This window comes from Taudactylus pleione, unplaced genomic scaffold, assembly GCF_031769625.1.
Source record: "Taudactylus pleione unplaced genomic scaffold, aTauple2 ptg000007l, whole genome shotgun sequence".
NCBI lineage: Eukaryota > Metazoa > Chordata > Amphibia > Anura > Myobatrachidae > Taudactylus > Taudactylus pleione.
Genome location: NW_028284410.1, coordinates 5,556,700 through 5,628,788, shown reverse-complemented (window position 1 = coordinate 5,628,788; position 72,089 = coordinate 5,556,700). Strand labels below are relative to the sequence as shown.

Here is a 72,089-nt window from a genome sequence, read left to right as displayed (position 1 = left end):
AATGGCTCGCTGCATCTTTTTACTGTATCTGTACTTTATCTATTTTTTACTATATGTGCCTTCATCCTCCCGCTCTTGTCTGCTCTCTCACCTGCACTTAACATTCTATTACTAGCTTTCTATTCAGCCACAAGGTCACAACTATAATTATTAAGAGAAGGGACGTGACCTCCAGCATTGAGGAGAAAAAGGAAAGCTCCTTCCTGTGAGAAGCTCCCTTCAGTGTGACAGAGGAGGGGAGAAGCTCCTGTACAGTGATATTGCAACAGGAGTGATTACAGGGATGAGTGAGAGATACCCCTGCAACATGTTAGAGACCCCTGCAGTTGACAAGAGGGGAAGTGCTGCCATCCACAGTGGAAGGACAAAGGAGAGACCTCCTTTGATGGAAGGGAAGTGTTCAGTGACTACAGGTCATGTGGCATACTTATGAGACCACCATTATGATGGAGATCTTGTATTAGTAGAGCTCCACGACAGTGCCGTCATAATCAGGAAGGGTTGCTCTGCAGTCACCAAAGCTATGTAAGGTCTTAAAGCAACAGTATGGAGTCTGTGAGCGTCCCTGGCTAGAAGGCATGGGCCAGAGAGAGAGTCCCTGTTGGAGGAGATATTGTGCAGAAACCTAGTATGACAGTTTACTGTGCTCTTGTGTGTAAGAGACTGCAAATTGCGATTCTGTGGTCCCAGAATTTCCTGGCAGTTACTGCTGTCTGTTTTATGCAATGTGTCAATGTAACAAATTATTCTGCAGGAGGATTTGGTGAATTGCAAAACAACCTACACTATATCCATTATATTTTGTGCTGTAGAAGAGGAATTTCATTTACTAAAATTTACAGCTTGCTTCTATTTAATACAATTTTTTTTCCTCACCATGAGATGTTCTGGTGCCCAAATCATCTGCATGCACAGCACTGGCACTTTATCACCTACACTGCATCATATGTTAAACATCCAATTATTTGGGTGCCCACTAGTACTTTTACAACACCGAGTACCACCTTGATCAGTAAGAGAGTAAGGTTTTTGCATTAGACACCATCACAGTTTTGGGCATCCCAGTTTTCAACATAGGGCCTGATTCAGAGGGAAGCGGCTGTGCAATACTGTACAACTAAATGCAAATGTACCAGGAGGTGTCCGTAGGGAATAGCTTTGGCCAGGATGCGTAAGCTGAAACAACGACACAGGCCCTGGGCTCGGAACCCTTATAAAATGGGAGCAACACGCCTGTGTATCACTTGCTAGAAGACTAAATAATGCGAGAACCCAGTGAGTACCCTTTGATAGATCCAATAAGACTTACAGAACTCATTCCCAAGGAAAAGGGGATATATAGGGTTAAGAATCCTGCTGATTTCTAGAGGAGAGTTTTCACACATAGCTACATTACCTGGGTGTGATTTATTTGGTGTGTGTAAGCTATAAAGAATTGTGGCATCCAATCGGTGGGGCTTCCGATGCTGACTAGCAGCCGGATGATAGAGTAGGGTCTGGTGTGTATAGCTAGTGTCAGGATGCCATCTGAAGTATCTAAATGTGATGTAATAACATTTGGAAGAAGTAAAGGAAGCCAACTAACTGTGAAAACGATGTCAAGAGGCATTCTTTGCAAGCAAATTTCTTACAATTATATATATATATATATATATATATATATATATAAAAATATCATACAAACTCGGCACTCACATGCTTTTCAAACTGCAACTCCTTTGAACATAGGGAATGTTGGTTCCAAAATATTGCAATAATTTGTTAAGCTGGACACCGCTTCACGGTCATTCCCATCTAGCCAGTCCCTACACTGATTCTCAGATAAATAAACTTGATCTGCCATCTTGGCCTCAAGCTTGCATACATTTTAAACAGAAAACTGGGTCCTGCCTTAAAGAGACAGGACCACACCCAGGGCTATCAGTTAATAAGCACCTGGAAAAAGAAAAAAGTTTGTCTTACATTTGAAAAACAGGGTGCCCTAGCAAGTGTGACCACAAAATTTAAATAAACGACAGGCTCAATCCACGGCACTCGACCATCTGGGGTGCCCTTGGTATGTGACCACACCATCTACATAAAAAATATCATACAAACTCGGCACTCACATGCTTTTCAAACTGCAACTCCTTTGAACATAGGGAATGTTGGTTCCAAAATATTGCAATAATTTGTTAAGCTGGACACCGCTTCACGGTCATTCCCATCTAGCCAGTCCCTACACTGATTCTCAGATAAATAAACTTGATCTGCCATCTTGGCCTCAAGCTTGCATACATTTTAAACAGAAAACTGGGTCCTGCCTTAAAGTATGCAAGCTTGAGGCCATATATATATATTAGGGGTGAGCGGGTTCGGATTTCTGAAATCCGAACCCCCCCGAGCCCCCCCGATCCGAGGCCGATCCGAGTCAGGCTCAACTTTTCCCGCCTGACTCGGATCTGAAATCGAGGCAAAACGTCCTCATCCCGCCTTCCGGTTCCTGCGGGTTTTGGATCCTATATAAGGTACCCACAGCGGCGCCATTTTCTCACTCGGCTGTGGACAGTGAAGAGGGAGGGTGGGAGATAGGGCTGGCTGGGCTGTGTAGTGTAGTGTAGTGTAGTGCAGTGCAGTGTAGTGTTGCGCTGTGCTGCTGTTGTCCATAGGGGCTGTGTCCACTCCTCCAAAGTCCATAGGGGCTGGCTGTGTTGTGCTGTGCTGCTGTTGTTCATAGGGGCTGTGTCCACTCCTCCAAAGTCCATAGGGGCTGGCTGTGTTGTGCTGTGCTGCTGTTGTCCATAGGGGCTGTGTCCATTCCTCCAAAGTCTGTAGGGGCTGGCTGTGTTGTGCTGTGCTGCTGTTGTCCATAGGGGCTGTGTCCACTCCTCCAAAGTCCATAGGGGCTGGCTGGACTGTGTTGTGCAGTCAGTTGTCCATAGGGGCTGTGTCCACTCCAAAGTCCTGTGCAGTGTCCCAGTCCTAAAGGGGTGCTGTAGTGTTGTCCAGGGGGTGCTCTGTCCATCAGGGGTGCTCCCCCCATGTGCAAAAAAAAAATGTCTGTGTTTGTGAATTGTGCACGTGCATCAACAAAGTAGTGCCAAGCGTGCGCCTGTGTCATAAGTAAAGGGTCGGCTGGCTTGACCATTAAAGGGTGCTGTAACCCCCAAAGTACACTCCAAACAAAATAAAAAAATATTTTCTGTGTTTGTGAATTGTGTGCGCAGTAGCCGCACGTGCATCAACAAAGTAGTGCCAAGCGTGCGCCTGTGTCATAAGTAAAGGGCCGGCAGGCTTGACCGTTAAAGGGTGCTGTAACCCCCAAAGTACACTCCAAACAAAATAAAAAAATATTTTCTGTGTTTGTGAATTGTGTGCGCAGTAGCCGCACGTGCATCAACAAAGTAATGCCAAGCGTGCGTCTGTGTCATAAATAAATGGGGGGGCTGGATTGACCGTTAAAGGGTGCTGTAACCCCCAAAGGGCACTCCAAACAAAATAAAAAAATATTTTCTGTGTTTGTGAATTGTGTGCGCAGTAGCCGCACGTGCATCAACAAAGTAGTGCCAAGCGTGCGCCTGTGTCCCATAAATAAAGGGCCAGCTGGATTGACCGCTAAAGGGTGCTGTAACCCCCAAAGGGTACTCCAAACAAAATAAAACATTTTTTTCTGTGTTTGTGAATTGTGTGCACTGTGGCTGCACGTGCATCAACAAAGGAGCAGCGCCAAGCGTACGCCTGTGTCCCATAAGTAAAAGGTCACCTGTCTTGTCCGTTAAAGGGTGCTGTAACCCCCAAAGGGCACTCCAAACAAAATAAAACATTTTTTTCTGTGTTTGTGAATTGTGTGCACTGTGGCTGCACGTGCATCAACAAAGGAGCAGCGCCAAGCGTACGCCTGTGTCCCATAAGTAAAAGGTCAGCTGTCTTGTCCGTTAAAGGGTGCTGTAACCCCCAAAGGGCACTCCAAACAAAATAAAAAAAAAATTTCTGTGTTTGTGAATTGTGTGCACTGTGGCTGCACGTGCATCAACAAAGGGGCAGCACCAAGCGTGCGCCTGTGTCCCATAAGTTAAAGGCCAGATGGCTTGTCCATTAAAGGGTGCTGTAACCCCCAAAGGGCACTCCAAACAAAATAAAAAAATATATTTTTTTGTGTTTGTGAATTGTGTGCGCAGTAGCCGCACGTGCATCAACAAAGTAGTGCCAAGCGTGCGCCTGTGTCCCATAAATAAAGGTCCGGCTGGATTGACCGCTAAACGGTGCTGTAACCCCCAAAGGGCACTCCAAACAAAATAAAAAAAAAATGTCTGTTTGTGAATTGTGTGCACTGTGGCTGCACGTGCATCAACAAAGGAGCAGCGCCAAGCGTGCGCCTGTCTCCCATATGTAAAAGGCCGGCTGGCTTGTCCATTAAAGGGTGCTGTAACCCCCAAAGGGCAATCCAAACAAAATCAAAAAATAAATTTTTTTGTGTTTGTGAATTGTGTGCGCAGTAGCCGCACGTGCATCAACATAGTAGTGCCAAGAGTGCGCCTGTGTCCCATAAATAAAGAGCCGGCTGGATTGACAGCTAAAGGGTTCTGTAACCCCCAAAGGGCACTCCAAACAAATTAAAAAATATATTTTTTTGTGTTTGTGAATTGTGTGCGCAGTAGCCGCACCTGCATCAACAAAGTAGTGCCAAGCGTTCGCCTGTGTCCCATAAATAAAGGGCCAGCTGGATTGACCGCTAAAGGGTGCTGTAACCCCAAAAGGGCACTCCAAACAAAATTAAAAAAAAATTTCTGTGTTTGTGAATTGTGTGAGCTGTAGCTGTACGTGCATCAACAAAGGAGCAGCACCAAGCGTGCGCCTGTGTCCCATAAGTAAAGGTCCGGCAGGCTCATTTCTTAAAGGGTGGTGTAACCCACAAAGTGCATTAGTCTCCAACAAAAATAAAAAATTATTTTCTGTGTTTGTGTGCGCCTTAGCTGCACGTATATATCAATATAACATAAATGGAGGACCAAACCTTCTCCGATAAAAATAAAATAGGGAAAGATCAAGAACCACTTCCTCCTGGTGCTGAAGCTGCTGCCACTAGTCATGACATAGACGATAACATGCCATCATGGTCGTCTGCCAAGGCCGATGCCCAATGTCATAGTAGAGGGCACATACAATCCCAAATGACAAAGTTCAGGAAAATGACCTTGAGAAAAACATTTAAATCATCTGAAGAGAAAAGTAAACTTGCCAATATGCCATTTACGACACGGAGTGGCAAGGAATGGCTAAGGTCTTTTCCTATGTTCATGACTAGTGGTTCAGCTTCAAATGACGATGGAAGCCCTCCTCCCACTAAAAAAATCAAACGAACTAAGCTGGCAAAAGCACAGCGAAGAACTGTGCGTTCTAAGAAGATATCACAAATCCCCAAGGAGAGTCCAAGTGTGGTGGTGGTTGCAATGCCTGACCTTCCCAGCACTGGACGGGAAGAGGTGGCTCTTTCCACCAATTGCACGCCCCCTGAAAGTGCTGAAAGGAGCACCCACAGTCCACTTGCTGATATGCAAATTGAAGATGTCACTGTTGAAGTACAACAGGATGAGGATACTGGTGTAGCTGGCGCTGAGGAGGAAGTTGGCGAGGAGGATTCTGATGGTGATGTGGTTTGTTTAAATCAGGCTCCGGGGGAGACAGTTGTTGTCCGTGGGATGAAAAAGCCCATCACGGTCATGCCTTGGCAGAAGACCAAACATTCCACCTCTTTGGTCTGGCAATATTTCTATCCAAATCCGGACAACAACTGTCTTGCCATATGTACCATATGTAAAGGTGAAATAAGTAGGGGTAGGGACGTTAACCACCTAGGAACATCCTCCCTTATACGGCACCTGCAGCGCGTTCATAAAAAGTTACTGTCAAGTTCAGAAACTTTGGCTAAGACCGTAAGCAGTCCAGGGACACCTAAATCCCATTGTCCTGTTGTATCCAAGCGCCTGCAAACCACACTGTCAACTCCCTCCTCGTCAATTTCCTCCTTAGTCAGGATCAGAAGTAGTCCTGCAGGCCATGTCACTGGCATGACTGACTCTCCTATCTGGGATTCCTCAGGAGGATCCTCCATTGCTACGCCAACTGTTGCCGCTGTTGCTGCTGGGAGTCGTTCATCATTCCAGAGAGGAAGTAGGAACACCACTACTTCTTTTACTAAGCTAATAACCCTCCAACAGTCCTTAGCGAGGAGGATGAAGTACGACAGCAGTCATCCTGAAGCAAAGCGGATAACTGAGGCTTTGACAGCAACGTTGGTGTTAGACATGTGTCCGGTATCCGGCATTAGTGCAGTGGGATTTAGACAATTGATGGAGGTAGTGTGTCCCCGGTTCCAAATCCCGTCTAGATTCCACTTCACTAGGCAGGCGATACCGAGACTGTACAGAAACGTCAGAAAAAGTGTCCTCAGTGTCCTGAAAAATGCCATTGTACCCAATGTCCACTTAACCACGGACATGTGGACAAGTGGAACAGGGCAGACTAAGGACTATATGACTGTGACAGCCCACTGGGTAGATGTATCACCTTACGCAGCAACAGCAGCAGCGTCACCAGTAGCAGCATCTCAGAAACACCAGCTCGTTCCAAGGCAGGCTACGCTGTGTATCACCGGTTTCAGTAAGAGGCACACCGCTGACAACCTCTTAGAGAAACTGAGGGAAATCATCGCCCAGTGGCTTACCCCACTTAGACTCTCCTGGGGATTTGTGATATCTGACAACGCCACCAATATTGTGCGGGCATTACATCTGGGCAAAGTCTAGCACACCCCATGTTTTGCTCACACAATAAACTTGGTGGTGCAGAATTTTCTGAATAGTGACAGGGGCATGCTGGAGACGCTTTGGGTGGCCCAAAAAATTTCTGGCCACTTTCACCATTCAGCAACTGCATGCAGAAGACTGGAGCACCAGCAAACACTCTTGAACCTGCCCCGCCATCACCTGAAGCAAGAGGTTGTGATGCGGTGGAACTCAACCCTCTATATGCTTCAGAGGATGGAGGAGCAGCAAAAGGACACACGTGAAGTCAGTTCAGACACTGCCAGCTTGAGTCAGGTCATTCCCCTCATCAGGCTTTTGCAGAAGCAGCTGGAGAAAGTGAAGGAGGAGCTAAGACGGAGCGATTCCGCTCGGCATGTGGGACTTGTGGATGAAGCCCTTCATTCGCTTTGCCAGGATTCCAGGGTGGTCAATCTGTTGAAATTAGACCACTACATTTTGGCCACCATGCTCAATCCTAGGTTTAAAGCCTATGTGGTGTCTCTCTTTCTGGCTGACACAAGCCTGCAGAGGTGCAAAGACCTGCTGGTGAAAACACTGTCAGCTGAAGCGGAACGTGACATGTCAACAGCTCCTTCTTCATTTTCTCCCGCAACTGGGGCTGCCAGTAAAAACTTAGGTATCCTAAGCAACCCGCTGGCGGTGATGCAGGGCAGGCAGGACCAAGTTTGGACATCTGGTCCGGACTGAAGGACCTGGCAACAATTTCTGACATGTCTACTGTCACTGCATATGATACTGTCACCATTGACAGAATGGTGGAGGATAACATCAGCATCCAAGTAGGCATGTCAGACAGTCCGTACCTGTACTGGCAGGAAAAAGAGGCAATTTGGAGGCCCCTGTACAAACTGGCTCTATTTTACCTGAGTTGCCCCCCCCCCCCCTCCAGTGTGTACTCCGAAAGAGTGTTTAGTGCAGCCGGGAACCTTGTCAGCGAAAGGCGTAGGAGAAGGCTTCCACAAAATGTGGAGAAGATGATGTTCATAAAAATGAATTATCAACTCTTCCAGGGAGACCAGCCTCCAGAATGTACAGAGAGACCTGTGGTGGAGGATTCCAGCGGGGACGAGTTAATACTCTGTGAGGATGAGGATGTACACAACACTGAAGAGGGTGAGGAATCGGTGGATGAGGAGGATGAGGACGACATCTTGCCTCCGTAGAGCCAGTTTGTGCAGGGACAGATTAATTGCCAGCTTGTTTTGTGGGGGCCCAAATGAACCAATCATTTCAGCCACAGTCATGTGGCAGACCCTGGCGCTGAAATGATTGGTTTGTTAAAGTGTGCATGTCCTGTTTATACAACATAAGGGTGGGTGGGTGGGCCCAAGGACAATTCCATCTTGCACCTCTTTTTTTTCTTTGCATTTGCATTATGTACAGTTTCGGGCCTAGTTTTTCAAACTGCCATCCTGTCTGCCACTGCAGTGCCACTCCTAGATGGGCCACGTGTTTGTGCCGCCCACTCGTATCGCTTAGCATAGTCATCCAGCTACCTCGGTGCAACCTTTTGGACATAAAAACACTATTGTGAGGTGTGAGGTGTTCAGAATAGACTGGAAATGAGTGGAAATTAAGGTTATTGAGGTTAATAATAGCATAGGAGCAGAAAAACCCACAAATTCTGTGATTTTAGCTGTTTTTATGCTTTTTTTTAAAAAAAATACAGATCCAAAACACAAAACCCAGAACCCAAAACACGGAAAGGTTGGTTTTGGCAAAACCAATCCAGATCCAAAACACGAAGAAAGATCCAGATCCAAAACCAAAACACAAAACACGAAAAGTGGCCGGTGCACACCCCTAAAATATATATATATATATATATATATATATATATACACACACACAATACTGTGCAAAAGTTTTAGGCAGGTGTAAAAAATGCTGCAAAGTAAGAATGCTTTCAAGAACAGAAGTGTTTAATAGTTTATTTTTATCAATTAACAAAATGCAAAGAGAATGAACAGAAGAGAAATCTAAATCAAATCAATATTTGGTGTGATCACCCTTTGCCTTCAAAACAGAATTAATTCTTCTAGGTACACTTGCACAAAGTCAGGTATTCTGTAGGATTATAGTCAGGTGTATGATTAACCAATCATACCAAACAGATGATAATGATTATCATTTTCATATGTAGGATGAAACACAGTCGTTAACTGAAACAGAAACAGCTGTGTAGGAGGCTTAAAATTGGGTGAGGAACAGCCAAACTCTGCTACAAAGGTAAGGTTGTGGAAGACAGTTTCATGTCACAGGTCATACACCATGACAAGACTGAGCACAGCAACAAGACACAAGGTAGTTATACTGCATCAGCAAGCTCTCTCCAGGTAAACATTTCAAAGCAGACTGGGGTTTCAAGGAATGCTGTTCAAGCTCTTTTAAAGAAGCACAAAGAAACGGGCAACATTGAGGACCGTAGACGCAGTAGTCGGCCAAGGAAACTTAGTGCTTCAGATGAAGACACATCATGCTTACTTCCCTTTGAAATGGGAAGATGTCCAGCAATGCCATCAGAACTGGCAGGAACCAGTAGGACCAAGGTACACCCATCTACTGTTTGAAGAAGTCTGGCCTGAAGTGGTCTTCATGGATGAATTGCGGCCAAAAAGCCATACCTTCGACGTGGAAACAAGGCCAAGCGACTCAACTATGCATGAATAGGATCTGCAGTGCAGAAAAATGGCAGCAGGTGCTCTGAACTGATGAGTCAAAATTTTAAATATTTGGCTGTAACAGAAGGCAGTTTGTTAGCCGAAGGGCTGGAGAACAGTACAATAATGAGTGTCTGCAGGCAACAGTGAAGCATGGTATAGTTTCCTTGCAAGTTTGGAGCTGCATTTCAGCAAATGAAGTTAGGGATTTGGTCAGGATTAATTGTGTCCTCAATACTGAGAAACACAGGCAGGTACTTATCCATAATGCAATACCATCAGGGGGGTGTCTGATTTGCTTCAAATTTATTTAGCAGCAGAAAAACGACCCCAACATACAGCCAATGGCATTAAGAACTATCTTCAGCATAAAGAAGAGCAAGGAGTCCTGGAAGTTATGGTATGGCCCCCACAGAGCCTTGATCTCAACATCATCAAGTCTGATGAGACAGAAGGATTTGAGCAAGCCTACATCCAGAAGATCTATGGTTAGTTCTCCAAGATGTTTGGAACAACCTCCCTGCCGATTTCCTTCAAAAACTGTGTGCAAGTGTACCTATAAGAATTGCTTTGAAGGCAAAGAGTGGTCACACCAAATATTGATTTTATTTAGATTTCTTTTCTGTTAATTCACTTTACCGGCACACTCATGAATTACACATGTTCTGTGGCTAATTAAAACCAAGTAATACAGGCTTGAAGTCAGCCAGCCATATAACCTGTGTAATTCATAAGTGCCCCGGTTTAAAGGGATAGTATGGTAACCCTAAGGGGAGGCAGCCCGTATTCACTTACCATCTGGGGCCCCCTCCTGTCTATCAGGTGGCCGCGGAGCACTGACAAGTTAAGTAGACTCTGGGCACTAGTCTAGGCGATTTCCCTATTGCGCATGCGCAGAACGCTGGGATAATGGCTGCTGTGGCCATTTTCCAGGCATTTCGTGTAGTGCTTCTCCAGCCGGTGTTGGACTTCATAGAGGTTAGTATTAGAAAATATGGGCCCCCCGGGTCCATGTGCACCACACAACCTGCATCCATTATAGATACGCCCCTGAAGCCTATCAATACTGGATATACACACTGTAATGCTGGGCATACATTAAGAAATTATCTGGCAGATCCACCCGATATCTGCGGATCGGCCAGATAATAGCACAGTGTATGCGGGCAACCAATCTGAAAATATTGATTGGTCAGGCATGCCAGATTGTCCAGCATGCCTGTTTGATCCAATATTTTCAGAATGAAAGTCAGCCACATGGCCGCGGACGACCGATGGACATATCCCCTGTTCCTTCACAGGGAAAGAATGGGGAAATGTCTCCTCCCCTGGGGAATAGCGCAAATATTGGGCCAATATACTGTGAATATCTCACTTGTTCACCCGTAATAGCTGCTGGGTGTCAGCCTGCCAAATAAAATATTTGTCGGTTTGACAGGCATTTTATCTGGCAGTGTATGCCTACCATGGAAATGGTATGTAATGTCGGCTGTCGGGATGCCTCCTGTCAAAATACCAACAGCGGCATCCCGATGGTTGGTATCCCGACAGGGATCAGGTAAGTATACTTACTCTCCCCCCTTCTGCCCCTAACCCTTCGTTTTTGTTGCCTAACCGTTCCTACTATGCACCCTATCCCTCCCTGTTAGTGCCTAACCCCCCCAGTGGTGACTGACCCTAACCCTCCCCCTTAGGGGTGCCTAACCCAAAACTCCCCCCCAAAAAAACTTAATGCTAGCCCTGCCATGCTACCTAAACCTAACCCTCCACCCCGGAGCTAACAGTAAGGGCGCCCCGGCTTACCTTCATTCAAGCTGTCGGCCTCCTGGATTCCAGAATCAGGATTAAGATAGGCGTTGGTATTTCGACGCCTATCTTAAATCCCTTGTTGGGCTTCCAGCATCGGGATTGAGACCGGCATAATAGCGGCCGCCGGTCTCATAACTACAACCCACCCAGCATAACTCAGTAATTAGTTACACAGCAGCCCTGCAGGGTAATGTCAGGCAGGGATTTATTCTTCATTTACATATTGCCTTGCAGCAATTAACAATGTGGAAGGGTACCACAGCTTGCTCCTCACCTAACTCATTCAGTTTCAGCTTGCCAAGTTTGTATATAATGAAAGTGCAAATTCATTAGCCACCACTAGAGGGCTATCTTGTACTGTATGTTAGTTTGCTTAGTTTGCTTCTTTCCTGCTTCAATTATACCAATATACAAAGTAATTGCAACACTGCCTGCTTAACAGTTGTTATTACCAGCTTGCAATACCTTTAATATTACAGTAAAAAATAATAATCTTAGGAGTGTCAAAGCTACTTAGTGTCTGGGGAAACAACTCCAATTATCTGTGAAGAGTTGGTAGACTTTCCAAATGTTATAAAGGATTTTCTTCAGGTGTTCTGGTTTCCTCTCACAGTCCAAAAACATCTTGGTAGGCCAGAGGTTCCCAAACGCGGTTCTTAAAGCTCCCCAACAGTTCATGTTTTAGAGATATCAATGGTTGAGCACAGGTGACTTAATTAGTACCACAGTTAATTTGATTTAACCAACAATGGATATCTCTAAAACCTGAAATGTTGGGGAGCCTCAAGAACCGCATTTGGTAACCTCTGTGGTAGGCTAATTGGCTTCTGACCATGTTTGTGTGCCTTTTGCAGGGAAATTACAATGTACGTACTTAGGGCAAGTATTGAGTAAAAAAAAAGAATAAAATGATAAAATGTAAAACTATAAAGAAAATAAAAAAACATATAACCAAATTAAGATATAAACACATTATTATGATACTGATATAAAAAATTCTGCCAGGAGAAATTCTCCCTGCAGCCCAAGCTCAAGGGGCTCAGGGTAGCTGCAACTCCCCACACTTATGCCTCAGTCACACTGTGTCCCCACCAGTCACGGCTCACTGCAAGTCATGCAAGATGAAAGACTTTACATGCTTCATGGAATCAATGTTTGTAATGGTGCAGAAAATTTGTACACAAAACAGATCTAAAATACCTAGATAACACGCTTCATGTATGGAACAAATTAATAACAAATGAAAGGGTCTATATCTATCAGATCTCACTATTAAAACACTAAAGGCAGGTATCCACTAATAGATATACAAACGAGAGCACGATTACGACATTGCAATCGTGCTCTCGTTTGTATATCTAGTGATGTGCCTAGACTGAACGTTCACTCGTTCAGTCCAGGCACATCCCTCATCCCCGCACATGCTGAACCTGGTGAGATCATCAGGTTGACCAGCATGTACGGGCGATGTCGGATGTCGGAAACGACCAGCGGGCACGCGCATTGCTGGTCGCTTCCGACCAAAACATGCCCGATGCATGCACGATGCATGCATGATTTGCAAGCGATTGCATGATAACGACGTCGTTATCGTGCAATTGCTTGGTTAAATCACTAAGTGGATACCCCCCTTAAGGAGTATATTTACTAAAGTGAGAGTTTTTAGAAGTGGAGATGTTGCCCATAGCAACCAATCAGATTCTACTTAACATTTATCTAGCACCTTCTAGAAGATAATAGCTAGAATCTGATTGGTCGCTATGGGCAACATCTCCACTTCTAAAAACTCTCACTTTAGTAAATATACCCCTAAGGGTTCTATTTATCAATTTTTTTAAACTAAAATAATGTGAAAATGGCTGTTTTCACACTCTTTCACATTATGTTAGTTTCACTGAAATTTATTAAAAGGCTTTTGGAGCAGTTTTTATGAAAAACTACTCCAAGCCCTTTAATTCGCATTTCTTTAACAAGCAGATCGCATTTCCCATGCTTTTAATGGGAAATGTGATCTGCTTGAAATATACTAATAGGGAATTGTAAAAAAAATATTGGGTGGGAGCCCTGCTATAACAATGCCATCTGGAGATAGCATTAAGCAACCGATTCCCCGACTCCTGCTCCGCTCTGACAGACAGAGCAGAGCCTGGAGCCGGCCCCCTATGATCAGCTTTGTGGTCTAAGTAGGCCACAAGCTGATTACTGTAAAAAAAATAGTTAAAAAAATTAATAAATAACAAAATCCCACACTTACCTGCAGCCGGGGGTCTGCTGTGATTGATGAGCTCTCTCCTCCAGGTCAGCTGGTCCAAGGGGCTCTTGCAATGTGACCCAGTCAGCTGTGCTGCAAATCAGCATCTCAGTTTACAGCAGAGGTTCCCAAACACGGTCCTCAAGGCTCCCCAACAGTTCAGGTTTTAGAGATATCCATGGTTGAGCACAGGTGGTTAAATCAAATTGACTGAGGTACTAAATAAGTCACCTGTGCTCAAAACTGGATTTCTCTAAAACCTGAACTGTTGGGGAGCCTTGCGGACCGAGGGCCTGATTCAGAGCTGTACGCTATTTGCGGACGGTCGTTCTGAAAAAGGGGCTGGCTATTTAAATGAAGTGCTCGCTCTTTGCGGTCTGTTGACGCCTCTAAGTCTGAATGAGCTAACAAAACCTGCGGCCGCTATTTTGATAAAAAATGAGTAAGGCCATCAAGCGCTGGGTTCTATTCATGTACTCAAGAAAAAGACAAAAGTTCTTGGTTGATAAATGCTGAAACAGTGGTTCAAAATCTTTTGGACCTCTACTATAATTCTCACCTTAAATAGGTGAAAGGCGTTCCTTGAAAGGTATCTTTTATCGAACTATGTCCTCAATCCTGATTTTATAGTCATGGATGGCAGGTCCCAATATTCACATGCATAAAAAAGGGGAAATCTCTCATAGTGTTTAAAAGTTTAAACAAACAATATTTATTGACATTTAACATAAATCCACAAGACAAGATTACTTCGTACCATAAAAGGCCTTCTGAGAAAGGCACACATGTAGAGAGTTAGTGGTGACTGAAAAGCACCCGGGTTTACCACTCATCTCCTCCACGTGGCCATCGTTGATTGTAAACCCTGTCATGGATTAGAAGTACATCCTGCAATTTAGTATGGACGTTGGAGTATGGATACCAGCTCATTTGTCCGGGTTTTTTAGACTCACATGTGTTTCTTATTAAGTGACCTATTAAGGATATATAATATTTTAAAAACATTTTAAAAAAGTATGAAATATGGGAATAATAGAGGAAGGATATAGGGATGAAGGATAAACTTGAATGTTTATGGTAAATCGTGATTCTGGGTACTATTAAGTACTTATGAACAATAAATGTGTATATCTAATTTGACAGTCACATGATCTTGCAGGGGTTTAAATATGGCCACCAGCACACACTTCCTACACACCTTGACAAAGGACTTGGGTCCGAAACGCGTTGGTGGAAGAAGTGTGCGCCCAGTTTGAGACCATAGAATTTTCCTGTGGAGGTTCACGTGGAGGAGATGAGTGGTAAACCCGGGGGCTTTTCAGTCACCACTAACTCTCTACATGTGTGCCTTTCTCGGAAGGCCTTTTATGGTACGAAGTAATCTTGTCTTGTGGATTTATGTTAAATGTCAATAAATATTGTTTGTTTAAACTTTTAAACACTATGAGAGATTTCCCCTTTTTTATGCATGTGAATATTGGGACCTGCCATCCATGACTATAAAATCAGGATTGAGGACATAGGTCGATAAAAGATACCTTTCAAGGAACGCCTTTCACCTATTTAAGGTGAGAATTATAGTAGAGGTCCAAAAGATTTTGAACCACTGTTTCAGCATTTATCAACCAAGAACTTTTGTCTTTTTCTTGAGTACATGAATAGAACCCAGCGCTTGATGGCCTTACTCATTTTTTGTATCGTAATTCATATGGTGTGGTGAACCTGAGTTCGGACTCTTGCGACGGAAGGAGAGCAGGTTTCAGGGTTTATTGTTCAAAAGTTTATTGCTATTTTGATAAAAACGCCCCCTGGCCGCTCGCATCATACGTCATCTCCGGTATTTATTAGATTAATCAAGTACATCGAACGGCGTCTGAACTGGTCGCTATTCTTGTGGTAGCATTTTCCTACCGCAATCATGCGAGCAGTTCTGGCTAAAATTCAACCAAGTGACGTGGTCAATGACGCTGCTTTGTTAATTATGCACTCCCATTAAACGCCCGTTTTGACCTTTTGGCACGCCTGCGTTCGGATCTCCATTCCCCGTTTTCAAGCACCTTCCCCTGTTACCACCCACAAACGCCTCATCCTGTCACTCAAATTAGCAGGCATTCGCTATTTTGCGAGCACATGAATTTCGACCGCACTGACTGGTTCGCGCATGCGTATTACGAGCCGTACGCATGCGCAGTTGTGCGAACATTGCTCGGAACGAACGAGCGGCCGCTTACGAGCGGCTCTTAATCAGGCCCCGAGTTTGGGAACCTCTGGTTTACAGCATCGTCAGCTAACCGGGGTAACAGACCAGGAGCCCGGAGACCAGCTGACTTGGAGGAGAGAGCTCATTGATCACCGGGCAGGTAAGTGAAAGCGGTGGGGTGAGGGGGTGGTAGTTAGGGGGGTAGCACTAGCCGGAGGCACTCTCACTGTAGTTTTTGCAAAAAATACAGTGAGAATTGTGCTGTTATGATTCGCAGGGACAGAGCTTTCTCACAAGCTCTGTCCCTGCTTGATAATGTTGACACATTCTCGTGATAGAGCCTAAATTCGCAATGCGAATTTAGGTGAATTTATCACACTGCAATCCACATTTGAAATGCGGATTGTAGTAAATAGGGGCCTAAAGAGTAGATTTACTAAATCTTCTAAGATAGACAAGTGATGATGTTGTGTGATACCCCACAGTCAGCAGTTGTCACTTGTCTTTTTCACTGCTGCAGGATGTCAGATTCAGAGTTCGTATAGTACCCGGAACTGGAGCCACAGAGAACGACTGACTAGAACCAAAGTGAATGAAGCTAGGATGTTGAATGACACTTCTCCTCATTCAGTATACCTGTATAATATGGGAGAACAGAGCAAATGTAAAGCTTGGTACACAAACGGGTCGACATATCAAAAGGCCCGTACACACTAGGCGATCCGGTGCACGACCGCCCGATATGTCGGCCCCTGCTGCATCCCGCTTATGAGGTCATCAGCCACATCATCATGTTGACCTGTATGTATGGACGACCTGACGATGCGGCTAACGACCAATCGGGAGCGTGCAACAGCCGATATAGTGGGTACACACTAAACGATTTTGATGATATGTTGTTCCGATCCATTGGAATCGGGCATATCATCTGAGAAATCGTCTAATGTGTATCCAGCTTAAGTCTGCTGTAAGTATGCTACCTGGCAGTGATAGCTATACCTTTAGCAGCTTAGTACATATGAGTACTGGATGGATCAGTCTGTAGAACACTATTAGTATGTGTGTCTGCAGATGACAGCTGAAGGAATTAACAGTCAGTAACAGCTCTTGAACATAGGTGGTATAGGTGAGAGAGACTGCATGCAGGAGGCTACGTTTAGCACACTGTTGGGATGATTCAATTCTTGCTGCTGAAGGCAGACAGCACACTGGTGAAAGGTAGCCCTGATTACAACAGGTGAGCAGATGGTAACTCAGTTGCAGAATGGTAACTACAGCGCAGTTGACAGGCTGAATCCACTGGAAGAAAAAAAACTAGGTGAAATAGTGGAGAGAGTACTACAGATGCTGAAACTCAGGAGCTGGGAACCCCTTCTGTCACAGGAGACCAGGTGGTATATGTAATAGCCTGCAGACTGAAGGCATCAGCGAGTCCCGTGCGAGACTACTACTTTAAAACAATGTGCAGTCTCGCACAGGACTCGCCGATGGCTGCAGTTCACAAGCTATTACAACTACCTCCAGGAGTCCAAGGAGACTTGTTGTACTGGCAAAAGACAGGTGGCAGTGAGTTGCTTATATAGGGAGCTCCAGCACAGGATTGGATGTGAGTGTCATGTGCAGTGCAGAGACGCTGTGGATGGCTGAAACAACTCAGCTAACTTCAGGCAAGATGGTGGTGTGCTTACTGCGCCATACCGTAGCTGCAGGTGAATCCTGACATGAGTGGCCAGCAGACAGCCAGTGAATTGGCAGTGCCAAGTAGGTTAAGAGGGTCTAAGTACCCGATTTGTGAAACAGGAGACTTGAGCATCCACAATCCTCTGGGTTATAAAAAAGAGACAGTTGGAGAGCACAGATGAGTGTCAGTTGCCTGGAACGGCCTGTAGAAAACAGAGGAGCAGGTTGACCATTAAAGGGGCAGCACCATCTTGTATAGAGCTGAGGTGAACGAAAAGCAGCACCAGAGAGGGGTGATATCTTGAGAACAGCAGTGAACAGCAGCAGAGAATAATGGTTTCAGGTTGCGCAATATTACTCGAGTGATGCTGACACATGTGACTGCCCTATCCCAAAAGGTAAGTTAATATTGAATACAACTTGAAACTTTATTTCTGACAGCTCTGCAACTGTGCTTGTTACTGTGCAGGACTTAAGCATTATTCTCACTCTTATACTAACCAACATTTACTGTGCATCAACCAGCCACAATAAGTACTCTAATGCTTTATATTGTAGAGACTGTTTTTTGCATAGTTGCTAACTTTATAATTTTTTGTCTGATTTCATTGTAATTTATATTATACAGTGTAAGTTATAACTTTTATTATTTATATTGTGATTAAATTAGGCCTGTTTCCAGATTGCAATATATACTGTGTTATTCTTTTGCATCATATCTGTGTCTCTATCTCTGTTGACCTGGGGGAAAACCTTGCCTCTCTGCCAGGGCAGTGTACAGCCATAAAATAGTCATCAAGGTACCTCAATTCTGTATGCTTTGCACCCACTCCACCCCACAAGCCACTGGAGGATCACAAACAGATTTAGCCCAAAGCAAGATAGAACCCAACACAGAGAGCATATATGAAAATGTACAGAGCGTTGTCCTCCCTGCTGATCATTCCATAGAAGCTCCACCCGGAGCAGCAGCTACAACTCCAGTAATTCCAATCCTAATGCCATACTACTTCAGAGCCCCATCGCTTCCAACAAACACAGGAGACACCCATGGTTCAGAGACCAACACACTCCAAAAGTTCAAGGAAAATTGGCCTCAGCACTGGGGTGAGAAACCCCTCAGCATTAGTGGAGTTACATCTGTCCCACCTGCAACATGGTTTTGACGAGGTGCAAATTTTTTCCTTTTTGAGTTTTTTTTTGCTCCCAACTCTGAATCAGCCTCTATATATTTGTGTCAGCATTTGTTCATAGTTACTCTTCTCATAAATGCTTTAATAAGGAGCACTAGCAATGAAGAAAAACTGAGATGTCTTCACAGATATGGTACCAAACTGTATATTACATAGCATACTATATACCATAAATTACACTGTTTTGTCTTGCGCACCATATAAGGCCAGCGTGACACTAAAGGAATTAAGTTATATATACTTTTCTGGAACTTAGGTAATTACATGAAACTTTAGGAAACCATGGGGCCAATTTAGTTAAGGGAAAATTGTTGCAAAATATGCTTCTCTGTTCAAGGGAAAGATGGGATAAAATTTACTGTGACCAGTACGCATGTAAACTTCATAATATAGAGTACACTTTCACAATTAATCTTGAATACAGTAGTTGTTTATAAAGGTGACTATGTACTGTATGTGTTGTGTCCTTGTGTGTGTAATTTCATAGGACCACAAGTCACTATATATGAGTATGCGCTGTTAGCCGGGGATGGGGATGGTTAGGCACCCCCGGGGGGAGGTTAGGGTTAGGCACCCCCTGGGAGGCTTAGGTTTATGGTGCCGGAGGGGGGGTTAGGCACCACTGGGGAGGGACTTAGGGTTAGGCACCCCCCCAGGGAGGTTAGAGTTAGGTACCACTAAGGGTGGGTTAGGGTTAGGGGGGGGACAGAGGAGGGTTAGATTACTTACCTCATCTCATCGGGATCTCACTCTGTCGGGCTTCCGGGGTCGGTATTTGAACCGGCGATCGAGTGATCTTGAAGCTGTGATCTTGTGGCCATAGCTTTTATATAACAATTGCATGTAGTAATTACGGATAGTAACCCTTTGTCAAATCTTTGCATGCCATTCCTGTATGCATTCAGGGTCTTTGTGCCCCAAGCATCTGTGTAAGCAATGACTACAATTATTATCTCTGTGTGTGCTTGCGCTCACCTGTCACTTTGTGGTGTTCAACTGCTTTAGCTCTGACTATCACCTTCCTTTCATTTAGGATAATACACTTGTAATCTCTCAATTTGATAGTGAGTGTTATAACTGCCATGCACCTTACAGATAAGACTCCCACTTCCAAGCTAGGAACATATAGCACATTCTTTACTGATATTGCCAAATTGTTCCCATTTATATTGGGAGCACTTGAGACTGTGCCCATCAGAGGTGACACTGCTTCCATCTGCAAGATAGATTTATCTCTTTGTGATGCTGGTCAAGTTCTGTGAAGAAGTTTCTGTTATTTGTGATGTAAATTGTTGTTTTTCTCAAATCTATGCACCAGGATGTGGCATATGACCTGTTACTTTAATACGACCACCCCACTGATTTCCGCATGCATACTGTACGTAAGTGTTATTTTATCTTTCAGCTAGAACACTTTTGCAAATGTTCTTTGTTTTCCATACTGATCAATCTTTTTTAGGTGTCTGTTTCTTGATTCTAGAAATGCTCTTATTTTGTTATTATGTGACTGTATACAGTATGTGAGGTTTAAAGGGCCATTTGGTGTCACTGTCCATGTTATCATGTAGGTGTTTATCCTATAAACCTAGTTTTCACAAAGACTAGTGTTAGTTCCAAGTCAGTTTTTGTTTACTGGATGTTAATCAGTGCATTGTATTTTCACATAAACTGCACAGAAGTAATGCTTCTGCATGGTTAACTAGGACATTCCCATCCCATTTCTAAATCTCTCTGCACATTTTTAAATCCATTTGCTCCCATATTTGGATAGCTGCATCTCAATCTTAAATTGTTGGAAATATGTGTGTACAGGCTTGATGATGTAGCAGAGTTTGCGCACACACCAGTGGATGACCTGAGATAACGTTCAGTCCAGTTACTTAACCACTGGAATGGTTTTATTGAAGGTAAAGCAGGTACAGCCGTACTCACTGTTATACACAATGGTAGGTAGGAGTGGAGCTTGAGCAGAGAGGGGTGTCATACAGCTCATCAGGTGATGAGTGTTTGCAATTATCGGGTAGCGGTGCAGGATCACTGGAAAGTGTTCAGGTCGCAGGTATGCACAGGTCTTTCTGGAGGTAAGTGGACCTTTCTTCCACTGTGGCACTCTAACACAGTGACAAGATGGTGACAAACATGCACAGTACTTAGGTCGCTACCATCTTGGAACAAGGAATGAAACCTCCCTGGAGGAGAAACATGAAGTCTGCGCAGTAGCACACTCTACCTTCAGCAACAATTGCACAGCTGATATTTGTCATTATTCAGATTAGCCACAGCTAGTTTAAGCTCTAAACTTTGCTTCCATTGAAATACAGTGTTAAGTTACTCATATGCACTTTGCAGACTTTAATGGAAGATTGCTTGTATTCTTTTGTTATGTTGTGTCTTCGCCCATAACCTGTTGAAGGATATGTTTCTCTGGTCAAGCATTGAAAATGCAGGGAAAGATTGTCAGATAAATATTTACTGTGACCAGTATATGTAGACCTTCATAACACAAGGACATAAGAGAGTACACTTTTTGCACTGCATAGTGACATTTTAGGAGACAGTGACATCAATAGTCCATCCAGTATAGTTTCTCAAGTATACTTAGCTTAGCTTTTTCTTAGAAGCTCTTGCTACACTCCAACACAAATATCACAGTTGTCAGTAAAACTTTTTTTCCTGCCTGTGATAGGGCTATTTCTGCATCACCCTATACATGAAATGGTTACACAATGGAATACACAATGCTCTGGAACAAATGAGCTCTCTTCAAAAAACAAAGCATTCTGTGGCGTATAGTAAGGGCATACTCAAGTCAATATCCCCTCAGATGGACATTTCTCATGTAAACTAAGTAAATGTGAAAGGAATAAGCCAGAAATGTTTATTTTGGGATTTAAGGTTGTACAGTGTGTACTAATGTGTGTTTAAGAAAAAAAAAAGCCAGTCCCATGTGTCTTAATGGATAAATAAATAACTTGCCTCTGATGCATACAGCACTCCAAGTATTTTTCATTAGTGGTTGGTGGAGGCCTAGCACTTGTCAGACGTGCCCCCGGGGTCATCTCCAGGGTCAGACTATAGGGGTACAGGGGAAACCCCTGGTGGGCCCCATTGCCTGAGGGCCCGCCCCCTCTTCTAGGGATCATGTTCCAGACTGTGCACTTGAATTATACTGCACAGGACTACAGTGTATTTTCTACAATATATTGCTGTTATCAGTCTAGTACATTATCATGCATTCACTAACAGTATTTACTATATATATTTATTTAAAGGAGCCCAGACCCCCTCTGGAGGCTGACCACCTAAAATAGGCCCCTATCACTGCATTCGCCCGTGGGCCCTTCATGCCCCAGTTCGACACTGGTCATCGCCAAGCATCCTTTGACATGTTACGCCACTTGTTACATGTTACACTGTCACATCCCCTTTTTGGAGGGGGAGTGGCTTTTTCCCATTTAAGAATTTTAGATAGCTGAGAAGTATGATTTACTAGATAGCAGCAGGTGCTTGAAGTGAGGGGTTTATCTAGAAAAGAAACTCAAAAATTTAATGAAAATATAACTCAGACTTTTGGATTTTATTTACATATAGCAAACAATCTATACTTTTAATTAGCATTTACTGCTTTTACTTAGAAATTGATTGAGTAGCTTCCATTTTGCGTAACATTGTCAATAAGGCACGAATGGATCAGTAGCTGACAGTGAGAACGCCTTTTAAGTTTGTTCCCAAATTAAAAACACATGAATATATTACCCAGTATGGGAACTCTCTTTGTTTACAGTTAGTACCGACCTTTTACCAGAAGTAAAGTAAAGCGGTGGGTGTCTAATCATATATTTGTAAGACTTCTTCATTTTATTTTCATATCGGGCAGTTTTATGTAGTATTTTTCCACTGGCTGATAGCAATCTGCTGGGTGCTTTTTGTGTGGTTGGACAGATTAGTTGTAGCTGGGTGGAAATTGCATTTTCTTCTGTTGCCCCAGTACAGTAACTGCAACATAGATAGCTGAATATACTGCTTACTATTAACTTCATGCTTTTCCCCTGCTTCTTCAGTAAAGTCAAACTGCAGTTCTACAATCTGTAAAATATGTACTGTAAAGCACAGTGAACCTTGGTTAGTTTGTGTGTAGCTGCCCATGTGATAATCACTGTGTCCTTTATTCCATGAAGAGCATAATTCATGAGCAAAGGAAATAAGCTTAAATAACTCGCAACCCATGATGCAGAAAGTATAAAGCTGCTAAAAGTGGTAATGAGACTAATTATGTTCAAATGTGATATTTTTATCCTTTTGCAGATTTGCTAAGTGACTTCCTGAATCTTCCCATCAATCTAGGGGGACCTTTATTTATTTTGTTGGATACTGCGTTTTATAAGAAAGCCATATACTGTGCATACAGTATATATGCCTATGTAGTTAGATCATTCAAGTACCTTATATTATGTAAAGTTATACCTAGAAAGTTCCCCCTCAGAGTCCTGCTTATCACATTTTAACTTTACAAGTTTGAATTTTTACTGTTTGGTCCAAATATTCTACTTATTTGACACCCAGTTTTTGTTTCATACAAGTCATGCGTTTGTTTTATACATTTACTAGTGACCCGTCCTAGCTTCGCACAGGAGCCATTTTGAATTTACGGTGAAAGTCTTTATTGACCAAGGTCTTATAAGATTGCTTTGTAGATGACATTAGTCATATTTCCTCCCGAAGTCAACACTATAAGATTTAGTTTTGAGATGACACATAAAATTGTCCATGAGCAAAACAGTCTCCACTTAGGTCAACTCCAGCCATATGAAGTGCCTGTCCCTGTGCTTTATCTATTGTCCAAAGGAGACTCTTACCTGGAATTATACTCGTTTGAAATGAAACAATCGTTTTTAACATAAATAGGAAATGTAAAAAAAGGGAAAAACGTACATTTTGTATTAGTAAACACGGCTTACATAAATTTTTCTGGGGAAACCGCATAATACGTATCAATCTACATGTTATAAAATAAAGGACATCATTGTGGTATATCTTTAACGCTTTAGGCAACGTAAACCAAGGAAGCGCTCAGATGTCTGTTTTTTCATTGACTTGCTTCACTAAAATCGTCACTGTTCAGCTCCCTTTTTCATACACCTAAACCTTCCTCAACAAATTCTCTATAGAATTGTGAAGACTGCATCAAAATCCATCCAGTGGTTCTCGAGCTTACCCCAAACAAACAGACGCCTAGCATGGATCATTTTTTCAATGACTTGCTTCACTAAAATCATCACAGCCCGGCTCCCTTTTGTCATACATTAATGTGTCATACACCTAAATCTTCCTCGACAAATGCTCTATAGAATAGTGTAGACTGCATCAAAATCCGTAAAGTGGTTCTTCAGATTAGCCCGAACAAACAGACAGATGCCTACCAGGGTCTTTGTATACTATAGATATTTCTCATTCACAGTAGTTTATGTCATATTTACTTACCTGTTTCATCTCCTGGGGATATGGGAGAGGAAGGTCCTGCAGGAAGGGACAGTGGTGTGTTGCACTGATAATCACGTAATCACGACCCTACCCAATGACGTAATGCAGCAATTTGCAGCACCATCTAATGGGGCAAAACTTTCAGGCAAAACTTCCTCCATGTCTATGTCAGAATGATTGCAGTTATGTATGTACAGCTGCAATCCTCGTATAGTGATAGCAGAGGCAGGCAACTGAAAAAGTAAGTTATTTGTTTAAATAAACAGTATTTTCACTGGAACAAAATTGCATATACAGATTGTTTATTAATTGGTTGAGATTTTGCATTTTTGAAACTTTTTAAGTTTATTTTTTAATCAAAGTAGAACCAGAATCCCATATCCAGGACTGGAACTGATTCCCTCTTGTGTATATTTATCCAGAATGAGGGCCTGATTCAGGGGCGCACTCTAAGTGCATGCAATGCCTATGTTCATATAGGTGAGCTATTATTTTTCACTGAGTATGTGCAAAAATATCTGAAAACCCCTACTGCGAATGCGTAACCCTGAGAGTACGCACAAATTTGCTGTTACGCATGGGAGCCCTGACTGAGCCATTTCACCTGCCATAGAGCTGGTGCACGTGTCGATGGTGCATGCAGTGGTGTGCCGATGGTGGATTGTGCAGAACCACCGGCCCTGTTGCAGCATGCATGGGCACTGAAAGTGGGCATCTTAGGGCTTGCAAAGTCTGGCACATGCTAGTACACAAAGGAAAGACCAAATCAAGCATATTATCACTGCTGCGACCTCGCAAAAAGATTCAGTCACGGCAAGGACTGCGTGAACCTCTGAATGAGGCCTAGACTGTGGTAAATTTAGATTTACTGCTACCAACCTGTACAGCCCCTACCTCTGCTGCTTACTTTAACTTTTGGGAGGTGGAAGCGGCATTCTCTCCTACTAACACTGAAATTGTGGCTGTGACATCATGGCCAAGTGCAGTACTCCTAGCGTAATGCAGACATGAAGGAGCAACGACAAGCACCTTTACATGTAAGACTCTGGCTGCTCCTCCTTCATGTCAACAACCGCTCCATGTATGGACACCGCTGTGACCAGGGGTGTGGCCTAAAGCACATTTTTAATGCCTCAGAGCCCCCTCATGCTCCTTTATATATCTCGGAGCCCCCTTATATGCCAAACAAGAGCCCTCTCATTCCCTTGTATGCCAGCCCAGAGACCCTAATGTCCCTGTATGTGCTTCTCCTCAATATGTTCTGTTATGCCCCTATAAGTGCTGTATTGTGCCTCTCCAAAATATGTTCTGTACTCTACTTTCCTTTTCCCCACCCACATCCCACATTGTGCTGCCCCAGGAGTTAATTACCACAGATAGGCCGTTTCCATCTGTCTTTATCATTCTATCTTCTCTCCAGCTTCTCTAGGTAAGATTGCATCATCTTTGCATCATTTGCGTGATACTGCCAGGAATCAGTAACTAATGCTGATAATTGGCTTGGAGACAACTGACGCCTGAGCGCAAGTCTCCCAGGGCAAATACTCCACCCTAGTTACGCTAGTGGCACCTGCCCCACACCCACATTCTCTCTGGGGGTGATTCAATTGTTGCTTCGGCGGCGATAATTAATGAGCGCCAAGTTTTGCAATTCAATTGTTCTGGGCGTTCATTCATTTTCGCCCTCTTCGCACTGTATTATACCAGATTTAACTGTGTTAAATGGCTAAACCCATCTAAAGTCTTGGTTAGGGTGCCCTAACATGCGGTTAGGGCTCCCTAACCACATGGTTCTCCTACATTTTTGCTCGCACTCTCCTGAGGGTGCAAGCAGAAATGCCGGCGCCAGCGGCTGTCACACTCAGATGGAGCAACAATTGAATTGCTCTGTCGAGCACCTTAAAAAAATATTCACCAGCTGAACAATTGAATCGCCCTCACTGACTTCAGGATGTGGACATTAAGAGGCCAGAAATGACGCAGGCTGGCGGGGGAGTTAAGTGTTCAGGCAGAGGCGGAGCTGTGCATGCCTTGAGAATTTCAGACACCCTAGCTCCTTTATGCACTACAGATGTAGCTCTATGGTCCAGTTCATCCAGCTCCACTGGTAGGGAACTGTGTAAGTGCAGAACCTCCAACATGACCCCTCCCATCAGGTACAAAATGCTCTGCTCCTGGATTTCCCACCTTATTTATTATTGCAGAACCATGTGCTGAAACACCTGCCTCATCAGTTAACTAGTTCAACACAGGTGACTGCAATAATAAATTAGGTTGGAAATCCAGGAGCAGAGCATTTTGTACCTGATGGGAGGGGTCATGTTGGAGGGTAGGTAAGTGGATATACATGTGCTTGCTTTGTGACTGTGGTACAATCAGCATGAGCAGCAGAAATGCAGATGGAAAACTTGTCAAATTAGACATTATTGATCATTATCATGTGATGTCGGTGCACACTGAATTTCCCAAATGCTTGGCAGATCATGTATCAGTGTCTGCAGATATTATGTTTGTTGTAGAGGTCAATGATGTCTAGTTTGACAGAAATTTAGACTGCAATGACCATTTTGCACTGGTTCAGTCATGCAGTGATTGAATTGACAGGCTAGACCTAGATATACAGGTGAGCTGGTGGCCTCATCCATGTGCACATGATTGGCATAATTCTAGGTATTTTAATCTCAAACAGATCAGATTTTCTCTACACAAAGTAGTATCTAGCACAACAGAATTGCATTACCTAGCTGTACAGTATATGAAAATAACAAGCATTGACAAGATAAAGGAAAGTAAATTCTAATGTAAATTATTACATATGTTTACTAAAAAAAAATAGAATTTGAAAGAAAATTATGTTTGTAATGTATGGATTTTAATAAAAGGTGCTTGCATGTAAAATATAATCTGATCCCCTTGGATATATTATATTTAATGGTGATCCTAAGACAATTGTAAAATCAGTTTTGTTTTTACATTATTGTATGAGACAGACACAGCTTAAAAAAAATAGAACATTTGAAACATGATGACTGTCTGTAACCTAGCCATTATGTGCCATAAATGGAAACAATATATAGAACCTTTGAAGGGGTTAAAGGTTCATACAAAGCAGCCTCACCTCCAGGCAGCACATGTGGTAAATCTCCCTGCCAGGTACTGACTTGTCCCTGAAATTCCTAATTTACTTGAGCACATAAGAAATTTACCAGAGGGTTACTCAAGATTATCCAACAACGTCTCTCTGCTTTCCCAAACTCCACTTTACATGGGTTAATGTCTTTCTTCTTCCAAATAAAGGCCTGTATTAACTACCAAGCCATTGCCAAAATGTATAACAATTGCCTAAATTGATGGTAACCAGTACTCTATAGTCAGTCCTACTGTATGCTGTCTCTTTTCAAGTATACAGTACACATAACTTACACTGCACAAGTAATCCAATACAACCACATTTTCGTTTAATATGGATTTGTCCTTCAACAGAAGCACAAAAGGCAAGCTGTTTAGGTCCGTTATCTGCCATAGCACACTGCAAGAAGCAGTAAAGTACTGCAGCAGAGGTTCCCAAATGCGGTCCTCAAGGCTCCCCAACAGATCATGTTTTAGAGATATCCATGCTTGAGCACAGGTGGTTAAATCAAATTCAATGAGGTACTAATTAAGTTACCTGTGCTCAACCATGGATATCTCTAAAACCTGAACTGTTGGGGAGCCTTGAGGACCACATTTGGGAACCTCTGCACTACAAAATAAATGATACATTGTAGTAAGCTTTACACATGACATGCCATTGATGTAAACAACAATAGATAACTTGTAAACTTTGTTTATCGTTATTTTCCAAGCCATTTCTTCTGTAGCTCTTTGCCTATTTATATACAAATAACTCCAGACATTCAAAAATGATACATACTGCATAAAACTCCTTATGTCATTCTTGCTTTAATGCTATTATATAACATGATCTATTGACATTTCTGGAAAGAATATTTGTATAATCGACACATTTTTAATTTGGTAATGCCAATAATATACACTTACCTTTTTCAGACATGACATTTAAGTATTTCCCTAAGGGTCCATTCATGGCCTTGGCAGTTCCTGAGCCAATGATGGTAAGTTTAGTAAAAAAAAAAAAAAAAAACAGGCGGCAAGTTTCATTCTTTAACATACTGTAACTATTGCTCTGACCCTAACAAGAGAGCAGGTGACTTTGGCTTTGGACAGGACCCAGACTGAGTAGCAATACACATAAAAGTTCTGTAGGTGGTGGGAATTACTTATTTCATGGTTAAGGTTTGTGTGTCATTGTGAGCCTGTGCATAAGTCCCTGTCATTGTGAACCTGTGAATAAGTCCCTGTCATTGTGAACCTATGCATAAGTCCCTGTCGCTGTGAGCCTCTGCATAAGTCCCTGTCATTGTGAGTCTGATGAGGTCACGGTCTGTCTGCATGTCATTGTGAGTCTGTGTGTAAGTCCTTGTCCCCGTGAGTCCATCTATGTTGGACTAGAGTACAGCAGTGCTTAGCTAGACGCCACTAGAAGGAAAAGCCGCTGTGAGCTGGAGGTGCCTTCCGGTGTGTGAAGTAGAAAAATCTCCAGAGGCTCCCTGATCAATAATGCAAACCCATCAAATTTCAAATCGTTACAACAATAACATTATTATCTCTATTTGTGTTTTTTTCTTTTAATATATTGCCTGATTATTTATAAAACAAATCATGAGAGTAAGGCAGGTGACCAAGCTTTTTATTGTTCTGTTTTGCTTTTTTAACATGGGACATGCTTGTGTGTCTGCAGAATTTTATTCCATTGCTTGGTGCATACCAGGAATTTAGAAGTGCAACATGGCGGCACAAAGGAGTCTAATTATAAATATAGGATGAGACCTAAAAGCCATTAGCTCTGAGCTGGTGCAAATTATATTTTGCAGAGTGAAAATGGCTGTAAACCCCTCAGCACAGGAAGAAGAATTTTTTTTTTGCTTTGGAAAAGAAACTGTTTCTGCTCTGTGTCAAAAATATATTAGATGTGACCACACAGTTCTGTGCCCTATAAATATAGGGATCCAGTCACATGATCAACGGTTACCATGACGGACATTAATAATGTCAACACAACAATGTCGTCATGGTTCGATGTGTTGACAGGCACCATGTCGACGTCTTTAGAATGTTGACATGTTCACATTGTCAACAACTGAACTGTCATCAAGTGAAATGTTGACATTCCGAGGATGCCGACATAGTGCAGGTCGCCAATTTGAACCATGTCAACATTGTAGGAGATTGGGGTTAGGTTGTGGGGAGAGGGGTTAGGGTTAGGCACTTGGGAGGATATAGGGTTAGTGGTAAAATACTCACCAGAACGCCACTTCTTCAGACATCTCCGACATGGTCATTGTGACCCTGGAGACGCCGCTACCGTCAGGTAAGTGACCGTTGGGCCACCAAAGATGTTAGGTTGACATTCTATAATGTCATCTGTAAAAATATGATGTATGTCAACATTATGACCATATTCTCAAGTCGACCTGATGCATGTCGATATGAGAACTGTCAACCTAACATACCACACCCACAAATATATATTGCACTGTACTCCTTTGCAGCTTCTGATACCCCTGATGTAAAGTATAAGGAGCAGTTATCCCAAGTATATGCTAAGATATAAGATGCAAAACCCTTTGACAGCTTTATTTTTTTTATAACTATGGATTTTTAAATGATTTCTATTTTAGGCTGTGGAGGAAAAATGTTGTTGTACAGTTCTGATAATGGTTTATCGTGTTAAGTATGTTGTTTACCACTTACTCATCTTAACTTGAAGCTCTCCGCAATAACCTCTAGATAACTTAAAGGTCGAAAGCATCCCAGCAGCTGTTCATAGGAGCAATGACCCAGAAAGTTATTTCATTCTCTTGTGACTGCCAGTATTTCTCCAGAAATCTCAGTGAAAAGTCAGGACTACTTAAAAAAAAAGGATAATAAAATGTTCCTAAGTAGGTTTGATTAACTATAAAGCATATAAATAAATGAATTATTATCATATATTGTTCTCCTCATAGGCTGCTTGTGTAGTGCCACCCCTTGTGTAGAGGCTCATGGCCCCTATTCTGCCAGATATTTTGTGCCTTGACCGCTGCAATGATTGATAACACAAGGACAACTTGTCACTGCTGAAATTCTGCCGTTCTAGGCCTATGTGATCTTTCCACAACTTGGGGCCTGTATGGATACTTATAAATAAATATACTACAATTAATGGAAATTAATGCAATGAAAGCAGAGGTTCCACCAAATAACACACTTTGTTTTTGCCCATTGTTAGTCTAAGTGGTCCTAAAACTTTCTCCAAGTTAGCCAAGTTTTGAAGATCTCTTAAGAAGAACTCTGAAGAATTAATCAAATATTCTGTACTTCTAGAACTATGGACCTACTAGTCGTCTAGGCAGGGTCAACCCAACCATTACGCCGGGTATGCGGCCACATAGAACTCCACAGTGAAGAGGGTGCTGCGATCCCGCAGCCCGATAGTGACGGTGAGAGGATGTGATGGGGCGGCAGGCATGCACCGGGTCATAGGGGCCAGGGCCACATCAGGGAAGGTGCAATAATGGTGCTCCGGCATACATTACTCACAGGAGGCAGCTCCACCCTAGGGATGAAAATCATTTGATGTTTCATCAAAAACATCGGTCAGATGGTTCCAATGTTCGATGTTTAACCCTGCAATGGTGAGGACCCAATGTTTCATCGCTAGATTTCTATCCCAATGTTTCCCAGATGGTTTCCAATGTTTTTTTTTGTTGTTTTCTTTTGTTTTTTTTTAACTCTGTGTGGCTGTTGTCAGCTGCAATTACTGTGTGTGTGATGCTGACATTTAATACACAATTTACACACACTGCTGCAGAGCCGGCCCTAGGCATAGGCATTATAAGCAAATGCCTAGAGCGACTGGATGGATAAGGACATTCCAGGGCTCTGCCACTGCAGCGATCGTTGCTCAGCTCCAATCGGGCAGAGGTCAGCCGGTCAGGTGACTGTGACCGTGAACCAGGTCAGAATGAGCTTCTGCACAGAAGTTTATTCTGGGTACAGGAGGAGACAAGATGGCCGCCTATATTAGTCATCGAGCGCCCAGCCAGCAATTGGGCCATCTTCAGTTCAGCAGCAACCACAGGGCCTTTCTCACTTGGGGTGTGCGACCCCATGGCTGGAAAGTGCCACAATCTATATTTCCGGGCACCCACTGCAATGCATGTTATGCTAGCGGTGCACCCGGCTACTTCACTACACATTGTAGATACCCACCACCACCGGCCGGTTGTCTCCCTTCAGCACTGCTACTTCACACTATGGGGAGAAACTCAGGAGGATTCGGATGGGGGGGAGGAGCAACCGGTGCCCATCTCAAGCACAGCACATCCTCTGACAGGCTCCTCATCTTGGACAGCAAATCATTAGCCCATGGCCTGACGGCCATTTCGGTGGAGAACCACCTTCATTATATTAGTGAGTGTCAGTCACTCACTGCATGTGCAGTATATTTATGTATGTGTATATATATATATATATATATATATATATATGTGTGTGTATAAAATGTAAGTCTCCATCAAATAAACATAAGTATGATCTCAGAAGTTTATTAGTGTATTATATGTTTAAGTAGGTAGTTTCTATATGTAACTCTGCCTATATGTGGGTGTGCATATGTACAACTAGAATTGGGGACACACTGTGGCATATAAAGCATATTGGATAGGAAGCCTGAAGATCTGATTTCAGTCCAGTTCTATTGTAGTCAGTGGTGACATTGATAAAGTCAAATAAGTGAACTATTGTCCCTCTTGTGGTTTGTACTTGGTATATGCCCGGATGATGGATAATGTGTTTTCCAGTCATGCATAGGGTTCTCTTTACCTTCTGGCAAAAGGGAAATGTTTCACCCCCCCTCTCTGCCTCTCTCCCTCCCCACTCTGCTGCCTCTCTCCTCTCTCTGCCCCCCCCCTCTCTCTCTCTGCCTTTATTGCTCTCTCTCTTCTTAAACGCCTTGCAACTGTCTAGAGTCTCTCTCCCCTTTGTTTTTGGCCCCCTATTGTTTCCTTCTCTCTCACAGGGAGCTGGGTATGTCTCTAGCGTGCCAATAATGGGGTGTTGCACATGGGTACGGCTTTTCCCACAAGACCGCGCCCCCTTAATATTTTTGGGGGGCTGCGTGTGCACAAAAGTGCTTTATGGGGCACTGAAATATATATTCCATTACCAAGCAAATTGGGGTCAGACTGGCCCTGCGTCTAGGGCGGACATTCTCCACTACAGGCTATCATCAGAAACCAGTGACTAGTTACCACTCATGATGGAATGAGAAGGTACAGAGTAGTAACTGCTTACAGTAAATACAGAGCAAAAAAGACCATTTCAGCTGAGTTGGGGCCTTTTTAAAACAAAGTTAGCCACGCATGCTGCATTTTTACGTTATATTGGCAAATTGTTCCAAAACCCATGATCCTCTACAATTATATGATCCACTGCAATTGTACCAAAGCATTTAGTTGTTCTTTTGCATTTTGTGGTTCATAAATGGCCCTTAATATTGGTAACTAAAGGGCCCAGTGATATGTTCTGCCCCTGTTCACTGCACTGTAGTTTCCAACATAATAAAACTGTTTCAGTGGTCCCTGTCATTGCAGAACAGGAGTATGAACATTTTCCTAATGAGACAATTAATTACTTCATTGTAACTTATTAATACTATGTTAACATACAATGAAACAAAAACATCTTTGTTTCAACATTTTAATAGAATTCCAAAAATATATAATATAAAACTATGACATAAAATTCAGAATCAGATTCTAGAAGAAAATATAGCACTCTTGTTCTGAATCCTGAAAAGTTCCGTCATTTACTTAGATTGTGTGTGTGTGTAATATATATATATATATATATATATATATATATATGCGCAGCAAGTTGGAGTATACTGACCTAAAGGGGACAACATTTCACCACCTCCTAGTCAATAGACTTCAGGCTAATATCTGTAATTACACAGTGGGCTATTCTTTCATAACCTCTAATGCACGCAAATCAGAACACCAACCTGTCACCTCACTATTCATTCTGTCCAACCTGAGACCTGCAGGCTGAATCCAGCTTGCTAGTAACTGCAGCATTGTTTTCATAACAAACATTTTAACACTGCATAGAGAAATGTGTCATTTAGAAATAGGTGATTTCACTGCCCCTTCAGTTTCACCATCACTTCATGTCACAGGAATAGTACTAATTGGTAGGAACTGTTGTTGCTGTCTGACCAGTTAAAACCACGTTTCCACTACGCAATGTTACTGAGCGATTGCACGATTATGCAGGGGCGCCGAGAGGGGGGGAGCGGGAACTAAGTGCCCAGGCTTGCTGGAGGGGCCCGGCAGGGGCCAGGGTCCGGCACTGCTCCCCCTCCCTCTTACGTCACAGCAGCCCAGCACATGCTGCTGTGTGCTGGGCTGCACTGGGAGACTGCTTGCGGCTGCTAAAGCAGCAGCCGGAGAAGTCTACTATGCCTATGGGGGGAGCGATCACACTGATCGCGCCCCCCTTTGGCTGTGCACCGGGCTGAGGCACACACAGCCCCCCCTCCCCAGCGTGCAGAAAATTATTTTCTTTTTCTTTTTTTTTCTAAGGGGACATGGCCACGTCTCCCACGAATAGTCCACGTCCCCTGTAACCTGGGCCCGGGGAGGCTGTCGGCGGCCTTGCGATTACGACATCGTAATCATGCAATCGCTCAGTAATCATGCACAAATCAGGCACTATTATGTTGGAAACGACCAGCGATGCGCACTCTCGTTGGTCGTTTCCGACATCAATTATCTACTGAGCATGCTGGTCAATCTGCCGATAAGGACAGATTGCCCATGTTCAGAGATGATTGATGTGCCTACACTGAGCGATCAATCATTCAGTGTAGGCACTGCAGGGGGAAGGGGAACGACGGTACGATTACGGTGTCGTAATCGTATGGTCATTCCGGTATCTGCTAGTGGATATACGGCTTAAGTCTCATTGGATGAAATAATTTAATTGCATGACATCAGATCAACTTTCTCTTCTACATAACCCCTCTGTAGTCAAGGAGATCCAGACTTCGACTGAAGGGAACCTCTACATGCCTTAAGCATACACACGATTTCCCCTGAACTCCCAGGCAAACAATCTAGTGCATATCTAAACGATCTGGTGCATACACACTGTGCAATCCAACAAACGACCAAACGATATATCTTGCATCATTTGCTGATTAACTATATAATGTAACCATATCGTCTGGTCGTTCGGTAGTGCGTACACACTGCAGAATCTAGGGGGAATCGTTAACACGATTGACAGATCTTCCTGCATGTACAAAAGATCTGAAGATGTGATGAACGATGCAGTGGGAGCACGCATAGTGCGTACACACTTGACGATTTGCTGTTCAGATACGTTGGAAGCCGTCAAATCATTCAAAATATCGTTTAGTGTGTAGGGGCCATTAGAGTGTGGAGCGCGGAGTGGTAATGAGGTAGAGGATAGAAAGTTTGGGGTATAGCAATATGCATTGTATAAAGAAAACAAATTTGCCGTGGCCAAACACGACAGCTCTTCATACCAAAGAAGTTGGACAGCACTGCATAGTTGACTTCAGTACACATATCTCTAATTCCCTTCTAGCCCACAGACATCACATCTCTCAATGGCAAATATACATAGTTTTTAAAATGCATACTTCCCAACCTCTTAAAATACATGACAATCAAAGAAGAAGGTAATGTCTCATCTCTCAACACATTAGGATATATTTCTCTCTCTATCTAGATTAATGGACAGACATCAGCCTCTGCAATCTGGCTAATAGGTATTTGGACACCCGTCATCCTAATACCCACTAGGTCATGTAACGTGAGACATCTATGAGCCTTGGGTTATATGAGCGGGACGTGGTCAAATCCGGTAGGCATGGCCATGCTCCCTCCAAAAAAAGCATGTAAAATACTATGCGCGCTGGTGCAAATTGGTGCCGCGTGCCTAATATGGGAATATATGACCCCCTCAGCAGCTTACTTAGGCCTGCCCAACTGACCCGGGCCCAGGTTATTAGTACCCCACACCTCTCTGTTCCCTCTCACCTCCACTCAATTCATAAATATCTAAAAACTTATATCCAACCATTAAATAAAAAGTCCCAACTCCCACTTCTTCCTATCACACAAGCATAAGGACAAACATATCTAGACATGAGCAAAATTTTGCATAAATTAAGTTTCGCAGCGGAACTGGTCTAAGCTTCGAATTATGCTTTTGCTATGCAGTTCCACAGAATGACATTCCATACTGCAGTCATACCTCCCAAGTATCCCAATTTTGGTTGAGCAGTTCTGATTCACAGGTCTCAACATTGGATCTTTATGGGTGAATCTGGAAAGGGTTTATATGGATCTGGGTGTGATTTGGTCACATTTTTTATTTACTTCCTATGCCTAAATGTTAGGAGGTATAATGGATTTGTATATTTAGAGTCTGCGAATAGAGCAGGGACACTCAGTTCATGCTGCCGATGGTGGGGCTGGAGAAGGACTGGGAACACTTACAGCCAAATGTGGAATGCAAAGAATATTTTGCCGAAATGCTTTGATATTTTGCTCATGAATTTATGCCTGTTTTCACTTAATACCAAATTAGGATGCTCACTTTCCCCTTTTAGCACAGAACACAGATATTATGATGACATACATAGTGTACATACATAGTGTACATACATACATACATACCTACCTACATAAATACATACATATCTACACAGCTACGTATGCAGGGCTAATACTGCAGTGGCTTGTACATAAAAGAAATACATCAGCACTTTAACTGGAATTTAAAAAAACATCACTTCCTGCCTTTTCCCGTGTGGCAGCGTTTAATGTTAATGTGGAATGTTCTTTTATCCTTGGGGGAGAGTCAAGAATGAAACTTAAAGCACCAGTGTTCCCACACTGTGGGGGAACAAGAAGAAAAACAGATGTTTTTCAACCAAGAGGCCAGAAAGTCCTGTAATAAATTGCAGACATGTTAACCCTGTGTACGGCAGCAGGCCTGCAATAGATTTGTTATTGTAAGCAAGGAACAGACATATACATATAAGGCAATTGCATGTCACCTGAATGCATTTGTATCCAGTCCTGCAAAATCCAGCATGTTGGCAGTTAATCCAGAATGCAGCAACCTCGCCCAGCGTTTTAACTGACATCACAAGGCGGACCACATCATAAATCCAGGCACACAGAAAGATTTTGGAGTTTTCTGTATAACTACAGTGTACATTATACAATGAATGCTGCATGCTTATTTATAAAGAGGCACTTACGTTTGTATGTGTACAACCATTTGCAAGTTATGCATGCCTCTTATTTATTTATTGCTTAGCAGCTTACATACATGTTCCATAGCATGTATAGTATGCTGAAGCTTGTAGCAACATCCTTATGTACCTGCATGTTTATTTGCATATTGCACATATATTGGAATGGGATAGGATAGGAAGACAGCAGTTGTTATAAACAATGTATCTCTTATGTACCCTCAAGTGGAAATAACAAGAGCATTCCACCATTTCTTGGGGGTACACTAATCCTGGGTAACTAGTTTTTGTTGTTCCAGTTTAAGCAATGAAAATATAACAATATAACAATCCGATCTTCAGAGATGACAGATTAGAGTCTCAGAAATCATGGCTTGATGAGTTAAGGATCAGGCTGTTTTTCCTTTGTATGGCAGTAGGGAGCCACCAATTGGTACCTGCACTGGCACTGGAGATCAGTGAACCTCCAAGTGGTGCCATATAGTCTCTCCATTACAGCTCCACCCTGCTTCGGTAATAAAAGCATCCACCAAACTGGATTTCCCCCATGTTTAACATCAGCCTTATTAGTAAGACATTAACTACCGACACCCATATTATCAGCGCGTACATCAAAGTGGGCAGGATTCTGACTGGTATATCCAGCACATCCTGCTATTGGTCTAGTAAATGTACAGTGCCTGTAGTGCCAGCTGCTATGAGCAGGGCATTAGATTTTCGCACTGAAATTCCCGGAAAGTTAGTTGCTTGAAACATATAAAATTTTCCCCTATAACTACTAGTAGTAATGTACACGACCAATTGTGCCAGTTCCAGTACCCAAGATATCAGGTTGGCCATTTCGCCATATCTCTCGAATTATACGCTCACGTTCCTCCAATCTCTGAGCTCTCTCCAGCTCTTCTGCTGATGTGAATACATTTACTGTCAGTGTACCATCCATAGGAGGCTGATTTCCCAGTGATGTGTCCATCACAGGAGTCAAGATGAAAGTTTCCTCATTGTCACTGTCTGGATCTTCCTCATCCCCCAGCACAGACAGAGGTTCCTTTACACAATCCTTAGGAGGACTGTTCTTTGGTTTGGAAGGAAGGCTGGGAGTCCGGGGTTTACAAGAGATACGGATCACCAGCATGCAGAGTGTTAAAATCAATCCAAAGCACACCCCAAGAACAAAATAGAGTCCGAATGACTCCGGGTTATCTGTAGAAGGTGAAACAACAACAATGTCAACAACTCCAAAAATATTGATTAAAAAAAAGGAAATATACAAGCAGCTAGGATTAGTAAAAGCAGAGCTACAGTACATAACTGTGATGTAGCAGAATGAACACTTGTTGTCCCTATTTAAATTTCAATTTTTACTGTTCTATATGAATACTTGATAAAGACTGAAGCACATTTGTACTATTTAGTTTTATTAAACAATAAATATGCCTTGAAAAACAATGTACAGTATATTTTAGCTAGGCATCAAATGCCTTAATAATAGTGAGTGTTACTGTAATTTCTTCAGAGCCACTTTAAATGAATTTATAGCACTAAACGTGCTACAGATGGTAGATTTACTAAAGCTTCTAAAACAGAGAAGTTGTGGTGTTGCTCATAGCAACCAATCAGATGCTGCCTCTCATTTTCCAGGATGAAATAGAGAAATGATAGATACAATCTGATTGGTTGCTATGGACAAAACCATCACTTTTCATTTTTTGATGGTTAATATATAATAGGTAGATAGATAGAATTTTCTACACAATCGTATTCCTCTTTGCATATTAAACTGTATTTTACAGTACAACTCCTACTTTTGTCACCCAATAAAGGCCAGATGTTGGTACATTTATCAAGTGTTAATAAACATCAAATAATTGTCAGCTCTGAATACCGTACCTCTAATGTGAGCATATGCTGCTATGCTGTTACTCAAGAACTCCATCTCCTTCTTGCCCGTATCCATTGTATAAGATTCGAGACCTAGCAAAAGGAATGTTAGATGTTAGAATTGTTTTTACTGCAGTGCTCTACAAATAACTTATTTTCCTTTGCAATGAACCTGCTAACCCCGATTTGTAAAACGCACACACCAGTCCTGGGAAACACATGCCAGTTCTTGATGAGACTGGGATCCAGGGCGAAGTTTAAACCACAGCTGACTTGATAATAAGCTTTGTAGACACCGACAACCTCTATCTACAGCAGTTTTTATGTTGTAAGCCTCGGAGCATCATGGGATGTGGATGTCCTAGAGCATCATGGAACTGCAGGAGCTTTAAGAATTCCTGCTGTGCCAGTTGTATTAATTCAGAAAATAATAAAAAGTAAAAATCATGGCGTGCTCCTGCTATTAATTACATGTGCATAAACTACCTGATTATGTCTGTAAATACTTACATAATACTCATGAATGCCGGTTGAAGGGCACTAGGTGCCCTTCCTTGTCGGCCCTGGCCCCTGCCCTAGAATGCCCCTTACCCAGATACTGAACCCCTTGCAAGGTAACACTTACCTTGGCAGTAGGCAGGTGTGAAGTTTGTCAGTCAGTGCTGCTGCGAGTGGCAACGTACTTTGACATACTACCAGCTTCATTATGGAAGTTTGGAAGAGAGCAGGTCACCCCCCAGATAATTAATATTACTAAACACACTCCATTGTTGTCAGCCACTGAGGAAGGAGGGTGTGTTTAATTTTAATCTCTGGGATGGTTGAGCGTACAGTGAGGTGAGATCACAAGGAGAAAAAACTTTGCGTTACATTATGTTACTTAATCAGTCTTTTAGGCTCCCAAAATGTTCTACACAACCACATGAATTTGCATAATGATAGCTCAAACCCTGCATGTAAGCATGTAAAGGAGTTAAGTACCTTTTTACATTTATTTATAAGTAGAGTAGCAAACTTGATTTTTTTGCTTAAAGTCATCCCTGAAACCCTCCTAATTTGAGGAAGTGTGATCTATATTATTTATTTATTAACAGTTTCTTATAGAGTGCAACAAATTCCGTTGCGCTTTACAATTTGAATTAACATTATACTGGGTTGTAATAGACATACATACATAAATGACATTTATAAGGGTAACAGGGCCCTGCTCGCAAGCTTACAATCTATATGAACACATAACCTCCGTTCCCTGTGTTCCTGTGGCACCAGAAATTATTGGATAATACATCCCTATTCAGTCCTTGGGGACCTAACAAAATCAGCAGCAATTGGCTGCTGGTGAAATTACATATCCCAGCAGTCTCAGCCGCTTTGACTGATGGGGAGTTAAAAAATTTATCTGGAAAAATACTCTGAAGAATCCACTCTAGACAAAGAAGGAAGTCAGGAGTGTCAACTCTGTGATTGTTGCTCACAAGGCCAAACCACAGCCTGCAATAAGTAAAGAGAGCAGTTGGAATTGGTATTCTTTGAGCCCATATGGCTGAATTCTGACCTGATTCCGAGGTGGACTCAAGTGGTCCCAGTGCTGCATCTATAGTAGCAGCGGACCTGAAAAAGTATGGAAATGCTGGAGGTGCCGTCTTAATAAGTAGCCCACCTCTGGTTTCTCAGATCCGCTGAATATGTCTGAAGGTGCAGCATCAGATCATCATCGCAGCAACCTTAGGTTGCTCAGAATGTCACCGCTACTAAGCTGCCTAGGCTAGTGAATCTGTATCAGAAGATGCAACACTGGCTTTGGCATGCCTCAAAAATAGGTCCGACATGACCCTGTTTTCTGAAACGCTTCCGCCTTCCAGTCCCCAAATGGCTGCATACTGTGAATCAACCAACATCTGCAACCGCATTTCATCCGATGACAAAGGACTAAGGGGTCTATTTACTAAGCTTTATTACGAGAAAGCAGGCTTGCCTACCCTCCCGATTTGGCCGGGAGCCTCCCGATTTTCGGGTGGCTCCCGACCCCCCGGAAAGGCAGGCAAGCCTCCCAACATTCCCCAACCCTCCCGACCTCCCCCCAGAATCCTCTAAAAATCCCCACAGTGGGGGGGCAGTGACGTGATTTGCACTGAATCGCGTCATCTTGGCTCCGCCCCCTGCTTCACAGTGCCAAAAATAACGGCATTGAGAAGAGGGGGCGGGGCCATGATGATGCGATCGTGCAGCCACGCCCCGGCTCTGCCTCCAACATGTCACAGCGGTCTGGACACGCCCCCCGCTGTAAGCCGACAATCAGCTTCCTCCCAGAAGGAGGGAGCTGACTGTCAGCAAGTATGAGATAAAGTGAACTGAGATAAGGTACTGCCATCTCACAGGCTGTGTTTGAAAAATGACAGTTAGGAGTTGATTGGCTGGTACCTTACCTCTGTTCACTTTATCTCCTAACAAAGCTTTGTAAATAGAACCCTAGCTCTGCACATGCGCAGAGTGTATGCTGCTCATACATAGATCTAAAACCATCACTCAATTGTGACTGAATCGCGTTAGCGTCCACCTCTGGATCTGCCTGAGTCTGGGCTCTGGAGTCCTCCTGGAAAGTAATGTTACAAAGGGGACTAGTGAGTCCTACTAATCTCTTTAGAAACTCATATTACAAAGCAGAACAATTAATTTATATATATGCGGGTTTTTAGAAGTGGAGATGTTGCCCATAGCAACCAATCAGATTCTACTTTACTTGTATCTAGCACATTCTAGAAGATAATAGCTGGAATATGATTGGTTGCAATGGGCAACATCTCTACTTCTAAAAAACCACACTTTAGTAAATATACCCCTGAGAGAGAGCTGCAAGTGAGATGTGTACAAGGCATTTGCTAAAAATCGTGTGATCTGTCCGCTAAGCAGACTTGTATGCAACTCTGATTCAGGCCCTAGTGGTTAAGGAAGGGCCCGTCTTGGCCATGGGCCTGAAAAAGGGACAATCCCTATATTTACATGTGCACCACCACTAACATCAGACTCAGAATTATGTTATTAATGGCGATATATTACATTGTGTTGTTCCCATAACTAGTTTTTACCCTAGTTTAAGATTACTACACTACTATTTTATGCTATTTGTAGCCATAACAGCTCATGTCCGAATTCTCTACTGCAAGAGTTTAGTCATAGTTTTGGAGAAGCTGGATACACCCAATATATAGGTTGCCCTTCATTGTGATCTTATAGGCTTATCTTTGCTCTACCTTATTGATGCTCTGCATTTTGTACCAACCATTACTCCAACCTTTACTTACCATGTCACTGGTTGTACATAGAATAGATATAGAAGTTTGCAATGGTGTACTAATAATATAGCTACACAGCAGACATTAGTTCTAGCAAATAGTGAGAAACAGCTTTATTGCTTGGACTCACCTTTCAAATTCTGTCAGATTGAGGACAGGATACATAAAGCAAATCCCACCACTAATCAAAGCATAGCGGCATTTAGCAACGCCATATGCTTGTACAATTGCGAGTAAAATCACAAAGGACAGCTCTCCCGATTAGAGCTGTTCTTTGTGATATAAGGACTTCCACATTTATGGCCCAGGAGTCATGTAGGCCAGTGCATGCGTGAGCCATGGGAGACACCGGCAGGGTTGTGATTGGATCCCTCTCAGGGAACAATGCGGAGAGAAGCCCATAGGCTTCTATTAGGCATTATCATCTATAGATGCCTATCAAGCAACGGAAAGTTTAGCTTCTTGGAGCTTGCTGCATTTGGGGAATGCGGTCCAACGTCTGTAAACTGCATTTTCGGAGGTTTGACTACAATTTTGCAGTTGATGCATCCCATCCTTAGAGATTATTATTATTATTACCAGTTATTTATATAGAGCACACATATTCCGCAGCGCTTTACAGATAATATCTTTCCATTCACATCTGTCCCTGCCCCAGTGGAGCTTACAATCTATATTTTCTACCACATGCTCACAAACATACACACTATGGCCAATTTGAGAGGAGCCAATTAACCTACCAGTATATTTTTGGATTGTGGGAGGAAACCGGAGTACCCAGAGGAAACCCACGCAAGCACAGGGAGAATATACAAACGCCTCACAGGGAATCGAACCCATGACCTCAGTGCTGTGAGGCAGTAACGCTAACCGTTACAACGTCTGTGCTGCCCGATATTATATTCAAAGAAAATTAACTTAATTCATAAATACCTACATTAATATCCTATAACATTTTATAAAGTCACTTAATGTCACTTCATGTTTTAAGTAATAACAATAGGCTGATCAATCCTAAAACTATATATTTTTATAACATTCTTCATCTCCATTTCTATCATTAGCTATGTTTTTCCTGTGTATGCAACACAGCTATTGGTTAGCCAATAAGAGTATGAGGAGTCAGGACAGCAGTACAACAGGGTGTCATCTGTAATAACATAGGGATTAGTGAATCACATCCCCCACCAGTAGTGACCTGGTTTCCTGCATGTCCTAAAATACATCCCGGTAACTTCCTTCCAAGTTTGAGATATTTGCTGACACTCCCATAAACAATCCAGCTTCCCTGCCTCTGCACGACTTGCATCTGCTTTTATGCTCTACTCATTGTGTGCACATCCCATACTACATGCATGCATCATTTCATTCTACACATAGCACTAGCATTATATTCTTTTCACATTGTGTTGTCTGTAGAAAAGATAGATCGTAAAAGGGCACTTATGTACTATATAATGAGACATTAGCATGCCTCCCAGTATATTTTTTTATATATTATATAATATGCAGCCTGTTTTATACTGCGTTGGTTTAGAATTTGTAAAACACATCAATCTGTTTACTGAACAATGTAAATTTGGTTATTAAAAGATGCGTGCCAGTGAGACCAATAACTTACCATTTTGTTCACCTGGAAAATTGTGAGCACTACGAGACTGAGTCAGAGGCACACATCGATCAGATACAGCTACAGTTGCATTCCACTATGGGAAATAAATGCAGAAATATTGCCTGTATTCTCAGTTGGCCTCATCTATGCTGCACACCGCCCCTATCCAACCCCTTGTGAAAGTACCCATCATCACCCATCATCACTCTCTGCACACATTTGCAGTAGCCCTATACCTGGATCAAGAGGTCCGTCTCAAATCAGATGGATCTCAGCATACACTCAACTCTGAATAGACAGATATGCCGTATTCATGCCCATGATATGCCCACAGAACACTTATTATTATTATTATTATTATTATTATTAACAGTTTCTTATAGAGCGCAGCATATTCCGTTGCACTTTGCAAATGGAAATAACATTAATAGAACCAAACTGGATAGTAACAGACAGACATAAAGGTAAGAGGGCCCTGCTCGCAAGCTTACAATCTATAGGGAAATAGGTGTTGATACACAAGGATAGGTGCTACACTTATCCTACATGCAAAGTCCAGTTGCCGCTCAATTACACCTATTCAGTTGCAAATCTAGATACGGCTGAGATGCATATGACATAGAATTGCCTGTAGTTGCTCATAGTTGTGTATGCTGGGAAGTGCAAAAAAGATCCATCTGCAAAATAAACTTGCCTGTAACGCTGATTCAGCCTCTATTTATATTTGTGGCTAATTTAAGTATTATAACATGCACTATTGAGAGTTTTTAGCTACAGTAGGTATATAAGTTTTTAAAAATATGCAAATACAGTCAGATATGTAAACTAAGATAGCCAATATTCATGCAATTAGTGTAATTCACAAATAAAATTGCTATAAATGATACAAGTCAATCCTCTTTATTCCCCCCTTCTCACCTGTGTCCGTACCTCTATTTACATGTCTCCCCTGTGGCCATTCATCTTTCCCATGTCCCTACATTTCTCTCCCATACCTTCTTTGTCACTGTTCAATAAGGAAGCCATTCCCGCCACATTTTTGTAATCCTAGGATTTAGGATTGAAAAAATCTCAATCCCGGGATTCCTGCGATTGAATTGCACATAGATGTCCTTCCTTACCCCCTACTTTCCTTCTCCCTAGTCCCCCACCACTATCACCTGACATCACTCTACCTCCATCTCTCTCCCCTTTCACTTTCCTTAGTCACCCTATGGTTGTTAGAAGAAGGGGTTTCTCTTGTCGGTGGGCACCTTTTCCAGTCCTCTCCCAGGCTCAGTTGCAGTAGAAGAGCTGGAGTCCACTGATGCGGCTGCTCTCACTGATTGACTGGGAGTGTGCAGCATAGTGATGATGTTACCGCGCAGTACTCTCCCAGCATCAGTGACTGAGATCAATTGCATTATGGGACTCCATCTGTTCTACGGGCAGCTGGGAGAGCCTAAGAGGACCAGAAAATACAACCGAGAAGGTAAGTATTATCGCAGAGCAACCAGCCCAATCTACAGTGTGTTTTGAATCCCGTAATATCTGGGATTTAATTATCATAATTCAGGGTATTTTTGGGACTCAGACATGTCCAGGATCCTGGGATTGGCTTCTTTACTTCTCAATCAATCATTGATAACTGCGAATAAATCTTCTGCCAAGTTGAATCATAGGACAAAGAATGGCTATACTGTAATACCATCACTGTACAGTACATCTTTGCTATTGTTCCTCTATTGCAATATAGAGATTTAGCATGGTCCTCTGAAGGTCAGCTCATAAACTTAGAGTACTGGTTCTGGGATTGATATAACAAGAGTCCCCTTTTTTGAAGAGTAGGTAAAAAATGGCATGTAGTAATGAGTCCGGCGCCGCAATGCCGCCGGTTTCAAAACTGACAGGGGAATTCCAACAAGGGACTTAAGATAGGCATCGAAATACTGATGCCTATCTAAATCACAAAGCTGGAACGCCGAAGGATGCCAGCCCGAATGAGGTAAGTCCAGGGGGAGGGTTAGATTTAGGGAGCGTAGCGGGGTTAGGGTTAGGTTTTGAGGGGAGGTTAGGGTTAGGTACCCCTAGGGGGGAGGGTTAGGGTTAGTCACAACTGGGGGGAGGGGTTAGGTTTAGGCACTAAGGGGGCGGGTTAGGTTTAGGCATGAAGGAGGGAGACTTAAGTTTAGGCACTAACAGGGAGGGTTAAGGTTAGGCTACAGAAAAGGAGGGATACCAACCATCGGGATACCGCTGTCAGTATTATGACAGGAAGCATCCCGACAGCCGGCATTACATACCTATTCCGTAAAAAACACCATGGGCCAGATGTAACAGGTAGAGGGTTTTTGAAAGAGTTAGCCATCAGATTTAAAGCACAAATGTTTATTAAGGCAAAGCCATAATAAAAAAAATGCTGTTCAAAATCTGACTTCTAACATGCTGAAATCTCTGCACTATCAAAAACCTGTACCTATTACATTTGCCCCTAGGGCTGGCGTAATGAAGTCTACAGAGTACATTGCAAGGGAGGCGCTGGGCTGGAGAGGCACCAGGCACACTGCTTGCTTTCTGAGTACCTTTACAGCTGCACTTGCTGTGCCTGTGACAAGCGGTGTCATGGGTGGGCCTGGCAGGGCAAAACTAAGGGGTGGTCTGGGGGTGGACTCCAATCCACCCATTAGCCAGATCACCGATCTGCCTGAATTTAAATGTCATTTTTGTCAGCGGCCACCCGGTCAAGAACTGATTTCATGGTCCAACATTGCCCGCTTAGTTAAGTTGTTATAAGTAGCAGCACTGCCTGCAATAACCGGCAGTTTACAAGCGCGATGTACGTGATGATGTCACGCAGCACACACATCCCACTCTCTTTGTGTGTGGTGTGCTGTGCCCAAGAAGAGGAATAATGGAGGAGCTGCCTCTGCTCCACACCGCAACGCCAGGATGAGGACCCACTGCAGCTGCCTGTCTCTGATGAAGGTGAGGGGGCCAGTCAGCTACTTCTAATCTAAGCTTTTATATCAATTGCATACAAACATAAAGTGTATAAAATAGTAAAATGTAAAACAGCGGGGGTGACATTTTTTATATAATCTTTTTATTTGAGCAATAAACAAGGTACAGATATAGGAGTCTAATCCCGTCTTTTACAGCATATTGCATGTTTCATTTCAAAATATGAAACATTGTAAAGAAATATGTCAAGAGGACATATTTGTAGGAGGAAAAAATGCATAGTTTGCAGAGAGGTGATGAACACCCTAGGACCCCCCCTGCAAACTTTTTGCCCCTATATTACAATATGTTGGGGGGACCAGCGGCACCAAAGGGTATCTTGCTGATAGTAAATGCTTCCCTCAGTACCATCTCCAATATAAACAGTTACAGCTGATCATTCATTAAATAATTTATACTCACATCTTGAACCCAGTTAGGGCAGTGGTGCCCAGCTTGCCCTAACACATCTTTATTGGGGGGTTTTGTTGGGTTTTAACAAAACAGTTTGTTGTCTAGGGCCCCTTGGGGTCTGATATAGCTCCATATACAATATGAGATTATCAGAAATGAAGTTTAATATATTTCGTATTTTTACATATGTATAGAAATGTCTCCTGCAAATTCCAGTTAAGCTTTCAGATTCCAAATAATTATTAGAGCAATTATTTCTCGCTACAAGATTTTTATTTCCTCAATTTCATTCAAGTGGTCTGATTTGTAAAGCTAACCTACTTATACAGTCTCTATGAAGTGTTCTAGTGCTGTGAGGACAACCGAGGAAAAAATACAAATAGTAGAGTATTGCAAAGTGTGTCCTATATTCCAGTGGTTCCCAAACTCCGACATTACTGTCCAGGTTTTAAGGATATCCATGCTTGTGCACAGATGACTTAATTAGAACCTCAGTCTATTTATTTTAACAATCTGGCCTCAAGTATGGATATCCTTAAACCCTGGACTGTAATGACAGAGTTTGAGAAACTCTGCTTTATTCCAATGTATGCTCCTCCAGTGTATTCAGACACACCAGAATCACTGACAAAGTCTTGTGCATAAACCACACTTTTTGTATCTGGAAGTCTACACCTAAGGATAAAGTTTTACACAATGTGGCATGGCAAGGGTGGAATAACTGAAAATGACCACTGTGAAATGATTTGATAAACATATATACTATATATATATATGTATTATCCTTACGTGATCATATGCTTAGCAGTGCAGGGGCACACGACTTTAATGGGCTCTGCACTAATGCTGCATAGCTGCTGTAAGTTTACATGTTACATGTAAGCTTTGTATAACAATGTAACATGGGTGCATACATTAAAGATTTAAACTGAAGTCAACCATGCACTTGTTTACAATGTCCAAGACAGTACAGACACAAGAGGCACAGGCAGTGCATTCCACTTGTTTCTCACTGTCTTGTTTCTCCAACCTCACATGGCACTGCCCAATACATCTCTGTTGCCCTAGCAACAACTTTCAGCAATAGAAACTATTCCACTGTGGGAAGAATCCTAATTTTATTGTGTGGGCAATCCCCATCATGTCAAGTTTGGTTAGATCATACTTGCTTGCTTTTTAAATACTTTTTAATAAACTTTAACTTATAAAGCTCAGAGAATAAGAACTAAGGGTAAGAATTGTATTCAAGATGCAAAATAAGAAACATCATTGTGCAGTTTGTTGACCTTGCAAGAAAAATGTCTGAATTCTTGCAGAGTGGTGTAGATGATTTAACATTTTTCCACACATGAGTGACATAGGTGATATGCCCACTGCATGTCTTCTCTATTCCTGCTGGGTAGCTATCTAAATGTCACTGGTGCATAAGTGCGAAACTTATTGGCACATTGTGCTAGGTAAATATAATAGACAATCAGTCTCTTGGCTCAGAGAAACATTGTGCTTGCCAAACATAATCATACAGTATACCTGGTTTGAATGCAGAACTATTAATGAGGGGTGGCACAGTGGTCAAAACAAAATTAGGCACTTAACTCTGTCTGAGCTAATTTACCATTAGTGCACTTCTTACACATTACTTTAAATATCACTTTCAATTTAGATATTACATTATACTGTATGTATTTTACAGTGTTGTAACTAGACTTTTTGGTGCCCTGGGCCAGGGAGAGCCTTGGCGCTACCCCTCCCCCCATTTTTTTCAATTAGGGACATAAGACACTCGCCCCAAAAAGGGACGTGGCATAACAAATCTGATTTGTCCCGTATGCTAATTAAGTGGTACCGTTCCCTTTGTATAACTGTTATCCAGGTGTCAGTGCCAAATACAATGTGAATGTAGTGGCTGTAGTGATGGTACAATAACTATGCAGTATAACTCACCAGCTCTAGATGTAGGAGAGCACTGGTGAAGCTGTACCTGCAGCAAGATTGTCCATCAGAGCAGCCATGCACAACCCTGGAGCCTGCAGTGTAGATCACCAACTGAAGGTATAGACAAAGTGCTGCTTGTAGTGTATATGCAGCAAATATTAGTGGCAGTGTCTGTGTATGTACCCAGCGCTGGTAGCTGAAGTCACTGGCAAAGGTATTTAAGGTGTGGTGGTAACACCAGGGTCAAGACTCACTGGCTGTTTTCAGGGCTGCCATCAGAAAATGCTACAGTATGATGCCTCTTCCCACATTATATACATTCTTATATATTTATAGAACACCTATACTTTAAGAACAGTCCAAGAAAATGGATTTGGACACCAATCCTCTTATACCACATTCATGCACTTAACTTGAGAGCTCTTTGTCATTCAGTTACCTTATCCTTTATTCTAAATCACATATTTCTTTAGCAGTCATACACAGGACTTGAAAACAGCACTTCTCACATTGACAGGCAGGAAGGGCCTCTAAGTACAGAAGAATATGTACACCTTCAGTTACAAACTTTTATTTATCACAGACACATTTCTCAAACTTTCATACCCGGGACTCGAACCTATCCAACTATGCAACTAGGAAAATGTATGTAGTGTGCAGCCACACATCCAATCCCCTGCAGCCACACACTACATAGATCTGCTCAGCTGCAATGCTGATTATTTTTTACAAATGTATATTGTATGTCATATATTTCCAATTTGCAGGCTTCCTTTGCAGGAAAAGATAGCTCCACGTGTAAGGTGTCTGACTGCCATGTATGAGGTGATGGGTTTGAGTCCTGGGAATTACAATATTTTGAAATGTGTGTGTTAAATAAAAGAGGATGTGACTGACTGTGCTTTTAGGAGATGGCCAGATGGAAGAGGTGTCGGAGATAGGAGCGGCCAGGAGATGCTGGGGATAAAAGAAGAGGAAGCTACAAGTCAGAATGAATATAAACAGAATATTGATAGGTGCCGCTGATCAGTGCCCCCTATCTTGCAGTGCACTGTGCCATGGCACATGTCACACTACCCTAGTTACAGCCCTAGCATTTTACAATATTAATCCAATGTTTCTTCAACAACCTCTCCTAAGGCCCCAAGTCATCTCAAGTCCTATTTAAAAATACATACTACTTTCCTCTCTCATGCAAAGCACACTGTTATGTGGTGACTGGCTCCATTGTTTGCCATAGAGCTGTTCATATCACAGGAATAGTGCCATACAGGAAATAAGTGTTTCCACCACTATAAAAGCTCTACAGCTCTCCCTCTGTTCCATCATGTTACTTTTCTTCCCACAATATACAGTGCTTTTGTTTAATTAAAGCAGGGATGGGGAACCTCAGGCCCGGGGGCCGTATAAGGCCCACGGAATCATTTGGTCTGGCCCTCACAGCTTTTTTATGCTAGCCTCATCTGGCTAGCAGGGTGCCTAGAATGGCACCCTGCAGCCATAATCTATGCACCATTGCCGCCTGGAGCGTCCTTAGGATGCATCAGATGGTCACATCGCTGCCCTTACAGCTCCCCAGAGCATCCTGAGGATGATACGGGCATTGCTGTAATCACCGGTGATTCCGGCCCCATGTGATGTCACACGGAGGGGAGGTGGCCTGCACCGCGCCCGAGAATAATGTTATATATATCAAAATGGCCATCAGGAGAAAAAAGGTTCCCCACCCCTGAATAAAAGGTTCCAATATATCAAAGCTTTGAGCATGGGCTATCTCCCAGTACAAAACTAAGTATACTTTTTTTTTATAATGGCAACAACCCACTGAACTATGAGAAAGTGTAAATTTTACTTTGTTTTATGAATTGGCTGATCACCTGTGTGTGAGACAATGCTGCATGTGACAATTGTGTTTCCACTCCCTGCAGCTGTCTGGAAATCCTGTGTTCACATATGTCATGACTGACTCTGACAGCTGGGAGTGTCCACTTTTCCCCTTCCTGGCACATTACAGCTGTTAGTTGCCAAAAACCAGGTGTTAGAAAACTTTTCCAGTGCCAATGGCAAAATATTATGAAGAAACAGATAAACACAGCATATGCATAAACTTGCAACAGAATGTGACATTTATGGTTCCTATATTGTGATGGAAGGTAGGTAATAAGTGCTGTGCTTTGATAATAATCAAGTAGAGCTTATTTACATATTTGCTAATAACATTGGTAAATGCACATGAACATTAATGTGTGCTTTATTTGTTTTTAATACTATTTTTCCATGCACTTTTTATGCATTGCACTTTTACTAATGTACTGGTAGTGGGTACACATGATAAACAGGTTGTTATAAAGTGTTCTAAACTTGAAGTTTTAGTAAATGTGGCAAAACATTACTATAACTGCACAACATTTGTATCATAAATATTTGTTATAGTGTATCTCCTCGTCACAGCAAAAGTGCATGTGACTACCCTATCCAATTCCGTATGAATTACTGCACTTTATATCTCATTCAACTACTGTAGCTTGTAAAAGTACAGTACAGAAACCATAGTTCATGCAGTTTATCCAATAGTGTAAGCTCTAATGACAAGTTCTTCTTAAAAGATTTGTGATTTTACAGTATATTAATGTGCTGTCCTTAGTTGATGCCCAATTGCACAATTCTGTACCATTAATGTAACTTCCCCATACACTAAATGGCAGGAATTGTAACTGGGATCTGGAACCAATAATATCTGACCCATGATGTTATCAGTGCATTAAGACACCCAATACCAGTTCATGTGATATGTTCCAGGCTTCTAGATGCATTCAGTGAAGATCTGAATTCATTTACTTATATGCAAGGGGTTAAAGTTTAAACTACAAACTTTTTTTTTTAGGTTTAAAGTTAGTTTTTGTGGAGTAAAGAATCACAGCATTAATAATTCTCTCTCGAATTTCCATACACTTACCATTCAAATGTGCTCTTCTTGTTTTATAGTCTCCCAGCCTAGATGTCCCTTCTTAGATGCCTATTAAATTGTGGCGTTGTGTGTAGTAACTTTATGCTACTCCATGCAGTGTGTAATATCTTCCAGCTGACTTTTCTTATCAGGTACAGCTACAATGAAGACGTTATCTTTTCTGCTGTGTTATACAGAAAGCTTCTTTTCAAGTTGTGGGTAACATAGTGATCTGTATTGCTGTTTGCGTTGTGCAGAGGGCAGACTGGGAACTACAGTGAATCCCTCCTCTCTTCCCTCCCTCTGTCCAGATGTAATTTGTTCAGCCACAAGCTACTTCTCTGCTCAGAGGAACTAAATGAACACAGCCCAGCCTACTGGCCAACTAACTAACCCTTTGCAAACCGCACACACCAAATATCTCTTGCCAAATACATGCCAAGCCAGAGACTAACAACATATCTCTTGTGGGTGTTATTAAATAACTGATAACTGTACATTAATAGCAAAGTAGCTGTTTCCTCACCAGATATTGTTACCACTGACCAATTTTATTTCTAAATGAATATTATTTATTACAGGAATTTTATTACTTATGGGTTTGTTCCTACAGCTACAAAGAGCTTACAATCGATTTGCCATAGGCATACACTGTAAATCCATTTATATAAGCCTAGGGTAGTGCTATCTGTAAATGGCTTAATGTTAGCATGCATAGTTACATTCTTAAGGCTTGTTTACATAAGCAAACTGTTTATGCCTTTTAGATGGTTTATAAAATATATGAAAACTACACAATTTTTTTATTATTTATTATACAGTTGAAATTGTGTTATTTAAAACACTTTGAAGTTTTGCCAACAACTTTAGATTGTTAGGGGCTTGAAAATCATGCGGAAATTGCAGTTTGTACACAATTCAGAGATACTTGGCTGCTATAGGCAAACTAACGCTACAGACCGCAATTACAATAGGCACTGCAGTCTGGTCCAATTTATCAAGCTGTAAAAGGCTTAGCTTTTCAGGGCTTGGTCCCTATAGCTAGAGTTATCTTCAGAATGTGTTAGCCTTTGTAATCTATTGGCTACAAGAGGAACCTACTGATCCCTATCCGGTAGCTGCAAGCATCTAGGAAGTGAATTGTGCTGCTGAACAACTTCCAATGTGGAAAGTGTTTGGCCAGGACAGCCTCTGTTTGGAAGCATTGTCCTGACTAGGAAGCTTAAATCAGAGCCTAATAATGAGCCTAATAATATGAAATTAATTGTAATTTATTGTGGAAAACCCAATAAGAAATAATCATGCCACTAAATATAAAAAATAAAAATATATAATTAAGTTGCTATTAAAATAACACCAATACTAACAGCACACTAACAAATATGGGTGTGGTATATGTTGTTGACATTCATCACGTCAAAAGTGAAAAAAATGTCGACATGATTAGAATGTCGACAAAACCTCTGTGTCAACAGTGACATCCTGATGACTTCCCGTGGATCCCATGGCGCTTCCGGCAGTGACTACATCATTAATCCTAAAATCTAACCCCTAACATCTCCCCTCCCGAAGCCTAACCCTAAACCCCCTCCCATAACCTAACACAAACCCTACCCCTCCGATCTGTGCAAAATGTCGACATTATGACTACATCCCAACAACACCCTTGTGCTTGCAATGATCTCTCTCTCTCTACTATGACATATTTTATTAAACCATTCCCAAAAATATGTCGAGTTCCTGTAGAAATATGGCTAAGGTTTTACAATGAATGTATTATTTTTTTATATATTCAACTCTTTGCTGTTAAGGGGTTAACATTTCATGCAAAATTAATTGCAATCTCTGATTTATTTTGTCTTTTTTAATTAAAAAAATTGCATTTACTCATATTTTGAAGGTACCGTGCTCTGTATTGCTTCTGTTGCCTCTGTTGTGTTATTAGATCTAACATTCTTGGTGAAAATTGGACAACACAAGTATTTGTTCCTAAAGGCATTTGGCTGGGGTCAAATCTATAAGAATTAAAACTCCTTAAACTGCCCATACATGGTGCGATATTTCAGCCGAGCCGACAGATTGGTACGATATCGCTGCTATATCGTACCGTGGGTGGGTATGATATCGGCCAATGCACGTTCCCGTGGGGTCTTACATCGCACCTCCAGATCTTACTGCATGTTCACTTGATCTGGGGATGCGATGTACAATCCCATGCAGCACTATGCGGGTGGGGGAGGGCCGTGTTGGCATATTGGGTGGGTGGGCACCTGATCGCTCCATGTTGTGGGTACCACCTGATATGTTGACTGTCGGATCCCAAGTCGCATAGCAAGGTGCGTATCGCACCGTGTATGGGCAGCTTTAGAGATGAGTGCAGTTATGCATCTCCTGCAGCTTCTAACAATGACAGAACTTAGGGCCTAATTCAGACCCGCTCGCGAGCACTGAGCGCTCGCAAGCGGGTGGATGGTGCCCTAATGCGCATGCGCACGACGGAGGGAGCTCCGTAGTGCGCATGCGCGAGACCCGCATAGCGACAGCCAAGCTGTCGCTGTGGGTCTCGCACCAAAGGGGGCGTGCTGTCGATGGTGAGTGACAGCACACCCCCTTTGGTGGGTGTGCCGGGGGCGTGGCTGCCCAGACGGAAACGCCTACCATCTGGGTCCGGCCCCACTGACATGATGTCTGTGGGAGTGTTTTTGGCTCTGATAGAGCCAAAAACACACCTGGGCTTGCGGCAGCGAGACCCTACCGCAGGGTCTCATCGCAAGCCCGATGATCGCGATGGTCTTGACCATCGCGACCATCTTTTTGGCCGCTCGCATAAGCTGTGGGTGGACACCCACAGGTATGCGAGCGGCCAGGAGGCCGCTCCATTTTTAGGTAGGAGGGCCCTGATTCAGAGCGAGCGCTCTGGTCAGAGCGTCCGGCTCTGAATCAGGCCCTTAAAGCACTAACATTAAATGATTCCATTGTCAATAAGTGAGAGTGCGAATTTGCAGAGGTGAATTTAACAGAGTATATTGAGTATGGTTTAAGTATCCTAACTGTATTGCTGCAAATATACAGATATTATTTAGGGGTCTATTTACAAAGCAGTGTTATGAGAAGTGAAAAGTGAAGAGTGAAAAGTGATAAGGTGCCAGCCTATCAGCTCCCAACTGTCATTTTTCAAACACAGCCTGTGAAATGGCAGTTGGGAGCTGATTGGCTGGTACCTTATCACTTTTCACTCTTCACTTTTCACTTCTACTAACACTGCTTAGTAAATAGACCCCTGAATGAGGTAAAATGCAGTTATTAATAAATAAACCACGTAATTTGAGGTAGAAAAAGAATGAATACAGATAAAGCTTTAACAGTAACAAACCATCTCCCTACTAATTGCTTTATGTGTTTGCAGACCATAATGAGCATAGTAAAACTAGTCCATGTCTTCAGCTAGCAATATCCCATCAGAAAAAGTATAGAAGTTACCCATGGCAACCAATCAGCTTTTGTCATTTATATAGTGAGACTTTCACAAAATAGACAAATTAAGATCAACTGCAACATCTGCACTTCCAGCATCTCTACATTATCATTCCCTATTACCTTACCTGACCTTTGCTTACAGACAAGAGCTGCCACCCCCAGGCACTTATACCATGTGACAACAAAATCCATCTGACACAATCCATACCTCCACCCAGTTTATCTCCAAATACAGCCCTGCAGACATAAATTATTAAGAAAACCTTTATGAACAAAGAAAACAAGCAAGTAATGAAAGAGAAATACCAAACTATTTTCTAATGTGCAGAGAGCTGGCCTGAGAGTCTGCTTTACCACTAGGTGACCTAGGCGGTAGTTATGGGTACCAATGTTTAGGGGAATATATAACACTGAATGAGTGAAATAATGTCACATATAGTAGGGGCTGATTCTGAGTTGGATGCAGTAGCATCTGCAACTTTATGCTAATGCCACGACAAAGCTTTTTCCTGGGGTACAGCCATGCGTCCAAATGTGCAAGGACTAAGTTGCCCACTTTGGGTGTCTTTGAATACTGAAATACTGCTTGGTGTATCTTTAGATGCAACCACTTTCAGCAACACACCCCCAACACTCCCAAGATGTAGCATGTCCGTGCGTCTGAATTGCCACCCCTTGTCACCTCCCAGTCATTGCCCAGGAATGCCCAGTACATTTCTAATACAGTTCTGAGACTGTGGGGTACATTTTTGAAGATTCGTGTTTGATCGACATTGCAATTTCGGGTGCATTTTGGCATTTATTATAACTCGCAAGTTTACTAAAGGAAAACTCTGGAGAAATTTCTCTATATACACTGAAAATGCAATCTCAAATTAATACAGGTTGAGTCTCCCATATCCAAAATGCTTGGGACCAGGGGTATTTTGGATATCGGAATATTCCGTATTTTGGAATAATTGCATATCATATTAAAATGTCTTAGGTATAGGGCCCAAATCTAAACACAGAATGCATTTATGATTTATATAAACCTTATACACACAGCCTGAAGGTAATTTTACACAATATTTTCAACAATTTTGTGGCTCAAACACAGTTTGTGTACATACATGAAATTTATTTATGTGTCATATACACCTTATGCACACAGCCTATAGGTCAATTTATATTTTATTTTTAATAATTGTGTGCCTTAAACAAAGTTTGTGTGCATTGAACCATCAAAAATCAAAGTTTTCACTATCTCAGTCATGCTAAAAATATTCCGTATTTCGGAATATTCCGTATTCGGAATATTTGGATATGGGATACTCAACCTGTACACCAGTGGCCGAACTCGAAATCTCTTTTCATAACAAGGAATACAACTTGGGAACCCAAGATTCGTGATTATAATTACATGTGTAATTTCAGCAAACTCATTCCTAAATAGAAGTTTTAAATAGACTACCCCTGAGCAGCGAGTTTGGCAGAAAAATACACACATCAGTGTGATTTGTGTATATTTCTGCCTGATATTTTTGTTTAAAGGCTTAATGTTACAAAAATGGCGTAGGGTTCCCCCACAAAGCAAAACCAGCCCCGGGCTCCTGAGACAGTCCTGCTTCTAAAAATACGGGGGAAAAAACGAGTAGGGTTCCCCTGTATTTTCCCTTGGCCGGTGGGTGCATGGGTAATACTGTGAAGAATACATTAATACTATTGTTTTTTTACAGTGAAACTACAGGTGCCAGCGTGCCTGCCCTTAGGCACTTGTGGAACTACAAGTTCCGGCAGGTGGCTGGCACCCGTACCCACACTGTAAAAAAAAATAGTAAAAAAAACATAGTACACACACCTTAGATTTTTTATTACACATCTAACACACTGACACATACATACCTTCTACCAGATGTTCATGTCCTTTCTGCAAGTAGAAATCCAACGGGTTTACCTGTGAAAAAAAAAAACAATACTCATCTACCTCCTGGCGCAGTCGAACCCCTTCTCCCTTAGGCTCCATGGGTCTTGGCAAAAAAATAAACCGAGTCCCCGATCCATATCGGACATGTACAGATGTATTTCTTATACATACATCTCTACAGCACAGAGTGACAGAGACCGGCAGACTTCTGTCATTCTCTCGGATTGCCAGCCAATCAGAGGCCGCTCTACAGTTAGCGGCCGCTGATTGGCTGTGACCCACGTGGCTGTCAGTCAACAGCACATACTGTAGCTCTTCTCCCTCACCAAAGATGAGGACTGCAGGAAACTGGCTATTACCAAAGATGTGTACCCTCATGCAGTACTCTGCAATGTCTTTAGAAGAGTTGAGGTCTCTGAACCAAAGGAATCTTAAGAAATTCCTGTCTTGTTCCCTCAATAGAAAGCAGTGGAACATTTGTTGAATGTCATCAGTGAAGGTGAAAGAGTCCTTTTGGAAGTGGATAAGTACTTTATATAGTTTGTTGCTATAGTCTGGCTCTATCGGGAGAACATCATTTAAGGAGATTCCTTCATACTTGGCACTGGAATAGTTTCTTTGGGTCTCCAAACATTGGCAGGTACCAGCACTCCTCTGTATCTTTGGGGATGGGAGCTATCCCTAAGTAACCGTTCTCATATATTTTGCCCATGAAAGAGAAGAAGTGATCGCTCATCTCTGGATTTCTGTAAAAGTTACGTTTAAGTGGAGAGGCGATTTACTATTTGTTCTATGGGTTCAAAAGGGTAGAGGTGCAACCAATCTGTTTGCATCAACTTTGACTACTCTTTTCTCCATTATTTCCAAGAACACTGTAGTTTGACTTCTCTGAACATTGCTACCTCATCATCCTCCTTTGTTCTTTGGAAGACTGTGTTCCCTAGATCATCTTGGTAGTTGTCACAGATGTGGTTATCACTAGGAGACTCTATAACAGCAGAGTGTGGCAGCTCCTCTATGAAGAAGTGATTGTGACATGGCTAGAAAAGAGAAGGGGCATCCATTTTCTAAAGTACAGGTAAGCATGCAGTTAACAGGGGCTGAATTGTGTACAATTCCTAGACATGGATCTCCTATTATGACCCATCCTAGGTCTAGTCTTTGAGCAAATAGTGCATTGTGGGGACTATTGATCTGACCTCTGACTTTCAGACCTTATAGTGGGTAAGGGAAGGCATTTATTTCCATCTTTGGACTTGGCTTGATAGCCTGTAGCTCTTCTCTCTGTTGTCTCAAAACTCCCTGCACAAGTCTTTAAGGAGTAGAGTACTGGGGCCTTTAACACACACTAATATCAAATAACAAGATGCACCCTCATCTGAAATGTGTTTGGGATGTGATAATATTGCCCAAATTCGCAATGTGATATTTGAATACATTGCAAGGATGTATCATATATCGCATGTAGCAGCAGAGCTTGCGAGAAAGCTCGGTCCCTGCAAATCCTCTACCTGCACTTCTCATGGTATTTTTTGCAAATAATACCCCTGAGAGTGTTACCACACTGTGTTGCTGGCTGAACACTTCCCTACCCCCCTCCCCACTGCAAAACCTGCTCCAAAAGCCCTTTAATTTTGTAGAGATGTGCGCTGACCCCTGTGTTTTGGTTTAGATCTAGATTCATCTTTGTGTATTGGTTTTGGTTCTGGTGTTTTAGTTTCAGTTCTGGATTAGTTTTTTTCCAAGAATTGATAAAAAGTTTTTAAAAACAGCTAATATCTTGTAATTTTTAAATCCGAATTTTGAACCACAGAAAGATCAGGAAGATCACTATTGTGATCTGTCTGGATTCATGAAATTCTGGTGGATTCGGATTTCTGGAGAACCAAACTGCACATCTCTACATTTAAGTGATATTAAAATAATGTGAAAAAGGTGTGAAAACACCAGTTTTCACATTATTTTAGTAAAAATAATATTGATAAATATACCCGTAAAAATCTCAAAAATGGTTGATCTGGCTACAGATTTACTACTTTGATCGCCTGGAATTGCATAAAGTTTGACATCTTTGTCTGGCTGGCCTTTTGAGTAGACTCTGATTAAACATATTTTGGAGCAAAATCTGCCGCTTATCTGCAGATTTCAGTACATTGTGAAGTGATCTCTGGTGTGACTGCAGTAGTGTTACTTTCCTCTATACTGTGCTTCACGTCATGCTCGCTGCCACTGTGAATGTGTAGTAAAGTCCACGGGGTGGCCCAGGGTGTAGAGCTGCCTACCCTCCAACATGACCCCTTCCATTAGGTACAAAACACTCTGCACCTGGACTTCCCACCTAATGTATGATTGCAGTCACCTGTGTTGAACTAAGTAATTGATGAGACAGGTGTGTCAGCACAGGTGTCTGCAATCATAAATTAAGAGGGAAGTCCAGGAGCAGAGAATTTTGTACCTAATGGAACGGGTCATGTTGGAGAGTCTGGAGCTGTGTTGTGATTTGTGCTGTCACACCCTTTGCAGTTAGGAATAACCTTACAGTTCTTGGTGAAGTGGGATGTTGAAGAGCAGCACTAGTAGCAGAAGGGAATGTGGTTTTGGATGGAGTGGACACTGCTTGCTAGGATCTTTGTCTCTGATATGTAGGTGGATATAGATGGAGACCCATGAGAGCAATCTGGAGGATACACATTAGTTTTGTGAACTGATAATGCCATTTTGCATTGGTTAGGTAGCATAGGAGTAGCACATGAATGGGTAAAGGCAAAACTAGGATCGTTCCTGGTCTTAGCTTGCTGGTGTACAAAGTCAACAAAAACAGACAATGGGGGAAATGTCACCTCGTTACGCTGTTCCTATTTGGAGCCATGGGTGACCCACTGTTCCTGCAGATTGTAGGGTAGCTTTTGTGCTATGGGGCTAATGCCACTGGAAAGCAAGACCTGGTAAGTATTCTTCAGACTTGGCTACTTAAAGTTCAATTGATAAGTTACTTAGGGCCTGATGTAGAGATGTATGCAAACACAATGATTGCCGCAGTGCGCATGTGCTGTGATCCAGTCGTAGTGTCTGAGAAGCCGCACCCTGATTAACAGGGTGTGGCCATTTGAGGGAGGAGATGTCCTGCATCCCAGAAGATGGGGCGTGTCTGACCCATTTTCTGTGCAGATTTCCTGGCCCTGGCAGTGGTTTAGGCTTACTCAGATGCTGGGGCTGGCTGGCAACTTTCAGCCTGGGGGGCAGACACAAGCAAGTGGCCCAGTTTTTCTACTAGCAAATGCAATGTAAAGTTTGGCGTGACATGGTTTCCGTAATGTGTGTGTGGTTTAAATAGCAAATGAAACATATGAGGGTAAAATTGTTATGACAAAGAGCTATAAATAAATACCATCTATTGTGTGCATCTCCTGGGGGCTGAGTTGAGCAGCTGTGCCCGGCCCTTTGTTCCGCCTTCCTCTAAAACTCTGGCCCTCATTCAGACGAGGTCGCAAAATGCGAGCGGTCGCTCTGAATGAGCGCGGCCGCTTGTATTTTGAAGTGTGGCCTCCTGGTTGCTAGCTAAGCAGTGGGTTACCACCCACAGCTTTAGCGACCGACCAGGTTGATGGTCAAGACCATTGCGACCATCGGGGCTTGCGATGAGACCCTAAGGTTGGGTCTTGGCAGCCACAAACCCCAGGGAGCTTCCTGCTCTGATCGAGCAGGAAGCTCCTCACTGACATCACTGCTGATGTCAGTGCGGCCGCCCACAAAACGGCAGGCGTTCCTTAAGGAACGCCTCCGTTTGTGAAACCACCCCCCCACCACGCCTACAAAATGGGGCGAGCTGTCGATCCCCATCGACAGCCGCCCCTTTTGTGGTGAGCTCTCTTGCTCCGGGGCTTGCGCACGCGTAGTGCGGCTGCTGCGCGTGCGCAGGGCCTAAACATTGACCCGCGAGCGGGTCTGAATGAGGTCCTCTGTCCCACAGTGTGTGTGTCTGACCCGGACAAAGCGGGGTGCAATTCATCGATCACAAAACGAGCAGGGTGCATTTCACAGTTAACAAAACGCGCAGGGCGTAGTGCCCTGCTAAAAGTACCTAGTGGGAACACTAATAATATATATACATACAGACACATTAAGTCCACACACATGCAGGGGAATTCAATTCAAAGCGATGTTGAATAGCCCTGGGAGGGAGCTTCCTAAGCTATTCAACGCGATGTTTGGTCGGGCTGGGGATGCGAGGAGAAATCCTACAAAAGTGCTGGCTGGCACTTTAGTCGCAGAATGCTGGTTCTCGCGATTAAATACCTAAGTTAGGTGGCGAGAACCAGCATTCTCCAACGTAACAGCGCGCTGAACTGAATAGCACTGCGAGCTCCCTCCCGGTCCTATTCAGCATGGCACTAAATTGAATTCCGCCCATGGACATTATAAAGTACAAAACAACATCCCTCCTTACAAAGTTTATGCCACACTGACACATATAACTTGTATACAAGATATGATGGATAAATAGATAGGATGGATAGATAGATAGATAGATAGATAGATAGATAGATAGATAGATAGATAGATAGATAGATAGATAGACACACTGTATATAAGCCCCACCCTCCACTTACCTGGTTTCTAAAAGTGTAGAGAAGACAGAAAGCATGTTCTCCTGCACTCTGGAGCACTCCTCACCTCTACCATCACTGTCTCTCTCCTCCCTGGGTGCCATAACGCTTCTTATTCATCTCAGCTTCCCTGACAGACTCCCTGATAAGCCCCGCCCCCTTTTTCCACTTTCCAGCCTCTATGGATCCTGGGAATGAACACCTGGCTCATCATTGGTCGACAGCGGCCATTTCTTTGTAGCTTAGTATGGGGGCAGCCATTTTTTATTAGCCTCTTTAACTTACATCCACATCTCACTCGCATCGCAGCGTAGCTGGTCAGCCCCTGTCAGAGATGAAGCAGTATTCTCTCCCACAGTCAGGCGGCCATCAAATACTAACACTGTATTGGCCCGGGGGGCAGATGGCACCCTGCCCCCCGGCCCAGTCCGCCACTGCTCAGATGGCCCATGATTATCCAATGCTGCATCCTTTGACTGCATGGTGAATTTCAACATGGCCAACGTTGACATTATGACCATGTCGGCATTCTCATGTCGACATTGTGACTGTAGACATATCATACCCAACACGTTTTGGGAATGTTATATCTTGCATAATTTAATACTGCTTCACTTCACTTTACATCTGTAATTTATAGATGTTTTAATTAACCATTAGGCTCAATAGAAGATCAAACTTGTTTTTACTTTCTTACATATGTTCTATATAATTTGGATTTTTTTGGTGGAGCTTTTTATCTGCTGTTTACTTTATCACATTAATAAATAATTATTATTTCAACATTGATTAAAATGTCACATTTAATTATGTCAAAGATCTATTCAATATTTAAAGTAGATTAGGGCCACTGAGAGTGGTCCCGTGTCTGGGTACAGAGGGGGGAGTGGGTAAATCTGGGGAGGCGTGCGGGCACAAAGAGGCACCAGTGGTTTCACAGAAGGACATTTGTCCCCCTCAGCAGTGCTGCAAAGGAGGACAATGTCCGTCCTACTAGCTAACAGCTGTCCCAGTCCCCTGCTAGGCCACTCCAACAAGCCTTGGCCTGGTTAATTAGTACCCGGTTACCGCGCCCCCCCACCCCCCATCTCTCTCTCAGCACCCTTGTCTGCAATACAGGCTCCTCCTGCATATATGTTTCTGTGAACTTGAAGTGAGCTGCACTTACTTGCAATTATTTTATACAAGGGTATCTATCTACACAGTACTGCAGTATATATTGTGTATGAGGGCAGAGACTGTACTGTGATTGCTAGTTTAGCTGACCAAAAAATAGTGTGGAAGAAAGTCAACCACCTGATGCCATTGATAAGAAGTGCATTGTCATGCCCGGGCAAAGACCAAAAAGCCACCTCTTCCATAAGTCATATGTAGCATTTGTAGTGCCAAAGTAAGTAGAAAGAAGGACGTCAACCATCTAGGCACCTCCTCCCTGTTACGTAATTTGCAGCAAGTTCATTCAAGTGGTTTGTCAAAATCTGGAAAATCATATGCTGTACAAGCAGACCAGTATCAGCTACCACCAGCATGGATAGATCATGCAATCTCCATCACCAACACCTTCATCTTCATCCTCCTCATTAGTGATCAGAGGTAGTCTTCCTGCACCCAATTTGCAAATGCAAACTGACTGCCCCAATGCAATCCATGATTCACAAAAAGAATCCTTGCACACCAGGTCTATTGCTGCTAGAGGTGAATCTTCATAATAGAAGGGGACCAAGAGGACTAGTAGCTTCAAACATCAATTGTCTGTGAAACAATCATTTGCAAGAGGAACCAAGTATGGCAGACACCATCCTACTGCACAGCAGATCAATGAAGCCATGAGAGCTACACTACCATTCAAAAGTTTGGGGTCACTTAGAAATTTCCTTATTTTTGAAAGAAAAGCACTGTTTTTTTCAATGAAGATAACATTAAATTAATCAGAAATACACTCTAAACATTGTTAATGTGGTAAATGATTATACTAGCTGCAAACGTCTGGTATTTAAAGGAATATCTACATAGGTGTATATAGGCCCATTTCCAGCAACCATCACTCTAGTGTACTAATGGTACATTGTGTTTGCTAAGCAAGTTAGAAGACTAATGGATGATTAGAAAACCCTTGAAAACCCTTGTGCAATTATGTTAGCACAGCTGAAAATGGGTTTGCTCTTTAGAGAAGCTATAAAACTGGCCTTCCTTTGAGCTAGTTGAGTATCTGGAGAATCACATTTGTGGGTTCGATTATACTCTCCATATGGTCAGAAAAAGAGAACTTTCATGTGAAACTTGACACTCTATTCTTGTTCTTAGAAATGAAGGCTATTCCATGTGAGAAATTGGCAAGAAACTGAATATTTCCTACAACGGTGTGTAATACTCCCTTCAGAGAACAGCACAAACAGGCTCTAACCAGAGTAGAAAGAGAAGTGGGAGGTCCCAGTGCACAACTGTGCAAGAAGACAAGTACATTAGAGTCTCTAGTTTGAGAAATAGACACCTCCCAAGTCCTCAACTGGCAGTATCATTAAATGATACCTGCAAAATGTCAATGTCTACAGTGAAGAGGCAACTCTGGGATGCTGGCCTTCAACAGAGTGGCAAAGAAAAAGCCATATCTGAGACTGACCAATAAAAGTAAAAGATTATTATGGACAAAAGAACACAGACATTGGACAGAGGAAGATTGAAAAAAGTGTTATGGGCAGACGAATCGAAGTTTGAGGTGTTTGGATCACACAGAAGAACATTTGTGAGACACAGAATAAGTGAAAAGATGCTGGAAGAGTGCCTAATGCCATCTGTCAAGCATGGTGGAGGTAATGTGATGGTCTCGGGCTGCTTTGGTGCTGGTAAAGTGGGAGATTTGTACAAGGTAAAAGGGATTTTGAATAAGGAAAGCTATCACTCCATTTTGCAACGCCATGCCATACCCTGTGGACAGCGCTTGATTGGAGCCAATTTCCTCCTCCAACAGGACAATGACCCAAAGCACACCTCCAAATTATGCAAGAACTATTTAGGGAAGAAGCAGGCAGCTGGTACTCTGTTTGTAATGTAGTGGCCACCGCAGTCACCAGATCTAAACCCCATTGAGCTTTTGTGGGAGCAGCTTGACTGTATGTTACGCAAGAAGTGCCCATCAAACCAATCCAATTTATGGGAGGTGCTTCAGGTAGCGTGTGGGTGAAATGTCTTCAGATTACCTCAACAAATGAACAGCTAGAATGCCAAAGGTCTGCAATGCTTTAATTTCTGCAAAAGGAGCATTCATTGACAAAAGCAAAGTTTAAAGGACAAAATTATTATTTAAAATAAAAATCATTATTTCTAACCATGTCTTGACTATATGTTCTATTCATTTTGCAACTCATTTGTAAATAAAAGTCAGTTTTCATGTAAAACACAAAATTGTCTGGGTGACCCCAAACTTTTGAACGGTAGTGTATGTCAGCATTAGATCCTCTTACAATAGCCGCCATCAATGTATCTGGCTTTAGTTGATTAGTTGAGGTCATGTGTCCATGCTACCAAATTCTATCTCAATTCCATTTTACCAGAGCAGCAATACCTCACCTGTACCGGGACGTAAATCAAAAAGTTATTCTTTGCCTTAAAAATGCCATTGTATCCAATTAACTACAGATATGTGGACACAATTCTGTGAATTAGCAGCTCCACCACTTTGTGAGTGACAGCAATCTCACTCTGTGAGAGTGCTGAATTTGCAGTTAACCACAGGGTGTGATGGCATACCATATCTGTATTGCGCAAGGAACACGTCAATTAAGGCGTCAGCCTTAATGATCAGAATTTCATTGCTTTTTTTATTTTGAGTGGCACAAATTCAGTAGGTTTTGTGAAATTTCAGATCATGTCTAAGAGGCCTTAATGGGACATGTGAAACCATAAGGTTTTTTGTCTATGCAATTTCATTGCGTTTTTATAATTTATTAACCATCAGGGTTTTGATGAGCAAACCAGGCCACCTGCAGGGCAGAAGGACAACAAATAGGTACACTAGCACGAGTGGAGGAGCGGGCAGCACACAGGAGGTGCTTTGGGGTGCAGAAGGAGAGACAGCTGTGGGGACAGGCTGCAGGTGTGTGGGGCAGTGGCAGCAGCGGGGGTGCGGAGCAGTGGCAGCAACAAGGCCATGCACTGAAGCATCAGCATGCAACAGAGGGACTCACTGGTGCTGGACATGCACCTGAGAAAATCAAATCAATAAGACACAGATGCATGGTCGTATCAGTGAGATCCAGCCAAGCAGCTGTTAAAAAATGAATATGTAATATAAAAAAAAACTGACGTGCCCCCACAGCACAACCAGCATCGGGCTTTGCTGGTTGTGCTAAATACAGGGGGCAAGCGACGTAGGGGTCCCCTGTATTAAGCACAACCAGCACCAGGCTAATCAGAGCCAGTCCTGGTTGACAAAATAGAGGGGACAAACGACGTAGGGGTCCTCTCGAAATAAACGGAATTCTCCCATAGAGAACTCTCGAGGGGAGGCATGGTGTTTAAGGGGCTACACCTCAAAAGCTATTAGAGGTACCAAGCTGAAATATGGCATGGGCTGGTAGAACTGTCGCTTGGTGCTGCATGCCCAATTTCAGGGCAAAAACATAAAAAATTAGGATTTGGGAGTAATCTAAATTTCCAACTGTCAGTTTTTTCTGACACTCAATTAGGACCACTTTTCTGCTGTTCTTAATGGGGGATTTTTGGGAAGGCAAAAATCAGGGTACAGGGAAAACTTAGACTTGGGGTTTGTTTTATTAGGTAGCTATTGTTCCAGGTTAGGTGCTTTTGGGTTTCAGGTAAATTAGAAAGTTACAGATTTTAAACTATTACCTCACAAATGCACCATTATACAGATAGGAAGCTTCAACTTATTGCACAGCCTCAGTTGGTGCCTTCAGCAGGTGTACTCACTGTGGCTTCACTTGAGTGCACAAAGATGGCTGGCCAGTGCTGGTTGTAGCAGTGGTGGGACTTGGGGGAGGGGGCGGGCATTAGCTGTGTTCGGGACCTGGGGGGGTAGGGGGCATTGGTGGCGAAACTGATGCAGGCTCGGATCAGGGATATCCGTGATGACTGCATCAGTGTGTGATAAAAATAAACACAGATGCATGGACGGATCAGTGAGATCCGTCTGTGCTGCTATGTTTAAAAAAATTAAAGTGTTAAAATAAAAAATGGTGAACCCCCTCACTTCAAAAGAACAACCAGCACCGGGCTCTGCAGATCCAGTACTGTTTGTGCTAAATACAGGGGACAAATGACGTAGAGGTCCCCCGTATTAAGCACAACCACCACTGGGCTATTCAGAACCAGTCCTGGTTGCCAAAATATGGGGGACATATGTCATAGGATCCCCTGTATGCAGTGCAACCAGCACTGGGCTTTGTGCCTGTCCTGGTTTTGGAAATAAAGGGGAAAAAATGCATAGGGTTCCCCTGTATGTACCATAACCAGCACCAGACTTTTTCTAGCGGGGGGCTAATGCTACAGCCAGGGGAGCCCTTTCACCAGGCCCCCCAGCCGAAGCATAAACCCTGACCACTAGTTAGCCCAGGCCAGGGATCCCTGGAGAGCTAGGGAGTCCCAGGCGCCATTTTTGAAATGGACACGTGCGGTTCTCACCATTGAAGTGAATGAGAGAGCCACTCATTGGCTGAGAAGCAGAAGGCTCACCTCTCTCAGCCAATGAGTGCTCTGGACAGGGATTTCTATAGTGAAATCCCGCTGCAAAGCTCTCTATCGGGTAGTGCTGTTCTTAGAGGACAGTACTAATGTCCATGGGTCTGCGTATTTAGTTGTTGTTTTTTTTGCCAAGCCGGGTGATGCCTACATGGAACGAAGAGGACCTGTTCCACTCATAGGAGGATGTGAGTATGGATTTTTTTTATTATAGTTACACCATTTGATTATCTACATGGAGAAGTCCACATGATTGGCTTCAGGGATACATAGGTAAGTATGTGCGGGTGTGTGTGCATGTGTGTGTACATGTGTGTGTGCATGTATGTGTTGATAAACTTTTACATTCAATGGTGTACATAAATACACACTCACACATACTCACCTACATTACATGGACTTGTCCCCTTGTCCCTGTAGGCATCCATGGTCTTCTTAAAATAAAAAAATTAAAAAAACGAGCCACGCACTAAGTAACAACCACGATGGTTGAAACTTCTCAAATGAAGCACTCAGACACGGCTTCTGCCTTTGTAGAGCCGTATCTGAGCGTTCATTGGCTGAGAGAGGTCAGCCCCCACCTCTCTCAGCCAATAAATGGCTCCCTCCATTGAAATCAATGGTGGGAACTGCAAAATAAACTTTAGTTACCCTGCGGTTCTCCATTGACCTCAATGCAGGGAGACGTTCATTGGCTGAGAGAGGCGGGACTGACCTCTCTCAGCCAATGAATGCTCAGATACGGCTCTACAAAGGCTAAAGCCATGTCTGAGCGCTTCATTCGGGAGATAACAACCATTGTGGTTGTTATCTGTTGCGTGGCTTGATTTTATTGTTTTTTTTATTTTAAAAAGATTATGGATGCCTACTTTGAACCGAAGAGGACAGATCCACGCATAGGAGAAGGTGAGTAAGTTTTTTTTACCACAGGTACCCTATAGATAATTTACTGGAGAAGGGGACCGATGCTAAATGGATACATAGGTGAGTATGAGTACATGTGTGTGTGCATGTGTGTGTACATATGTGAGTGCATGTATGTTTCATAAACTTATACTGTGTAAGGTGTGTGTGCCCTGTTCTTTTTTAATATTGCTTTTGCATTGGAACTACAGGTACCAGTGGACCAGTAATGCCCCAAATGCTGGTACTTGTGGTTCTCCAAGTACCAGCATGCAGGGGAGGCTTGCTGGGACCTGCAGTTCTACTGTAAAGGCAATGTTTTGAAACTTTTTTTTTACACTACACCTACACTATCAACCCGCCACCCATCACCCAGGGGTGGCGGGGATTGCCCAGGGCTATCAGCCTAAGCTAGGGGTGCCCTGGAGAGGGGAACACCTTTATTGGTGGGGTCCCCAACTCCCCAGGGATCCCTGGCCTGGGCTGACTAGTGGTCAGGGCTGATGCTGTGGCTGGGGGGGGCCTGGTGATAGGGCCCCCCTGGCTGTGGCATCAGCCCCCCGCTAGAAAGGGTCCAGTGCTGGTTCTGGAGATTACAGGGGGACACTACACATATTTTCCCCTTGTAATTCCAGAACCAGGACAAGATCTGAGCCCAGTGCTGGTTGTGATTAGTACAGTGGAACCCTACGCAATTTTTTCCCTGTACTTACACAACCAGGACTGGCTATGAAAATTCCGGGGTTGATTGTGTATTTAGGGGGGACCCCACATCATTTTTTTTTTAAATAGTAACTCTTCCAAGCTTGTTACAATAAGATACATGCAGCCATCTCACTGATGTATGCATGTATCTGTGTGAAAACGAACTGCTCATGCTGAAAACGAGGACCCCAAACAGTGAATGTTTTCAAGGTCTCCTTACAGAACCACAAGTGAAATAATTAGTTCCACCTGTGGATCTTTTAAAATGTGTCAATAAAGCTGGGCATACACTACACGTGCAGACAAAATGCCTGTCAGACCGACAGACATTTTATCTGGTAGCCTGCTATCCGCAGATGTCCGCGGCATACACTGTGAGATATCTCACAGTGTATCAGCACGTCATCTGTGCTCTGCCACGGGGGAGGAGACATTTCCCTGTTCCTTCCATGGGAAGGAACATAGGAAATGTCTGTCTGTTGGCCGCTGCTGGGCATACACAGCCCAATGCGGCCGACAGTTTACCTATTAAATATCGCATCAGATGGGCATGCTGGACAGTCCAGCATACCCTCCCGAATATTTAACCCTCGGTGGCCCGCACACATGCTACAATTATCGGGGCGATCCACGGATATCGGGTGGATCGTCCCAATAATTGTAGCGTGTATGGCCAGCTTAAGTATGGAATACACCTGTGCAGCTGCTAGGTGACCTTGAAAATGTGAATTATGGGCCTGATTCTGGTTGGTTCGCAAGGCTGCGTTCGCACGCAGCCAGCCGATGTTTGCAATCTGCGCATGCGTATAAGACGCAGTGCACATGCGCAAACCGGCCACTGCAATCGTGAAGCGATCGCAGTGAATACGCAGAGTCTTCACACAGTGATTGACAGGAAGTGACTGTTTGAGGGTGGTGAGGGGGGGTGGTCAGAGAAATGCAGGTGTGCCTGGGCGTTTAAATGCTGTTACAGGCACGTGCACAATTAAGCCCCTGCGATTGCATGGCGACAGGAAGTTTATCAGTTTCTGCGGGAGGGTCAGGTCAACCACAACTGTGCGGATGGTTCCAATGTTACCAATGTTTTCGCTGACTTGCGGATGCATGTCATGGGAAGTGGGTGGCTTTATACAGTGATGGGAGTCTTGGTATAGAGCTGCGGTTGCCATGCGATTGCATTCATTAGCATATTTTTGCAGCGAGCGGGTGCGTGCAAAGCAGTTTTGCGAATCAGGCTCTATGTGGGGTCCTGAGTACCGAGTTTGAGAGCCACTGTTGTAGAGAGTGCAACTAATAAATGACAAAGAATTAGAAACTAACTTGTATTGACAAAATGTAATATCCAGATCTGTAAAAAAATGCACATAACTTCGCTTTAGAGAAAATCTTATCAAAGGAGAAGTTGGAAGGGAGAACAGGATGCTTCTTTTACAGTTCTGCAAGTAGAGGTTACTGCATTAAGGGTAAGCATTAGGCTAGTTCACCACTCCAAAATAGATTACGTATTAAACCCAAATGTTTACATACAACCAGTGGCATCACAAGGGGGGTGCGGGACGCACCAGGGTGTCACCCACCGAGGGGTGACACCAAGGTGTGACACCAAGATGCAGACTGACACTCCCCCACAGTGACAGGAGCCGGGTGCTGCACTGTAGTATGAAGTGCAGCACCCAGCTCCTGACACTGTGAGGGAGCCGGCACTAAAACACAAGCAGTCAGCACCCTCTGCACCCCCCCCAGTGATATTAAGAACGGGACCACAACGGGGGATCGGGCCGCAAGGCCACGCCCCATCCCACAATGCCACTCCCCCTTTCCGGGGCACACGGGGCTGCGCCGCGCTCAAAATGTCCAACCACGCACCGGGTGATACCACGGGGAGGGATGCCACTGCATACAACGCCAATGTTTGGCAGCAGTGCTTATAGTGGTCCTAGAGAAGTGGTGGTTTTTTTAAAAAAGGGACGGCGTGCACCTACGGCGTGCAGCGAAAAAAGGGGTATTGTCTCAAAAGAAAGGGGCGTGATCACACAATAGTATTCCCAATTCAAATTACACCACACAGTAGCACAATCTTGATTCACCTGAATCACATTACACCATACTTGCCAATATCCTGGCTGCCCTTTCTGGGAGGGAGCAGCCAGGTCGGCTTAGTAGGGGGCCGGGGCGGAAAAAAGGGGCGTGGCCGTCGACATTACACATAGTTTATTTTCGGCATTGTGAAGCAGGGAGTGGGGTCATGATGACGCGATTCAGCGAGAATCGCATCATCAGCCCCACTGCTGCGGGTGTTTGGGGATGCATTGCGGGACGGACGGGAGGGGCCGGGAGGCTTGCCTACTTTTCCGGGGGGCAGGAGTGGCACCCGATTTTCTGGAGGCTCCTGGCCAAATCGGGAGAGTAGGCATGTATGCATTACACCACATAGTAGTGTCTCTTATTCATTTATGACACACAGCAGTGCCCTTTTTACACAATGCCCACATTTGTGTCCCTTATACACAATGCCCACAGTAGTAGTGCTCCTTATACAATGCTCACAGCAGTAGTGCCTCTTACACATAATGTCCACAGCAGTAGTGCCCCTTATGCAAATGCAATGCCCATTGTAGTGGTGCCCCTGATGAAGTGCCCCTACTAGTGGTGCCCTTATGCAGTGCCCCCAGTAGTGGTAGTGCCCCTTATGCAGTGGCCCCAGTAGTTGTAGTGCCCTTTATGCAGTGTCCACAGTAGTGATAGTGCCCCTTATGCATTGGCCCCAGTAGTGGTAGTGCCCCTTATGCAGTGCCCTCAGTAGTAGTGCCCCTTATACGGTGCCCATATTAGTGGTAGTGCCCCTTATGCAGTGGCCCCAGTAGTGGTAGTGCCCCTTATGCAGTGACCTCAGTAGTGGTGCACCTTATGCAGTGCCCCCAGTAGTGGTAGTGCCCCTTATGCAATGGCCCGAGTAGTGGTAATGCCCCTTATGCAGTGGCCCCAGTAGTGGTAGTGCCCCTTATGCAGTGCCCTCAGTAGTGGTGCCCTTTAGTAGTGGTAGTGCCCCTTATGCAGTGCCCTCAGTAGTGGTGCCCTTTAGTAGTGGTAGTGCCCCTTATGCAGTGCCCACAGTGGTAGTTTTCCTTATGCAGTGCCCCTTTTTCATTGCCCCCAGTAGTGGTGCCCTTTATGCACAGCCCACAATAGTGGTAGTGCCACTAGTGGTGCCCCTTATGCAGTGCACCCAGCAGTGTTGCCACTTGTAGTAATA

The 72,089-nt window shown here is 43.2% G+C and overlaps 1 protein-coding gene across 2 annotated transcripts; it reads right to left on the bottom strand.

The window, feature by feature from the left end:
* Positions 1-32,868: 32,868 nt before the first annotated feature.
* Positions 32,869-51,804, bottom strand: EVA1B (eva-1 homolog B). 2 transcript variants are annotated; one of them, XM_088460449.1, is made up of 3 exons: positions 51,551-51,804; positions 38,371-38,454; positions 32,869-37,683 (listed from the first exon to the last, which is right to left on the bottom strand). In XM_088460449.1, the coding sequence occupies exons 2-3, from the start codon at positions 38,435-38,437 to the stop codon at positions 37,259-37,261; spliced, it is 492 nt and encodes a 163-aa protein (XP_088316575.1). In that variant the 5' UTR covers positions 38,438-38,454; positions 51,551-51,804; the 3' UTR covers positions 32,869-37,258. The 2 variants fall into 2 exon arrangements, with proteins under 2 accessions (XP_088316575.1, XP_088316582.1); XM_088460456.1 differs by lacking the exon at positions 51,551-51,804 and adding an exon at positions 38,542-38,599.
* Between the last annotated feature and the right edge of the window lie 20,285 nt (positions 51,805-72,089).

What these genes read in the sequence shown, in the direction of transcription:
- EVA1B (XM_088460449.1), bottom strand. Translation starts at nt 38,437, where the DNA reads ATGGATACGGGCAAGAAGGAGATGGAGTTCTTGAGTAACAGCATAGCA. An exon ending in AGCATATGCTCACATTAGAG is followed by an intron (nt 37,684 to 38,370) that starts GTACGGTATTCA and finishes CACCTTCTACAG; the next exon opens with ATAACCCGGAGTCATTCGGA.